General features: G+C 47.1%; 1 protein-coding gene across 1 annotated transcript; it reads right to left on the bottom strand.

The window, feature by feature from the left end:
- Positions 1–29,751: 29,751 nt before the first annotated feature.
- Nps (neuropeptide S) lies at positions 29,752–36,283 on the bottom strand. Its single transcript, XM_048336100.1, has 3 exons — positions 36,267–36,283; positions 32,985–33,108; positions 29,752–29,934 (listed from the first exon to the last, which is right to left on the bottom strand). Exons 1-3 carry the CDS (start codon positions 36,281–36,283, stop codon positions 29,752–29,754), a joined length of 324 nt encoding a protein of 107 aa, XP_048192057.1.
- Between the last annotated feature and the right edge of the window lie 35,534 nt (positions 36,284–71,817).

Consider the following 71,817-nt stretch of genomic DNA (forward strand, 5'->3'; position numbering starts at 1 on the left):
GACCTTCAGCCTACCCTCTGCACAAACATGCAGCCCTCCCCCTTGCTCAGAAGGTGCATTCTTTGAGGCTCCGTCATTGAACGCTTGGAGGGGGCAGAGCAAGTCCTCTCTCAGGAGGCAGGGAGACGAGTGAAAAACGTCCCTTCCCATGTCCATGCTGTTCCAGCCATCCTGAGTGCAGAGCGGCTGTCTGGGAAGAAAGCAGATCTGGGTTTAGAATCCGAATGAGGGGCCGTTGTTTCTTTTTTTCTTCAATTCAATCCAGTTTTTAGAAACAGATGGACTCGCTCCCCAGCCTTTCACCTGCTAAACCATGAGCCAGGTTCGCATTGTTCTTCGTGGTATATTTAAACCACTATTTTTCATGTTGAACCAAGCCTAGAGACTGAATTTAAATACAAAGCTCACTGCTATTAAGAGGCAACAAGAAATCTGGAGAGAAAACAAAAGACGATAGCTCAAGTACTTTGCCTGCACTTATGAAGACAGAAGTAAGAAAGCTGTTGAAATTGTTTTAAGGAGTGGGAATGGTTTGGGAGTTCAGAAAATACAAATAATGAAATGAAATGAAAAATAAATAAAGTAAAATGAGGAAAGGGGAGGGAAGATAATAGAGGCCAGTTTGTTAGGATGCATATGTACATAGATGAAATGTTACAATGAATCCTCCTTATATAACTAATGGATGCTACTAAGTACCATTTTTTTAAAAAACACAGGAAAAAAGTCATTAAAAAGTTTAACATTTTTCCATCCCATTGCACCTTGTGACAGGGGGCAGAAGCTGGTATTTCCAGGCATCTGTGTGAAAAAACACCATAGATACAGAATTTCTTCAAGGTTGTAATAATCTTTCTGCAAACTAAGCACTTTCCCTATACTAAATTTCTTGTAATCTATAAAACCCAGAAGAGTAGCATGCATATTTTAGGTGGAAGAATTATATAGATGCTTATTATTTTTTGTTGTAAAATGGACAGAGAGAAAGAGCTGTCATCTGGCCCCCAAGGCACACAGGTGTGCCTTCCTCAACAGAAATCCGATGATTTTCCCGTAGATGTGTGTAGCACACTCCGAGTAGCTCAGAGTCCAGGCCAATCTCTGCCTCTGTCTCGATGTCTGTGTTCCTTCTGCTTACAAGCAGAGTGATCCAGTGCAGAAACGATGCTCTTTCCAAAAGACACTTCTGGAGCCATTGGAAACCCACCTGCAAACAGCATTAACACCATCTTGTACCTCACACTGTCTGTCAGAATTCAAGAGCATCATTTTATATGTGCCAAAAACTAAAATTATAAAAATTCTGGAAGAAAATCAGAGAAAAGCTTGCAACCTCAGACTAGGCAGAAAGGTTTTTTAAAATACAGCTTAAACAGTGATCCATGCAGTAAAAAAAAAAAGAAGAATTGGTAGGCTTAAAAACTTTAAAAATTATCAGTTAAGCAAATAAAAAGACAAATCAGATTGGAGGAGTAGAACACACACATATGGTAAGAGACTGGTAACGAGAGTCTTGCTATCTCCTAAATCAATAATAAGAAAACAAGCATCTTTCTTGCTCCAGGCAAGGATTTGGAGCCAAAACCCGTAACTTCACTTAAAGAAACACGTGGCTGGCAAATGACAAGGTGGAAAAATGACAACAGCGTCGGCCACTAAGGAAAAGTCAGGTAACACATCTCATAGTCCATGATACCCTCTCAAGTTGGCCTTGAAAAACAGGAAATTTTAAATGTTGGCATGGAAACAGAGCACCTGGCATACAGAAGGGAATACAAAATCACGTAACCACTTTAAATAGTTCAACAGTCTTTCACCAAACTAAACATATTCAACATCACACCGGAAGCTCCAATCTTATATGTTTATCTGAAAGACATGACATATTCAGAGACCTGCATACTATTCATAGTAGCAAATTTATTGTCCCCAAAGTTTGTGAACAATTCAAAGGTTCACCAATTGGTAAGCGGATAAATCATTTCTTCAGTAGGAAGAAATGCTACTCAATAGTGAAAAAGAAAGGAGAAATGGCTGATTCGAATAACCTCATGGGAACTCTCAAAAGCATGACGCGAACTGAGCATGTTACACTCAGCAGCGCACTGGATGATTCAATTCACACTAATGACATTCTAGCAAAAACTAAGTTTTGGGAATAGACCGGCAGTCCTCAGGCCCCAGGGGTGAGGAGGGAGGAGAGGTCTAGCTGGAGAGTGATAAGGGCCAAGGGATGGTTTTAGAGCGATGGAAATCACATATGTCTTGAAACGACCTCCAACGTCACCATATTCCTCTATCGGTTCATAGAACTCTACACCTGGAATGAGTGAGTGTTGCTCGATGAAATTCTCCCTCCAGACAGTTACAGGAGAGGAAGGACAGGAGCGTGATGGTCAGGTCCAGTAGGCGCCCTCCATCGGGTCCTGAGCCCAGCACATCCTGCTGGGTAAACAAGACAGACAACTTTGCAAAACGTCAATGCCTATAAGTGATATTTTGGGGGACAGTGTGGGCAACAAAATGAAATATATAATAGTTACTAGATAATGTTAATTTCTTGGGCCTGATAAACGTAGGGGGAGCAATAAGAGAAGGTTGCTGCTTTGCAGAGACAGGATTAAATGTTCAAGAGTGAGTAATATACCAATGCATCTGCAAGTTACTTTCCCAAGATTCAAGCTGTAGAGAAAAGTAGTGTGTGTGTGTGTGTGTGTGTGTGTCTGTGTGTCTGTGTCTGTGTAGAGAAAGAGAGAGAGAGCAAGAAAGTAGGGTGGGGGAAGAAGAGAGAGAACAAAGACAAGAGAAAGCTTCCTGTATAGTGTAGTAAGTCTGAAGAGAATACTCATTGTACTGTTTTTTTCCTGTTTTCCTGTAGGTTTGAAATTTTTCAAGAAAAGAGTTGGCAGAAAAATGTGTAAATCCTTTTTTATCCAACAGTGACCTTTGAGAAAGTTTATCTTAACATAATCAAAGCTATGCACAGATGTAGGGGTAATTCACTCCCTATTCTGATGTTCATGCTTAAAATTTTAGAAAATACCAAAATGTCCAGCAATATCCGATACCTGACACAGTGAGAGTCCAACACATTTTTATTGAACAAATTTGTGTTTGCCTTGCAGGATCATGAATAAATAAATTATAGAATATAAATATAATAGAATAGTATGTTGATTTTAAGTATGCTTTGCTAAATATTTAATGGCAGGCGAAATGTTTATGCTATGTTTAAATGAAAAATTCAGAATGTGAAACCTGAAGAGAGCAAGTTGTTTCCAAAAGATTTTTTTTTAACAAATGGAGAGAAAGTCTAGAAAAAATAAACTAAAAAGTGAAAAGAGGTTCTTGTCTCTCGTGACAGGACTTATTTTTTGTTGTTTATACTTTGCCCTATTTTCCACTTTTTGATAATGAGTGTATTCTTTTTTGTTTATTTTTTTTCTGACATCTGAAACTGTGCTTCAGGTTAGCAATGCAGTGCATGGGAAAGGAGAGACATGTCTAGAAGAATATCAGAAAGCAAGTCTGCATAGGGGTGGTAAAAGTGGGGTCGGTAGCACAAAACACTGGATAAATTCTGCAAATGACACACAGAGTGACTGATTCACAACGATTACGACAAAACTCCAGGACTTAAACCAAATTGTTTTCTCCTCTATGCTAAGAAAGCATTTTTATATAGGCCTAAATAAAACAATACCATTTTCTGACTTTGTGTTACTCTTAGCCCTAAATTAAAACTTAGAATTAGCTAAAGCAGAATTACATAGTTGTTCTGTTTCTCGGAATTGTGGCAGCCCCCTGTCTCCAACCACATAGGGTGTGTGCATGTGTGTGCATGTGTGTGCATGTGTGTGCGTGTGTGTGCGTGTGTGGCGCAGGCACACAGAGCCACCCTGCGTGTCCTGGCTGGGGTATGGAGAGCCCCTTGCCCTGTGTGTGGCAGCTGGGGTACACAAAGCCCCCTTGTGACCGGCCTCCACCCCCGCTGGGTGACATCCACCGCTAGTCTGAGGTCTCCCCAGATCTGTGGCCGGAGGGGAGAACACAGAACAGGAAGGAAGCCTTGAAAAGGCCAGGCGGAAAATGTGTGAAAATGCGAAGATGTTTGTCAAAATCTTCCGTCCCTAGGCAGCCCGGGGCTCCGGGATCCTGTCGCTGCGGATCAAGGCTGAGGCCGAGGAAGCTGGGGGCCTGGGATTTCAGAGGACGTCCTTGGTAGGACGGGGACCTCATCTGGAAGGGCGGCTGTGCAGGCGCTGGGCTCAGTGCAGGCCAAGCGGGGTCTGGCTCAGTGCACGCAGGTGCCGTGGAGGGCCTGGCTCGGCGCGCACTGCGCGTGGTCTGCGTCGGTGCGCACTGCACACTGTGCGGCCTGGGTGGGTGCACACTGCGCGGGGCCTGGCTCGTTGTGCGCTGCGCAGGGCCCGGCTCGGTGCGCACTGCACACTGTGGGGCCTGAGTCGGTGCGCACTGCACACTGCGGGGCCTGGGTCGGTGCGCACTGCACATAGTGGGGCCTGGGTCGGTGCGCACTGCACATAGTGGGGCCTGGGTCGGTGCACACTGCACACTGTGGGGCCTGGGTCGGTGCGCGCTGTGCCGGTCTGAGCTCAGGGCTCGCAGGTGCCTTGTGGGGTTTTCTCAGGCTCAGGGCTGGGAGGCCGAGGTCCCGGGGTAGTGAAGTAGAGGCCACGCTCACAGGATTTAGGGGTGGCGCATCTGAACGTGTTTTGGGGGTGCTGGGAGGGAGGCCTGCATTGCTGGAGTAGAGGAGACGCGGCGCAGCTCGGCTTGCGCTGGGTAGGGCTGGCGGTCGGGGTCAGTCTGCGTCTGCGGACCCCACTCTCCGCTGGGGAGAGCCGCGGCCAGGGGACAGAGTAGCCGGGCTGTGAGCCCCTGCGTCCCGTGCCCTCCTCCAGAGCGCCTGCGAGTTCTTCCGGGCCTCGGAGGTGTTAAGAGACCGAGATTTATCAAAATGAGCACGGAGTACCTAGTCTTCTAGCTAGAATTATTAAGCGATTTTTTTAGCCTTGTGGAATTTTCTGAGTAAATGAATAAAAGGAGAAAGGCCAGGTAGCAGCGGTTCATCCTTGTACTCCTGCCGGCTTGGGAAGCTGCCAAGAGGAGCATTGAAGTTGAGGCCAGCTGGGGCAGCTAAGCTCTGTGAGACGCTGCCCTCCCGGGAGAGGAAGGTGGATCCTGTGGCCCAGTCCCCAGATCTCAGCCACCACCTCAAGACTCAAGGAGGCAGGTGGCAACCGAGGCCCCTTTCTGGCCAGGAGCGAAGACTTTAAAATCAACCAGGGAGAAACAGGGTCGCAGGTGGCTCAGAGATGTTACTAGGGTGAGGCTCTGAGCTCAAAGACCAACTCTACTTCAAATTAATTTTGAACTGGTATTTTTGAATAAAGAATATTTTTTTCTGCACTATTTTCCTAAGGGTGGTCATGAAGGCCTGTGGGAAAAACATGGCAGTGGCGATGTAAGCTTCGACTCTCTCGGTAAAGTGATCTCTTCCGCCGGGTTCCATGGGTTGCAGTCATTTCTAATCCCCCGCCGTGGACACTGGTCCCTAAATAATGTGATTGTGCTGCATAAATACCTTTACGCTCTGGACTCCGTTGAGTTAAATAGTAAGTGTAGAGTTCTACAAAACGGTGTCGTTAATAAATGATGTTACGACTTAATGCGATGCTTAGGAACCGTTGAGAGCTTTTATCTTCATATTTTAAATTCTTAATGATCCCTCCTCTTTCTTATTAAAGCCATTTGGAGAAATAAATCTTTTTCTTCAGAAAACCCTTAACATTTTCCTCATTTGCTGGAGGGAATAGAACTCCAAATGAAAGTCAGCTCTCAGCTCTCTCTCTCTCTCTCTCTCCTCTTTCTCTTTCTCTTTCTCTTTCTCTCTCTCTGCCCCCTCTGTCTCTCTTCTTTCTTTCTGTCTCTCTGACCCTCTCTTTCTTTTTCTCTCTCTCCCCCTCTTTCTTTTCCTCATCTCTCCCTTCCCTCTCCTCTCTTTCTCCCTGTCTCTTTGTCTTTCTGCCCCCTTTCTGTCTTTCTCTCCTCCCTCTTTTCCCATTCCTCCCTTCCCTTCTCTCTCCCTCTCTTCCTCTCTCTCTCTCTCTCTCCCTCCCCTCTCTCCCTTTCCCTTTCCCTCCCTTCCTCTCTCTCTCTCTCTCTCTGGCTGTGCTCCTATGGAACAAAGAATTGAATTTCACTGTGACAATTCAGTTGATATGGCCACAGTGTGAGCTGTCAGCACACATTCCCATACTCTGCCGCCCCTGGGGTGGGCACACATGTATTTGGGAGTTTGCACACACATACGTGCACACACACAGTCACGGTGTGGGAAACCTTACAACACAGAAGCAGCTGGGGTCCCGAAGAGGCCACCCCAGCCCAGCTCTGTCACCTCACAGGAAGGGGCGGGGGTGGGAATGGGGGGGCCTGGAGCCCTGTGCAGACCCCTTGTCCTCTGCGGCTCCATCAGGGTCCAGTCCTGGTGGCAGCAGCTCAGCTTACAGCACGGTGGTGAGGGGCGGTGTGCCTGGTGGAAGCCAGCTCTGCAGTCAGGCCCTGGGCTCCAGCTTCACCCCAGGGGCTGAGGCTGCTGAGGTGCAGGGGACCTGGGCGGGTGAGGGGAGAGGCCCCCGACGCCCATTCCCGGGGGCACAGCACCCACCTTGTGCTCCATGAAAGGGACTTCTTCTGGGAGAGGGGGCTGTGGAAACCACCATCTCCGGCTCATCCTCCTGTAACTCAGCAGATTCTGGAAGCTTCTGTCTACCCACTAGCATCCTGCTGATGCACAACCAGCCAGGAGCGCGACCTGGAGTGGGGATGCAAAACCAAGTCAGCTTTGTGGAAACAAAGTAGAAACGGTGGCTGCGATCTTTGTTTTCCAGTTGCAGCACAGCTACAGCCTCCCTTTTCATCCCCTGACCCCCCCCAAGGCTGCAGCCACAGCCTCCCATTCTCCCCCCCAACACCCCCAGACTGCAGCCACAGCCTCCCATTCATCCCCCAGCCCCCCAACACCCCCAGACTGCAGCCACAGCCTCCCATTCATCCCCCAACCCCCCAACACCCCCAGACTGCATCCACAGCCTCCCATTCCATTCACCCCCCGCAGCCCCCCAGCACCCCCAGGTCATACTCCCAGCCTCCCACTCATGCCCTTAAGCTCCCAAGTCTGTTCTGGAGACTTGTTTGTGCCTAGAACCCGGGAGATAGCGCGCACCCGAGGGAGTTCGCCACACCCTTTCCTGGACTATTCCCCGGGTCACACTTGGGTCCCTCTGGCCCGGCGAGCATGCTCAGAGCACAGCTGTGGGCCCGAGCTTCCACAGCTCCCCACGGCCCCCCACGGCCCCCCACTCCTCCTCGGTGAGGGCGGGCGGTGGGTCTGCTCCCGGCCCAGACGAAGGCCGCGCAGGCGGCTCCGGCGAGCTCTAGTCCCCTCAGGCAGACGCCATTTGATTGAGTGGTTGCTTTTCTTTTTCTGCCGCTGCGTGTCTTTACCGCTCAAGGAACTTAAAGATGCCCTCACGTCAAAAGGACTTGGTGGGAGCTTATCAGTAAGAGCTAGAAGCAGAGCTGATGGTGTCCCTGGGGCCCGAAGGACCCCAGCCAACGTGGGGGCCTCGGTGCCACTTAATGGGACATTGGCTGAGGCTGTGGGTAAGGCGGATCCTCCCTGCTCCGAAGGCCCCGATGTCTCCACGAATTGGCCTGTGTGAGTTATAAGACTGCAGCGAGACCTCACGTCCCGTGCCGGCTCGGCAGGTAGAGGCCGGCACTGGAGGCGGACGCTGGGTCTTCCCAGTCTGTCCCCAGCTCGAGGACGGCAGGCATGATGCGGGGTTACTCACCTTTATGCAAAGAGGAAAACCTTTCTTTGAACAGAAACCGCAATCCTTTTTCAAATGACTTGCTTATTTCAGCCCGTAAAAAAAAAAAACAAAAAAAAATGTAGTCAAAATCATTTATTAACCAGCTGGTGGCAGTGTTTTCATTAAGAAAAGATAAAATAATACTTTGCACACTACTTCTGATCCATTTTTATTAAGTGTTAAGAAAGGATGATTTTTTTTGTCCTTTTCACAAATATGCTGAAAATTCCCGCAGAATTTGGAGTTCTAAGAGGAACCGACGTGTCTGATGGTTCTTCAGTAAGTTTGTGCCAGCAGGAAATTAATTATATACACTAGACAGGGGAATTTACATGTTTGTTTTGTTTCCTTTTTCAATTACTATTCTTTTGTTGGCGTGTGTGCGCACAGGTACGGGACTGCCCGCTGGGCTATGCCTTATTGGTGGGTCACGGAGTGACCTCGGCTGCATAGACGAGCTACATTACTCGCGTGTTCGTACTGTACCTGCATCCGGGGCCCTCAAGCTTTTAGCTTTCTCATTCAAAGCTGGCACTCTGCCTTTTGGGCCACAACCTCTCTTCCCGGCTTTTTGCTGGTTACTTAGAGATAAGAGCCTCTCAGTATTTGTCTTCCCAGGCTGGCGTCGAACCTTGAGCCTCAAATCTCAGCCTCCTGAGTAGCTAGGATTACAGACATGAGCCACCAGAGCCCAGCTAAGATACATTTTTTTTTTTTTACAAAGTAATCATTCCTCTTCACTGTGTAATACCAGAGGGGAAAGTGGGATTTGGCTTTCTGCTTTAAAATGAAATTCTTTACTCACGCATTCTCTGCAGAAAAGGAAGTCTGCCCGCAAAGAAGCCAGTCCTACGTCAGATCAGCAGAGTGCCTCGAGTTTTATTTCTGTACACAGTCACATGACAGCATCCTTGCCAACGTTTAGATTCCATTATGCCAAAAAGAATTGCCAATCAGGTGTGGGAATAACGTTGTCCTCCTACTGAAAAACACTCAAAATACCCACAGCCTTGACCTCTCCATCTGGGAGGATGGATGGCTCCGCCTCCGAGGGACCGAGCCTCCCACCCGATGCGCGGCCGCCACCATCTGTGCTATCTCCACCCGGGAGTGGGGTCCAAAGCCCACACAGCCACGCTCTCCGTCAGTGCCGGCTCCCAGAAGACCCCGTGACCCCTTGCTCTGCAGGAAACACCGGGGAGCACAAAGTAAAACTCGGCAGTTGGTATTTCCCTCCTCTCGCCGAATCTGTGCCTTCTTACTATTCCTGGGATAAGAACTGGGTCACTTTTCTTTCCAAGGGTATGTTGTTCTAATTGGCATAGCACTGAGGGTGATCTTTCCTAATGAGAACCGTAACGCCCCGTGGCCCAGCTGCCCCTGAGATGCTCAGCCTCCGCAGTCTTGCAGCTGGCAGCTCGGGTCACACGTGAAGGGCTGCACAGCAAATGACAGGCAAACGGGGCAGGAAGCCCTGGGACTGCAGTGTTCAGTCCACCCAGTGAGATGCACCTTGTCCATCTGCTCCAGTGGGGATACACAGTCTTCCCTGAAGGTAAGGTGGCAGGTCCTTAAGCAATGAGCTCGAACACCTGGTGGCCTTTCCAGTCTTCACACCTGCTGAAAACATCACAAGGACTTGGGTGACTGCCTGAGTGCCAGGCATGTAACTGAATCTGTCACGGTGTTTGCCTTATGGCCAGGGACTCTGAGCTATGAGCAGATCCTACAGCCTCCTGTGGGACATGCATGATCCAATGTCCTTGAGTCGACCTTGGTCAAGACCCAGGATGCTTACGTGCTAATGGACACTAGTACGTGGAAGGCATTCATCATTTGGCATATGCAAAGTGATCTTAGCTTCAAACCTTCGAGTTTTCCTTCTGTACACAGAGACATGACAGCATCCTTGCCAACATTTAGATTCCATTGTACCAAAAAGAATTGCCAAGCAGGTAAGGGAATAACATTGTCCCCCTATTGAAAAACACTCAAAATACCCACAGCCTTGACCTCTCCATCTGGGAGGATGATGGCTCCTCCTCCAAAGGACCGAGCCTTGCAGCCTAGCAGCTCAGGGCTACGGCTATGGTGGGCAGAGCAACTGTCTGTAAATGGCAGAAGGTCTGGCTCATCAAAGAAAGGAGGAGACTTCAAAGAGTGATCCATTCCAGCTCAGAGCTTTCTAGCAACTCAAACCACTCCTGATACAGAGGAGAACGCACCGGAACGTAGCCTTAGAATGCTTTGGGATTGAGTCTTTATTCTTACACATACCAATGGCATGACCTTGAGAAGGTTACTCTTCTCCCCTCTTCTTCCCTCTCTGCCAGTCTGGTATTATCGTGAAGCTGTTCCAATCAGCAGGCATGAGATGGACCTCCATTTGAACGATGGGTATTAGCATCTGAAGGGATGGTCTTTTTTAAGAAGAGAGTCGGTGGCTATCAATGTTATAGACAGACAAGGCCATCCGTGGGTCCCGGCTGTTTAATTTACTCATGCCTGATCCCGGGGCACTTCTCTGCTCGTTTCCATGGCTTCAGGTGATCCTTTTAATAACATGTGAAAGAAGGTTACGGTTCTCATTTTGGGGCCCAGACTTTTCAGTGGAGGTGAGATTCAGTGTTCAAATGGATGGCACTGCTGAGAGCAGGGGCTCGATCATTCCTCTCCCTCTCATGTCAGATTCCTCTATGGTGGATCCCGGCTGCACCTGCAGTGCAGACTAGGGGTGTGGCAGAAGAACATGGGGTCCCCGCCCGCTGGAGGCCAATCTCCTGCAGCAGTCAGGTGCCCTCTGTTCCTGAGCCCCGTGAGAAACTCCTCACTGGGGTCACAGCCAAACCTACGGGTGTCTGAAGTCTCAGGAGATCCAAGGGTTGTCTTCCAAAGTAGGTTCTGAATGGCTGCAAAGTTCCCCTGTAACCTGAAGTGTAAATTCTACCCACATCAGCATGGCCTCGCAAGTGTCCCAGGACTGGGTTTCCTTCTCAGAACTTCAAGATCTTCAGCCAATTATTTGGTGCTCACATCCACGTTTCCAAAAATATTCTCATACCTTTTCTTTTTAGTTTGGGGGAAGATGTAGGTAAATAATTGTTTTGTGAGATGAATCTGTGTTATTTATATATTATGACTCTTCCACAATACACAGTTAACAGTGGATGAAGATTATTTTCCCTTGCTTTTGTTGGGGTTAAAGTTTTTATCTCCTTTTACTTGCCTGATTTTCTATGTGCTTATCCCCTCACAAATGCTCCATTAGTGGTATAATCTCCTGTCAAGATGTTCAGGCATGTCAGGATGTCTATTCCATAGACCTCATGAAGAACTTAGTCTCAGAACCTCTGCCCTGCTCAGCCTGGACTGTTATCTGAAAGGCCTGAGATACATACATTGTGGCTTGAATCCTTGGTTCGCTTCTCTGACCCGTCACTACCTGCTCCTCTATTCTGACCTGTTTCTTGATCTAGAATATGTGTCAGGATGAAGCCCATCCATCTGGTGGTCCAAGAAGATGTGCATAAGAAATATGCATCTCTGAGACAGTGCTTGCCTGAAAATGTCTTATTTATCTTTCCGAAATCTCTTTGCTGCCTTCACTGGGTTTAGACTCTGCAGGTTATAAAGCTTTGTGCAATCAGCTTTCCGCTCTTGTGCTATTAACCTCAGCTGTTGGCTAATTTTCAATGTTTTCGGGAAGACTGCTGCTGGTTCCAGATCCCTTGCATGTTTTTTTTTTGTTTTTTGTTTTTTGTTTTTTTTGGCCAGTCCTGGGCCTTGGACTCAGGGCCTGAGCACTGTCCCTGGCTTCTTCCCGCTCAAGGCTAGCACTCTGCCACTTGAGCCACAGCGCCGCTTCTGGCCGTTTTCTGTATATGTGGTGTTGGGGAATCGAACCTAGGGCCTCGTGTATCCGAGGCAGGCACTCTTGCCACTAGGCTATATCCCCAGCCCCCCTTGCATGTTTTTGTTGCACATCGGTTTTCTTCTTTCCTTTCTAGAAGGCAGTAGGATTTTCCCCCCCAGCGTTCTGAGCTTTCAACATGCTTCAGCAAACCTGGCGAGCTCTTCTACCTGCCAGGCTGCCTGGTTGGTGGGCCCTTTGACAGCAGGCATTGTGTCCTTCCATTCTCACACTTTTTCCTTCTCTTTACTCTGGGGATTAAACCCAGAAACTCAAGCACGTTAGGCAAGCGCTCTACCACTGGAACCATGTCCCCTTCTTTGCATTTTGGTTCTGAGATAGAGTCCTACTACCTTCACAAGGCTGGCTTAGAACTCGTGCTCCTCCTGCCTGCACTTCTCAAGTCGCCATGGTTGCAGGCATACACCAGCACACCCCGAATCACTATTGCGTATTTCCTTGCATTGTTTTTTTCTGATTTCTTCTGATCCTGTCTCTTGTTTCAAAATGGCTGTAGCCATCCTTATATCCAGCTTCAGTTTCCAGGATTTTTGTTTTCCTCAGTCAACCACAGTCAGAAACAGTAAGAAATCTGTCTTGTTCCTCAAATGTTCCTATTCTATAGCACCCTGTTTTTATTTCATGGTTTTATTATATTTGCTTATCTCTGTGGGAGCACATTAATAGGTTCCTGTTGCTGCTTATGCTTGATCATTGAAGTTTTCCTCCTTCTGCATAGTTCTATTTCCTCCGAGTTGTCTCTATCTCTTCATGAGTGTTGGTGTTTATCATCCATACTAGAGGCTGTCTCTTCTGTATCTGCTAATATCGGGTAGTCTGCTTCTATTCCTATAGACATGGATGGCAAAGCTGAGTGGAGATTCTAACACCTAGGTGGAAGTTGTCTTTGAGTGCCTTGCTGCTGGGTGGCTGGTTAACTAGGGACACTCTAGTGTCAGCAACATGGAGGCCAGATGACCAAAAGAGAAGTCTCCTAATCATCCATCTGATGGGCTAATTTCCAGCCTCGGAGGAGCAGAGAGCAGTCTTCCTCCTCCTCCTCCTCCTCCTCCTCCTCCTCCTCCTCCTCCTCCTCCTCCTCCTCCTCCTCTTCCTCCTCCTCCTCCTCTTCCTCCTCCTCCTCCTCCTTCTCCTCTTCCTCCTCCTCCCCCTCCTCCTCTTTTTCTCCTCCTCTTCCTCCTCTTCTCTTTTTTCCTCTTCCTATTCCTCCTCCTCCTCCTCCTCCTCCTCCTCCTCCTCCTCCTCCTCCTCCTCCTCCTCCTCTTCTTTCTCCTTCCTTCTTTTCTTGTCAGTTTTAATTATCTTTGAGTAGTTGTACAAAGGGGTTTCAATTCAACAGGTCAGTTTTAAGCACAATGCACCATGATTAATACCACCCTTTCCACCATTCTCCACTATGTCTCCCAACCCCATCGACCCTCTAAGGTGATCTGGTTCAGTTTTCACATACATACATTAAATACTGTCACTATAGTTAAACAGGTTTCTGAAAGCTCTCCTTATTTTAACTAACTCCAGAGTTATCCAGAGCCATGAATGGCCAGGCTTTCTGATGGTGGCAGTATCTAAACCCTCTTAATCGATTCTAATTTTTTCTTGCAGTCAGGTTAGAATTAACTTTACTGCTGTCCTTTCTCCCCTCTTTCTCCTTTCCTTATATTTCTGAGTGGATGCCTGTTTTCAACACATTTTTGTTTCCACAATTAGTGAGCTCCTAAAGGATGGAAGCACGTGTTTCACCTTCTGCCTTTAAGTAGAAAGCCAACCATCATTTTTTTTTCCAGTCATGGGGCTTGAACTCTGGGCCTGGGCACTGTCCCTGAGCTCTTCAGCTCAAGGCTAGTGCTCTACCACTTGAGGCACAGTGGCACTTCTGGTTTCCTGGTGGAGATCAGAATCTCAAGGACTTTCTTGCCCAGGCTGGCTTTGAACCATGATCCTCAGATCTCAGCCTCCTGAGTAGCTAGGATGACAGGTGTGAGCCACCAGTGCCTGGCCCTAAAGAAATTTTTAACAACTAATGCCATCAGAAATCACCTCCGCAAGTCTAAGACCACATAGGGGTGTTTCATCTCATGTTTGCTCCTCTCCTTTTCCATGGAGATGAAAGACAGCTAATCAATGACATTCTTCGGTACACTTGCAAGTGTTCTGTGAAACCGCAACCGGGAGTGGAATCTGCTCATCTTCTTACCTGTGCTTACATGCAGTTTATGGCCCATCGTGATTCCTCCCATACTTTTAGCTCTACTTATTCCTAGTTAATCATTTCTTAAAACAAAGCATAAGTAATTTATTCATTTAGAGAGTGTTTATCATTTTCCAGTTAAGTACAGGGATTACAACAGGAATTAGAGAAAAATGCTTTGCCCGTGGGGACCTTAAGTCCTGCTTTAGTGGAGCTAAAATTCAAATGGTCATTTTCTAAGCATATTCTCAATAGTTGGCAGAAGAACTTGTATAGATGCTGTGGGGTTGGTGGGGACAGAGTCAATTTCAAGTCCCATTCAGGTACAGTGGGGCGTTACTATCTGATCAGCCCATCAACTTAATATTTTATATTCTCTTCCTAAGCTTACCTTCTTTCCTAGATTCTACAAGCCATGTAATATACAAAAGAACCATCTCCTTTCCTTGTAATAATATTTGATTGCAGTTATCAAATGCACACCCATGGCATGTAACTAATATATCTACCATTAAAGCTATGTTAAAACATTTTTGTATTTATATCTGTTTATCCAAACCTTGTTTGGGGATGCGGCTCTAATAAGGACATAAAATTAAAATGGAGAATACCATTTATGAAAAGAACCAATTGCTACTGGGTGAATTTTACATCAAGCTATAAAATTGGTATCAAACTTGAGCCTAGCATGGATAAGAGGATTGCACAGAAATAAGAATAAGTAGGAGCCTGAAAGGGGTCTGGGGATGGATTCATACTCTATACTCATCCATGGGTTTCCTAGTCACCTGCGGAAATGCCGACGCATGACAAGCGCACCCACAGCTGTACCTGCCTGGAATCTCCCGACATGCCCAATGCCAGGCCCAATCTCCCCCCTGAACACATGACCAGAAGACTAGAAGCCCTGTTCCCAGGGCAGCTGGCCAAAGGTGCATGCGAAGGTGACATCTCATCTCCTCCCTCGGGTCACTCTCTTACTCCACACAGCTCAGGAGAGGTGGTTAGTCATTAAGAGTCATTGATCCTGAAAACCAAGCTCAGTCTCTGTGACACCCAAGCGACTGCTTACTAACTGTTCCTGAGAGGTGAGTGTGTTGTAGACTCTGGGAAAGTCTCCTAAAGAAAGCCTGGTGGAGGCTTGACTGTCTCGTGGATCCCATGGAAATCGTCTGCATGGTGGGCTTCCTCTGAGGCCGGCCTCTGCATCATAGCTTCATGGCTGCCGTTCACAAGTGAAGTTCCAACGCAGAGAATGAGGGTCCGATGGGAGGTGAACACGTCATGTACCACGTTCTACACAGAGACTTATCCTTGGTCATAGTGATGGAGCCAAAGAGGATATGACCTGGAGCCTGGCCAGCCAAAATCCTCCCCTCCAGGTCTGTAGAGAGCAAGGGTCCTTCCATCTGTGCAACTGAAGTCATCAGATGAGCTCACCGTGGCCCTAGGCCCAACCATGTGCGGGAAGCTAGCTCTTTCTATGGCGGAATAGGAGCGGAGGAGCCAGACAGAATGGCAGAGGGCTGTCTACACAGACAGCCTCACTGAGTCTGGTTCCAGCAGCCTCCACGCTTATCCAGAATCCTCACTCCATATCCCAGAAGCTCCTGTGGTTGGGCCTTGTTCTCTACCACCAAAGGAGTTAGTACCAAATCTTCCCTCCCCCAGCAAATAAATGCTGCCCGTCTCTCCTCAGAACTGGATGTTTCTTATTTCCTGTGGGTCCTTCCTCCTGGCACACAAAGCCAAGGTCCCCTGGAGACTTGCTTATTTCCCCAAGCTCACATCAAGCTGCCTTTCAAATCAGAGTGGAGAAATGGAGAAGGAAAGGAATAGAGAGCTTCCGTGGGGATTCAAATTGCATTGAAGCACACTAAGAATGTCTCTGGGAGCCAGGGCTGCTGAGCACCCAGTCACTGCCCATGGCCCAGCCACCCTGGGAGGGGGGGAGGGGGAGAGAAGGCTTCCTCCTGGGCCTGCCAGAAGGTTCTTTTCTGGAGCCGGGAGCCATGGAGGGTGCTGCGTCATAGTTCTTTCTTCCCTGGTTCACTGGCTTCCTTGGCTCTGGTGCTATTTCAATGCACCTCCTACTCAATGACAGCTGCTCAGGGACCAGGGACGCATTTCCTCTTCTCTGCCATCTCCTCCTCCATCTCTAAATCCTGTGACACATAGGAGAAGAAAGAGTCCCACCACAGAAGAGCCTGGGACATGAATAGAGCACCATTGTCATGCAAGAAGAGCTCCCTGAAACTCAGTCAGGTGACAGACACATGTCCTGCTGTGTCTGCAGCCTGAAGAACCGGAACCACTGCGCTGCTATCATGTGTCATTCTGCGCTTTCTCCTGTACCGGATCCCGAGTTCATTGTATTACAGTCCAAACAAGACCTTGGGGGGCGGAGGGGGGGGTTGGACTGGCCTGACCGGAGCTGGGATTGTGGATTCTGTATTTACAAAGAAGTGCCGTAGTGTCAACAGGATGCTCTATGTGTAAATATTTTCTACAAACTTGAGTGCCATCCTAGAATTAAATGTGGAAAAAGAAACTTGTGCATTAACTTCAGCAAAGGAAATTTAGATGAAAGTAAATAGACAACCCACGCAACCACTCTACTACAAGGATTCTAGAATGCTCATGATTTTTAAAATATGGAGTTTAATCTTATAATTGCCTTTTTTCCTTTCTAGCAACTAAATACCTTATTATGCAAGGGAAAAAAGAAAGGAGAATGTAATCAATTTTCAAACTCTATTTAAAAATTTTTTGCATTTTTAAACCATCTGTGTGAGACCATTTCACCAGGTAGGAAAACTTTTCTCTCATTAAGCCAAATTACATTTTAAAAGTTCAAAAGCTTTTAGTAGTACTTGTCAGCAATATTTTATTAGTAAAAATACAGAGATGGAAGGGGTGCCAACAGCAAGTTATTTCCAAGGCAGAGATGCTTTAAAAATTATGTACATATATAGGCTGGGAATGATGACATATACTTATAATTTCAGGCATTCGGGAAGTAGAAACAGGAAGATTAAGGTTCAAGGACAGCCCTGGAAAAATTAGTATGAGACCCAGTCTTAAAAACAAAGAGACTATGAGTGCAACTCAGTAATAGGTCACTTGCTTAGGAAGTGTGAGACTCAGTTTAAAACAAAGGACCATAGAATATATATTCATTGTTCTATACACTCATTAAATAATATTTATTATATATTCATATATATATTCTATATTCATTATATAATATGATACTATAATGTATATTATAGATTATACTATAGATTACATAAATTCTTGTATGTAATATGTGTGTATGCATGTACGTACGTAGGTATATCAGCAAGACCTCCACACATGAGCCATTAGCTTAGATCAAGGAGTAAAATTAACGTGTTTAATGTTCAGGATCTTAACGTGAGGTGTCCTGAGTTTCCTCTTGAACTGAGCAGTTTTAGACTTCTGTGAGAGGCACAATGAGAGGAGCTCAGAGGGGCAGCGACAGCCAGCAGGTAAAGCTCATTTCCAGCCACCTGGGGTGATGGCTGTAAATGGGGTAGCATCTGTGTGACCTTCTAATTTGGTAGTGGAAGGAAAGGCATGTGAGACCACTGAGTCAATTGGCTTGAATTATACAAGACAGAACAGTGGCGTGGAAAGTTACATCTATCTGTCCTCTTCTCTTCTGACTCTTGCGTGGGATGCTGGTGGCGTGGAACGCAAAGCATGTCCACACTGGGACACACAGGCAAGGCGGTGAACCTCGGACATCGGCTGCCCCAGTGAGAAGCTGAGCAGAGTTCTGATGACTGTGATTAGCATGGTGATGGTAGTGGTCGCATACTAGGAATGACACTGTAACAGCCACTGCTGTCAGAGATTAACAATCAGGCCCTTTATTGAGTATTTTATCACACTATCTCATTTAACTGCTATAAAACACTATAGACTATTGTCATTAGTAAGTATTGTTACTCCAGTTTACAGAACAAGTAACTACAGTCTACCAAAGTTAAGAACGTTTTCCCAAGGCTGACAGCTAGTAAGCTAGGATTACTGTGGGTTCGTGATGCCAGTGCCTACAATCTTGATGGGACTTGGATGGAATCCATCTTGATCTGAGATAAGGAGCCCAGGGGAAACACACACACACACACACACACACACACACACACACACACACTTGCTTTGTAACAGCATCATGGTGTCTGGTGCAGTCAGGTACAGTTGTGCTTTCAGTGGGACTTACTGGTGTCCAATCCTCCCGCAAGCTTGTAGTTTCCAAAATGGAACTTTTAAAGAGATAATGGACACTGCATAATGACTTAAATGTCCCAAAAGCTCTTGTGAACATTTTAATGTAGCTTTTACCATTAATTAGATTCAAAAGTTACCATGTTAAGTCCTTACATAGCATGAAATTTCTGGAATTTTGGACAAGAGACAATATCCTCCGTAATGAATTGATGGAACATCTACTGAAGTACAGCAGGATATTATCTGTAAGCCAGAAAAGAGTTTTTAATCCCGTGACCCCACAAAGAGCAAATTCGTAATTACTTAGATGCTCTTCACTTTCATCAACTGTGAATGAGAAATTAGAAAAACTCTCCCACCCATGTCCCAGAAGGATAAGGATCAGCGTGCATGTGAACATGAAAGCTTTTTTCAGTATTTATGGAAAGGAAGAAAGGAAGCCTTATCAAAATGGACGTGATCACTTTTATTGCTACAGCCGCAAGATAAAACACAGAATGTTTACAAACACACGGTACCCCCTGCATTTCTGCTCTCCTCCATGGTAGTCACTTTTTCCCTCCTCCTGCTTACCGGCAGGAGCGCACGACTGCTGAAGCCGCCGCCTTTCTTGCTCCTCTCTGCTCCGGATTCATGAGCGGCAGGTCCTCGGAGCACCCTGGGGACGGAGTGTGGTCCTCCGCCTCCCCTCCGCCTGGCTCACCCTGGGACTCTGTTAGCATTCATGCTGCCCTGAGAGAAGGAAGTCTCCCAGGTAACAAGAGAGCAACTTCATCTTAATTTTCCTTGTTGAAGGCTTTACATAATACTTCTAAGGAAACAACACCCTGAGGCAGGTCCCTTGGCAGATGAAATGCTGTGGCCCCGTTATTAGAGAACATCAAAGCTGTTTAGTAGAAACCAAGGCACTGGAGAAAGGGCTGGCATCTTACTGCCATGGAAATGAAGAACAATCAGGCTCGTGCGCAGGCAGTATCCAGGCAGCGGAGGTGTCCTGGAGAAATGCTTGTTTACAAGCTGCAGAGCACTCCCTTCAAAGCCATTTAAATTAAGAGAATGTGCTGGATCATATTAGGTGATAGCTGAAGGTAAGTATACAACAGCTCAGGGCTGGTGGCTCCCAGATCTCTCCCCACAACCCAAACATTTCTCTTGTTGTAGAAAAATGACTGCTAGGGGCTCCGGTTTTCATGGCTCTAAGACTTGGCTGTTCTGGACAGGTTTGGCCAGTCTTGTATCCCTTCCTGCAAAGGGGTACCTAGTGGCTAAACTGGCACAAGTGCTCGCATCATTACACCTAGAGTTGGGGCTCAGCCCCAGAGGAACCCCAAAACCCAGTCTTCAAGGAATAACCTTTTGTGGCTGCTGTGGAAGCAGGAAGAGACAGCGGAGGGTGATAAGCAACCCATGCCCACCCTACAACCTAGAGAAAGCAAAAGGACGCCATCCACGCCACCTGCACTTCCGGAAATGCGGCCCAGGTCCTGGATTTGTAGTTAAATACCAGGAGCTTCCTTCCTTGGCATGAATCCCATTTCATCTGTTCTGACCTCACAACCCCAGCCTTCTCGGAAGCCAAGCCTTGACAATCAGAGCGACTGCCAATGGAAATAAATAGTAATGTGCTTAAGTCTATGGAGGATAGCCTTCCATGACAGAGAGAAGGAGCCCCCCGAGCTCAACACACAAATCTCCCAGATTTACCGGATGCCGGTCATCCAGGTCCCCATGTGAAGCCTCAACCACAGAGGACTCCCCGCCCTGTGCTACACCGGATCCACGTGTCTGCACCCATGAACCACCTCACAGATGACTGTCTACTCCCAACCTGCACCCCACCAGACCCAAGGGGCCTTCCCCGCACCCGGAGCCGGCCCGGCACAGGCACTCGGTGCTGGCTACAGCTTCGGCCACTGGAGCTTCCCTCACCTCCAGCCAGGGAGCCCACAGCTCCTGCTCAGCGTTTGGGACGAGGAGCCCGGGAGTGACAGCGCCCTGCAGGACCTGGACAGAGGAGGAGAGGGAGGAGGACCCTGGGCAGGGGAAGGGTCAGGCACAGGGCTGCTTAGACAGGGAGTTGCTACCTTCCCCCTCCCGTGAGCTGTGCTTGCGAGAGGCCCAGCGGCTGTGTTAGCCTGGGGCAGCACCGTGGACAGCACCGTGGACAGCACCGTGGACCTGCTCTTCCAGTTACTTTGCCTCGTCGTCACTTCATTTCATCCTTACGGTCCTAGGATTTTGTTCCAAAGGAAGGGCTGCTCATTTTCTGCTTGGTGCGGGGGCGGGGGGGGCGGTGAGGGGGGCATTGCAGACTAAAATTTTGATCAAAATGTGGTAGACAATGGAGATGACATGAGTTTTGTTTCTAAAAATTAGAATTAAACAACTAAGATTTAAGAGAAGAGAATGTCAAGACCAGTACCATGACCAGGACAACTAAAGAAGATTAATAGAGCCTTATCCTGGTAAGCTTACTGAACTGTAAAGAAACTAAAAGCACCTTATACGTATTTTAATATATATGTATACATATATATAAAACCATGCTATACATAATTATATAATCATCCTATGTCCTTTATAAAGGGGACATGAATAATTATATATCAATACCATAATGACTCCTCAAAGACATACTAGAAGGAAAACAATCAAGTAGTTGAAAGTGTGCACAATGTGGAGAGTAAAATCTATGCTAACCTCAAGATGGTATGTCCCACAAGAAGCTGTGACGTGCACGGCAGTGCACAGAGAGCATTGTCAGCAGGCGAAGGTCACTGTTTGAGGCCAGCCCAGGCCAACCGAAATCCACTGGACCTCATCTCAAGAGGTAATCGCAGTGAGCGCCTGTCATTCCGCTCAGGACTGTGAAGAGGAGGACTGAGGGCTGGGCTGGCTTGGGCTGGGAGAGCCGCAGAGTGCTGGGAAGGGAAACTTCAGCTGCGCCCCAGGTGGGCGCTGAGAGGAGAAAACACAGGTGGATCCAGACATCGCCTGTGCCATGTGTTTACTCCACTGGTCTGGAGTTGAGGGTCAGGGAGGAAACGAGGAGAGAAGAAGCGGGCAGCCAGGGCCCTGTCCAGGCCGGGCTCAGGCTGGTGGCCACCCAGGGGCAGGCGTGGGGAGGCAGGCCAGCCCGCTCCTGTGGCCAGCCTCCCTCCTGTGTCCAGTGGGCTCCGGATCAGCTCTGTGTCTTCTCGCAGCAATTCTACAGAACCCAGGAGTCATCCCTGGGCCTTAGCCATATCAGAATTGATTTAGGTTAGGATGATATTTAGAGAAACACTTGGAATAATATCCCATGAATATTTTCATCATTAGGAAGCGCAGTCTCTCATTCCTTACCAAGTGAATTTACAAGTGTGGCTCGCATGGCCGTCTGGACGTACATTGATCCGGAATGCCCGTAAAGCTCTATGAAGCACCACCTGAGCCCATCCTGTGTTGACCATCACACGTAGGATTCCCCTCCCGTCATGAAGCCTCCCGTGGGTTCCCATGCCACCGTGGGCTCCATTTCACAGATGCTTGAAGAGGCCCAAGGGCCTGGCCACAGTTTGGGAAGTGACACGCCATTGAGCTTGAGCATGTCTGATCTCACAGCCTGTCCCTGTAGATCCCCAGAAACGCGGGAGTCCTCTGTGGGGACACGCGTGGGCCAGCGAAGCCCAGGGGGCCTGGGAGAGGGCACGGTGCACCATTTCGGAGCTGCAGGTTCTGTTTCTTAAAGACTATAAAAGTCTTATGCCATAATTCTTCCAGGTAGCGGGAGGGTTTCCATCACGGTGGCAAGAAGCAGGATTCCAGCAACTGTCATCCGTTGGCAGTGGTCATAATTCATGTTGGTAATCACTAACCCGCCTGCCTGCCCGAGGAGGCGAGAAGTCCCATTGTGGACAGGAGGACAGAGCTCCGAATGCCCCACAGGCTGACTTAGCTGTGACACTGTTGACACGGTCGTAGATGGAAATATCCCAGCTCTCCGTTCCTAACAGGACAGCCACATTGCAACATTGTGTTGGCATTTCCCGAACATCGGGGGAGCTAGTTTATATGTTCAGCTTTTCTCTATTGAATCCTGTTCAGCCATTTTCTTTCTTTTTTTTTTCTTTTCCATCTCCTGGAGCTCATTTCAATAAGTATTATTCTCTATGCTCAGAGGCACAGAGACATTGAGCCTTTGTGCTCCTCCCCTAAGGTCTCCCCTTAGGTCTCGCTGAATCGGTCCAGCCATTTTCTAACTTGCTAGCTTCTGAGCAGGCAAGACCCCTCCATGCATCCAGTGCAGCTCCACAGCCTCTCTATGTCCCTGCTGCCCTTTCTGTTTAATTGCTCTCTGCCCTGACTGTCCTACAACCTGCCCGCAGCCAGCTTTTCTTCACTGCCTGGGACACTGAAAAAAGCAGAGTGTTCCTGCACAAGCCCTGAGGGCAGTGTCTGGCACATAGCAGAACTCCAAGAGCTCAGGTGTTTGCAAGTGCATAGTCCTAAAACAGATGTAGGTCTTAGACTCCGCCTTGCTCCCAGGGAGTCTGCTCCTCCTGTATCATCTGGGTAATGTGCCTCGCAGTCTCCTTCCATTGGGCATGGGTTCTACCCCACAACTTCTGCTACAGGATCCCTGAAGCATGGCACACCTGACTCTTACTGGCTATGTGACCTTGAGAAAACCACCGCATCTGTCTGAGCTTCACTCTCCTTGTCCACACACAGAGACAACACCGTCCTGCATTCCTCGCAGGGCTGCAATGGAGAAAACGAGACAATACACGGAAAGGTCTTGGTGTGAACATTTAAGCCTGTTAGAGAAATCAGATCATCCTCAAGAAGGAGCATTTTTAGAACCACAGATTGAGAACCACACAGCAAAATCTCTTCAGTTTTGTGTGTGTGTGTGTGTGTGTGTGTGTGTGTGTGTGTGTGTGTGTGTGTTGGTAAGCTATATCCATAGAAGGCATTACCTAAGTTGGCACTGGACAGGTAGTACTCTGCAAATACCCAGGCACACTGTCAATGTCACCCAGTCCAAGGTGTGACTCGAGTAGCACGCTCAGTAGCTAGACTGTCCCAGAGCTGTGTTCTCCCCAGAGAGGACCATGAAGGCACTACAGAGCCAGATCTGTGGATCCACTGTCCATGCTCCATAAAAGGGATCCTGCCCACATGCTTTGTGTAGGGCAGGATCCCTGAGAATACCCTCACAAGCTGGAGACATGCAGACTGAAAGGAGCTCTCAGCTACTCAGGGACATTTCATACCTGGCACCACAACAATAGAAATGTTTTATTTCTCCCAGTGCCACCCTCCCTCCCCTCCTTCAAGCGTGGGGCTGGAGAGAGCAGTCCAGGTACAGCAGAAGAAAACCATTTCCTCATAGAAAACCATCTACCTCAGAGGTAAAGCTGTGTCTGCCACCAACACTGACATGCCCCTTGCATGTCTATAAATATTGACAGGGGAAGTGTGTTCGGAAGGGGAGAGGTGGAGGACAGGGTCCCGCAGGTTCCTGTTTTGCTGTTAAGGCTTGATAAACCAATAGACAGATGAGAATGGTGAGCTAGGACTAAAACTCCAGCATCAAATTGCCAAAGCCTCTATCCTACTCTAGGCAGGAAATGAAATTTGATTCTTGTCAGACTTTCCTTCCCTGAAGTGTTGATTCTTTCCTGCAGCTGTCCAAAGTTGAATCAGACAGTGTTTGGGGTTTAAATTTTATAACAGACACCACGGTTTGTGTTATTAGGTTACCACATAATAGCCAGCAGAAAGAAAATAAGGCCAGGACTCCAGAACTTCAAGTGCAAAAGTTGAAATTGTAATTTTTGTACTTCTTGGCCTGGGCTTTCCACCCACACATTCCCTCCTAAGCAAAGCTGCAAGAATTCTGTGAAGATTTTAGAAAGGTTTTATGAAACCTTTTAGAGAACATTTGTAGGAGCAGCGTGCCCCTGAATCTTACATGACAGAGTTCCTGGGATAGAGTTCCAGCTACAGGACCAGCCCCTGGGCTGGGCCAGAAGGCTGCTTTCAGCACCTCGGAGAGCACCGACTCTCCCTACCCAGGTCCCAGCCCACCAAAGGCTGCGCACCACTGCAGACTCATTCCTCAGGACACAGCTGTGGCTCAAGAGAGAAAGGAGAGAACTCTTTGTCCCTGGGAGTCATTCACATAGTGAATAATTACTGCCTGGGTGGGAATTTCCCATTCTTGTGAATTCATGAAGACTGGAAGATACCCTTGATTGATAATGGCATTTGCTACTCTACTGTAAACTTTCCGGTGGCTTCCTGTGTCACTCAGAGGTAAAGCAAAGCCACAGGGAGACTCTTCAGCAATGCTCTCTCTCCCCTGCCTGGTCCAGCTCTTTGTATCCTCCATGTGTTCACTCAGGCCTAGGTTGTTGTTGTGGTTTTTTTTTAATATATACTGCAGGGCCATCTTCCCACCTTACCAAAACAATGTAAACTTTTACTTCATTAACTACATTACATTAATCACAACATTCCTTCATTACTATATTAACTTTATGGAGGATTAGCAGAAAACCACTCAGCTCACCTTGAGCAAAGGGTAGATTTTTTTTTTAAAAAAATCTCACCATAATAAAAGAAACTGAATTCACCATTATTGTGCTACCTCAAAGGTAAAAACTACTTTAAGTCCATCCTTTGGTCTTAAATTCTAGACATGATGTTTGAAATTTCTTTCAATTGGAATTATCTTTTTAATCTTTGAGGTGAGTCTTATTTTAACCTTGAATATTTGAGTGTTAATTTCAGAAGAAAAGTGACTAGAAAGCAAACAGTTCTTGCTCTGTGGTACTGAACATATAATTAAAAGTCACCAAGAGTAAGGATTAGAGCTGGGGTTGAGGCAAACACAAGGCCCCACGTTTGACCTCCAGCACTACAAACAAGAAGAAAAAGTTACTAATATATTCTCACTGTGCTCCAAACATTTTTGAATTCTTACTAATTCTTTCTAGCAATACTTTCTGTAACAACTTCATCAGAAATTACATGCCCAATTCTGCCTTGTGGAATAGTCCCTCTCTCTCTTCTTTCCTGATCCTCTTATCACTATATAATTATATATGCTGGTACATATATGACCTGCATGCATACTATTATACATAAATGTTGTGCACGTCTATCAAGTTAGCTTCTCTACCAATAATGTAGAAAGAACGGAAATACCATTTCTGAACTCGGGTTAAGTTGTCCACATTTTACGGGGAGCATGTTCCCTGTTGTTTGTGGTCCATGTAGAGTATGTGTTTCTCAAACCACACGCAAGTGGTTTGGGCCTGTTTTCTTCACTGTTATTTTCTCAGTGCCTAAAACCCCACCTGTGGAACATAGTAAGTGCGTGATAAATACGTGTCAAACAAAGAAATTAATAAATACATGAAAAAGAACCCTTCAGCCCAGCTCCATCCTATATTGATAAAATTGGCTCAAAGGAATTCTTAAAGCTTGGTCAAGATGGCGCAACTGAGCACAACAGGGCTGCAGTCTGTGGAGTCTGTGGTCTTGGCTTTCTGGCCCTCTGAGTCTGCCCCGTGGTCCTCGCTCCAAGTCAGCATTCTCTCTCTCTGCAGAAGCCTGTGCCCTTACCTGCTCTTTTCCTTTCCCTCCATGAAAATCTCTGAGCCAGGCACTCAGTCATACCTGGTATCACTGTGGGACTTTACGAACTCCTCGCTCATCCTAGATGCTGTATTCTGAGAACCCCCGAAGCTTTGCCTGGCATGTCTACCTCTAAAAGTAAAACTGGCTTCCACCACCACCCACCGATGATGGAGGTTGGAGCCCCTAGGACTCCCCTGTACATCAGGCCTGTCCTTGTCTGCATTTGAAGGACAGAGGAGGAACAACGGAGCCCCAAACAGGAAGTGATTTGCTGTGTTCTCCCTGCCCTGTGGGCTGAGCTGTCTGGCCATCCTTGGTCACCTGTCCATTGACTGTCTAAATGTGATTCAGAAATATTTTTTTTAATCTTCAACACAACAGTCCTACACCCTAGCAAGAGGTAAAAATTTTCCTCAGAGAGCTAATTTTCCCTACTGCCCACTTACAATCTACGATGGTTTTTCGTGCAGAAACTTTTTTCACAGTCCTTTTTCCCTGGAGGTTAAAATGATATTTTAGATCCAGCAATAGGAAGGAAAAAAATTTCCAATTATGTTTCTGGTGTTTCATTATTCCAGCCAATCCATATAAATGCAAATAGTAGAAAATTAGAATGATTCCCGGAAATGGTGATCTTTCCTTGGTGAGGGCCGAGGTGCCCCATCCCCAGCACACTTAGTGCGAGCCTGTGACTCGCTTTCTGTGAGGAAGCAGTGGATAGCAGCTGTCCGGCTGCTGAATTCACAGCTACTGAATTCATACTGAGTGTATTCACCGGGTGCTGGCAGCCCGGAGCCTCCCGCTCCTTAGACAATGATTCTATGTGGGTAAGATGGGGGGGGGGGCTCCCTCAAAACCCAGGGAACCCTTTGCACAACTACTTAATGAATTTAAAAGGGACTATTTTTATGAAAACCAAGGCATCCTTCAGGCTTTCCTTTTGCTAGATACATTTTTTATGTTTTCTGTTTTTACCCATTCGTGAGGGGTTCCCAGATTTTTACCATTTTAAAGGAGAAGGTGGTTTTAAATGGTCTCTCTGTTACTCTCCTCCCCCATCCTATAACTTAAAATTAAAAAAGGAATCTCCTCATCCATCAGGCTTTACCCCTTCCCCACCAAATGACCTTGGTCCTGTCTTACCTTAAGGGGGTGCAGAGGGTCCATCTTCTATCGCTCCCTGTTGCATGGACGGTTGGCCCTTCCTGGAGAGAGGACAAAAGGTTTCCCTTTGGGTTGGGTTGGGACAGAGAAGCCCCATCTGATTTAGAAAGTGATCTGGGAAATGGAGTTGGTAGGCTGCTGGAATCAGTACCAGGAGAAGATCCAAATTAGAAGATATCAAATCATTCTTTAAAAGAAATCGAAGGGCTGGGAATATGGCCTAGTGGTAGAGTGCTTGCCTCGTATACATGAAGCCCTGGGTTTGATTCCTCAGCACCACATATATAGAAAAGGCCAGAAGTGGCGCTGTGGCTCAAGTTGGCAGAGTGCTAGCCTTGAGCAAAAAGAAGCCAGGGACAGTGCTCAGGCCCTGAGTTCAAGCTCCAGGACTGGCAAAAAAAAAATAAATCCAAGTGACATTTGTGTAATTAGCAATAGTCATGTAATGATATTAGGTTTGTTTTTAAGGAATCATAGAGCATTGAGAAATAGCAATGTCTGTAGATTTGATATATTGGATCTATTCAGAGAAACAGCACAATAGATTGCCCTCAGCCCCAGCACGGGAGGGGTCAGATCCCAGCTGTCCTGCATGGATGAGGTTTTACTAACCGTGAGTATCTCCTGAAGGGACGGAGGTGGATTTAAACCCTCTAGTGGCCCACAGGAACAGGAATCTTCGCTCCTCCATGGCCCTGGCTGCTTTTTGTTTCTGCTGTAAGAACTTAGGAGAAATTGGTTTTAGTTTTGAAATGTAAACCTGGATGCTTCAGCAAATTTTTTCTCCACTTTTGAATAAGAACTTGGACGCCATGACCTGCCTTGCAGTTACCTGTACAGAGACTCACAGGTGTGCCTGAAGCGGGGGTCCCTGGGCTGGGGCGGACACCAGGCAGCTTTCACGGTCACGCTGCTTTGCTTCTCCAGTTTACGCTGGGTGCTTAGAGTCAGGTGCGGGGCTCACTGATGGAGAGACTGTGTTATTACCCCAGGGGAAGAGCACTGTAAAATATCTCAGGTTCCACCGGCACCCCTTGTACCTGGGATATTTGATGAAGAGAGAGAATGGGCCCCAAGGGGATGGGCACGCATTCGAATCCAGGCAACGGAGGGAAACTGAGGCAGGTAACATACTATGTGCATGATTTTCCCCTTCTCCTTCTTCAACACAGCCTCATGTAGGGTCTGCCCCTGCACAGCCCACCGCATCCCGAGATCCGGGACCAGAGACCTGGGGCTTCATGGAGCTGCGCATCACGCCCGTGTGCATGGAGCTTGAGAGACACGGCTCGATGCCCAAGCAGGTCTTAGAGACACAGGCCACAGGGCCTAGAGACCATCGCATCGGCAGGGCGGAACAGCGCAGGGGAAAGAGAGTGCGCAGGCAGAGAACGGAGAGCAGAGTTCAGACAGGACCAGGCTTCGCCGATCCTTCCCTCTAACCAGTGCTCACCGTGCTGTGCTAGTGCAATCATGCTTTGGCTCATTGGGGCACAGGTCAAAGGAGCACAGATTTTCCCTAACCGAGGGCAGAACCCAGCCAGAGGCCTCGGGCTTCCTCCACACCACAGGAGCACCGCACCTCGCAGAACGTGCTTGGTTCAGCACATCTACCCACCCTGAACACCACTCTGGGAGGACGCTGCGTCTCTACCGGAAGCGAGCTTGCAGAAGGCCAGGTCTGGGCACTGTGTGTGGCTTTCAGGGAAGGCACTGACCATGTTGCAGAACTGAACATGTACAGACACTTCCTTTATCCATGCCTTTCAAATAACACAGAGATCAATGTTGCAGGAGTCTTTCTTTCTCTTTTAATTTAATTGTAAGGGTGATGTTAGAGGGGTTACAGTTACATTAGTAAGGTAATGAGCACATTTCTTATCAGACCATTTTCATTATCCTTTCTTTAAAGAAAGTCAAGAGTTTCCCTGGAAGTTGTGCTGGGCCTTTTGCAGGAGGAATCTTATGTTGCCACGAGTGGAATTTTGAGAAGCTCTCCCAAAGAACTGTCCCACCTCCTGGCAGGCGGGAAGGGGCTTTCTGGTGTCTTTGTTGTTACCTTCAGTGTTTCATGTTTTAAGATGTCTAAAGGCAATAAGAACCCAAGACAAAACATCAATCTGTATTTAAATATATTTTGAATCAAGGAACAGAGGCAAGAATTACATCCAGAGAGCTCTGCTGATGTCTGAATAATTGGTTGATTGATTGACACAGTGTGATATTGCCCATCTTAACTTCGGTTAATTTAACAAGCCTTTCTTACAAACTGAAACAGCACAACCCAAAGCAGTCGGTTCAGCTAAGCCATTTGCGAAATCACATTGAAAAGTAGCATATACATACTTCAATAGTATCATATCACAATATTCCAAACAGGGGGGAAATCATACTAATGTCCTGACTATGAAAATGCTCACAAGGTCTGAGCAATTTACAATCAAAGCAAATGCACCCATCCTTATTTGGAAAGTTACCAACTGGACAGTTTTTTCTCCACGTTTCCACCAGGTCTATACTTCTTAAAACTCAATTTACTCAGGACCAGGTAGGAGAGGAGAGATATTTGCAGCGTGGGAGGAAAGCAACACTTAATGGTAAAGCTACAATAGACTTCTAGCATATCAGTCACACTCCACATAGTTTGAGATTAATTCCCAGAGTTCTTTGCACACTTATTCATCGTTTTGCTCTTCGAAAGGAAGTTTTTTCATTCCTGTGCCAACTCCATTGCGAAAGGACCTTTTCATCACCATCTTCTCCAAAATTGGCTTTAGAAAAGCGAGCCCCCCTCGTACATCCAGCCTGGCCGGGCAGCTGTTCAGTAGGATGAAAGCGGAATCGTACTTTCCAGACACCTGGCAATCCAGATGAGAGAAGAGGAGAGAATACAGCTTCGGTGTTAAAAGTTTATTTCTACAGGGACCGTTTTCAAAATCTTATATAGCATTACATCCAATATATCTAATCTTAAGGCAGAGACTTAGTCCAATCACAACGTATATTTACCTAGATACAAAAATATTACTTGGAGTGATACCCATTTGTCTAATTTTTATACTTTTTATGTAATTGCTGCTATTCAGTATTTCTATCATGCACAGTACCTAGTAATCTTGTTGCTGTTATTTTGTAAGGAATATTTCAAGTGGCACTAATTAGTCCTGGGAAATTTCCTCTTGAAAACCACCCAGGAGGATGAAACGCCAGGGTTTTGGTAGGTTCTGCTGAGCCTCCTCCCAGCTATCCTGAGGTTCTGCAGAGTGGCCCCCACTTCTTGAACTCTGGGATCTTCCTTCCCCTTGGGGCTGGGGGTCCAGTCCTTATTGCGGGCCACAGAACCTGGAGTGCAGCCCCGTGTTTGTGGATGGGGAAGCCAGCTCGAGAGAGAGAGCAAAGGTCAGAACCCTATTACAGCCACAGAGACACGGGGCAGCCCGGACGGGGCTTCTGGTCAGAACTGGGAATGCTTGTCATGCTTTCTCTCCTGCCTGGTTTCAGAATCAAAAAACACACCGACAAGGGGCAAATACAAATCACATCGCTAGCAAAAGCCATGATTTACCAGCAGTCCTGGAACCACATGCATTACGTGCCTGGCCTTGTTTTGTTGCACAGCAAAGCTAGACTATGAATTCCTCTCTCTTGTACTAGGAAGCCACCTGGCTTGTGGGTACAGTTATTTGAGCTGATACTTTTGGACTCCAAGCCCGGGTTTCTCAGCTATACCAGAAGTGTAAATTCTGAATTATTTTATGGGAAAAAAAATAAAGAACTCTACTGAAAAGTAAAAACAAAGCCATTCCATGCTGCACCTGGTAACTGGAGGAGAGAGGCTGATTAGGAGGGGGACGATGGCAGGGTGACACCAGTCAAGATGCATAAACTGAGATGTTGAATTGAAACTTAAAGATCATTTCCAAAATATCTATCAAGATCCATTTTGCTGTCTTGGTGTGGGAAGTCAAGTTTGGCCTCGGGGTCTTGTATCTGGAGGTTGAGGCTAGATGGGTCCAGAAGGTTCTCTGTGGCTTTCCTTGCCCTGGCTGGTGACCTGCTGAGCTCTGCAGGTCCCGTGGGAGCCATCCTGCTAGTGTCTGGGGAAATGATGAGCTTTCTGGGTATTTTTTTTCTTTTTGATATAGGAATAATCAAAGACAGTCTCATAATATTGGCTATGGGAAAACCAATTTTACAAACACCACTCTGTGTTTTTCCCTAAGGAATAAAGCAGGAAACAGACAGCTATATGAAGTAAACAAGAAAAAGGAAAGTGACAGATGCACAGATTAGCGAGGGGACCGATTATGTAAGTAACGGGATATAGTTATTTGGATACAGATTTATCCTCTAGGATTGATGGTAGGCAAATGAGAGTTAATTACCATCCATTTTAAATCACCACCAGAGCAGCCGAGGTATCACTGCACAAAGGGAAACGATCCAGTTATTTCCAGAAATACTCAGGATGCCACCTTCATCTAACAGGAGGACATGTTCTAGTTCTGCGATCCCTAAGCCCTCCCTAAAAAGACTGCAATCCACTTTACAAGGCGTTTCTTGCTGGGGGAGGCACCGTTAATGGAGTACTACTATACACTTGGCCTGGCACTGCGCTTTGTGAGGCTCCAAACAAAATTACAAAATCCCATGAGTCCTGGCTCCCTCATCGTCCCCACTCAATAATCAAATTGGCATGCACACGATTACCATATGATGGGGTGGTAATGACAGCAAAATTGTCACTTGCAAAACTACAAATGTGGAAGATGTAGTTCAAGGTGAAATATTTCATTCGTGGGCAAAGAGGTCTTTTAAGAATGTTAGAAGAAAGAACATTCTTAATTTTTAAAAAGCTACAGACAAGTGCCTCTTGTTCAATAGAAATGTCATGAGAAAACCTTTGGAGGAAAGAATAGAAAGTAATTAGGAAGACACTTGAGAAAAGAGGCCAATTTATGGATTCTGACTCATCAACTTGATCAATGTGGTGTCTTATCGAATCAATGACTAAATTAGAGTTGAATGCTCATAGGAGTACAGCAAGAAAAAGACAGCTACATTAAGTAAACAAGAAATAGAAAAATGGCAGATGCAAAGATCAGCGAGAGGACCGAATGCATAGGTAATGAGACCATTATGTTCGGATACAGATTTGTCGTTTAGGGTTTGTGTGATATCTCTATCCGAAACTTAGTTTCATAAATTTCAGTCATTACAATGGAACAGATTAACATTTGTGCAGAAAAGTTAAGTTCATGATGTCAGCAACAAGCACAGATACATTTTGTTGAAATAACTGAAATACCAACTACAATAGCATTCGGCATCCCAAAGAAAGTCTTTCCTTTTCAGAATTTCCTGAACAGCTCAGGAAACACAATCAGGAGCTCCATCAAAGCCCTTAATAAATACATGGATTAATATTTTATGCACTCTTTCATTGGGGTTTAAAATGTTGTCTGTATTCTTCATCTGAGAAATGTCTCTATTCTTTCTGTAAAATTAAGACATTCACAGTTTCAAAAAATAACTGTTGTGTTTTTATATAATTCAGATGGCTAAAGGTGCACTGAGACTATGATTCAAGCATGAAGAGTAAATAAAATGTCATAGCAAAAAAATTAAATATCTTTACATTGAAATGAATACTTCTCTGTGCAAGTGATAACTCAAAGACAGTTTCCAACAAATTTAATACTGGCCAATATTACTTCTGTCCTTCCAATGACTCTTTTTGGCTAATTTCATGAATCTGTTTATACCTTTTTTCTTGAAAGATCTGGAAACAAAGAAAGTTACTGTTCTGTCATATATTCCTTGAGATGATTTTGGATTCAAATACTCTACAATTCCAATCATCTATTCAAACAGCAAAAAATAGAGGCAAAAAAGAGAAAAGCCTTACCTTCGAAGACAGAGCTGGATAACACCAAAACAAGTGCACAGTGGACAGAGACAGAACCAAGATAAGATTGAGTTTCAATGAGCTGCAGAGTAGAAAGGAGAGACAAAAAGTTATATTTCGTTTCCTATAGGCAGTATCAGTTAAAAATGTACAGAAACTCAAGTATTCTCTTGGCAGAACAATGCAATATTTTACCTAATCATTTTGGACTTCCTGAAATCGGTAGGTACCGAGACGACGGGTGGTCTTATTGCCGAGTTCCTCAAACGTATGTTCAGATCCTCCTTGCAGGGTCCTTTTATACCAGAGAAGCTCAGAAGTAAAAATGTCACCATGTCCCATCTCAGGTGGTTAGTTGGTCTGCCTCTGGCCTTTTGTTCTCGTTAAGTAGGAAAAGGACAAATATGTACACATGCTGTCATTGAGCTCCTGGTGACTGACTTCATTAAAGGTTACCATTAAGAGTGCCCTTCAAAAGTCCTGTCCTCTGTGCTGTATCATTGGGACGTGGAGGGCCAGACATCTCAAAAGGAACTAATAAAGGTCTGGTTTTGTCTTAGAGTTTAAACTTGAAGGAAGGATGACATATTCCCTTGGATGTCCCCGGCATCTTGTTTCACAGACTGGTACAAAAAGAAATCACTATAGTACAAAAAAAAAAAAAAGTGCAGAATCTTTTCAAGCAGTGTTTGTGCATTCACTTTTCAACTGTGGTTTTCTACAGCCATGTCTTTAGAACGACAGGAAAGGGTTCCACCGGTTCTTCAAATCAAGGAAAACACTGTTTCTGTCCTGGGGCCCTCGTCGGGTCCCAGGCGCAGAGTTTCGTGGGCACTGGCTGGTCTGACCTTCTCTCCCCAGGGCACCGGGTCCTCGGAGGCTTTGACTGCCCTTGCGCTTCAGTGGGCATTGGTGGTAATCTGCTGATTTGGGAAAGCTCAGTGTGAACAGATGCTGCTGGGATTCAGAATGGAGGAAAACACCGAGGGAGATGCTTTCTGCTTGGATAGCCTGTGCTTCTGAGGCGGTGCCAACATTTGTTTAATACAGAGCCACAGAGGAAAATTCTCGCCTCCTTCAGATCAGCATCTTTTGGAGGACAAAGCTGCCCCGAGTCTGGGACGTTTGCTGCCAGCTTGTCAGCGCTTGCGTTTCTTCCACTGGGAAACTTCCACTCTGCATGGTTCTCATGTGATTATCAAACCATGGAGCTCCATTTTGACTCTCAGGGGAAGCAGAGAGCTGTACTCTTGAGAGAAACCAGATTGCGGGACCTGTGCCAGGCTTGGGGCAAGGGATAAAGCACCTTTGTTCACCATTGTCTTGAGGAACGTCTCATGGCCAGTAGGTGGCAAAGGGCTACCAGAGCACTAAGGGGACGGAGGTCCGTGTTCTCTTTCAGTGTCTTCTCAATCCTCGCTAAATTAAATACATAAAAACCAAAGGAGTGAGGGGGATCAGAGCAGCGGTGTTTTGCCAAGTGCCAAGCACTCAAGTAGGTAGCTCTGAGAAGTGCTTGCTGATAGTCCTTCACAGGCTCAAGTAGGCCTGGAACCAGCTACTTCTGTGTGTGCTGAAGGAGGCATCATCAAGGAGGATTAGAGAGAAATCTGTTTAGGGGTAATTTGCATACCACATTCCCTCCTTACTGACTGGGAAGAAGGTTAGATCCTCTGGGAAGGGATAAAGGGAAGGTCTCCAGCCCGAATGAACCAATTAGGTATAGTGGGATACACCGGCACACTTCTGAAAGCAAGGACAGGGGAAACAATAGACTCCGAGCTAAGGCCGTGGGTCTCCTCTGTGACGCAGCGTCCATCACTTCCAGACAGGTATTTCACCACGAGGAAAGTAAATGCAAAAGCTCTTCATTCAGTTACCTGACCACCCCAAGAGGAAAACTTGGAAATCTAGAGACAGGAAGGTTCCCTAACAAAAGCATTCCAGCCAACTGCAATGCACTGAAGTCCTCAGTGAACAGCTCCAATAGCACACAAAATCCCACAGGCCTGCTGGTGCTTACACAGAGATAAACAGATTAACTGGACAATACAGGGAATGAGGGTCAACCCAATACGAACCATGAAGGCAAGACAGGCAACACCACTAGCAACACCAATGCTCCATGAAAAGCAAAGACCAAGACAAACCATAAAAGGTAACTTGAAGGAAATGTGGAGAGTGAAAAAGAAAAAGAAGATGAGAAAAGAAAGACTTAATGTTCTCTGAAGAAAAAGAATAGTTGGGGCTGGGAATATGGCCTAGTGGCAAGAGTGCTTGCCTCCTACACATGAAGCTCTCGGTTCGATTCCCCAGCACCACATATATGGAAAACGGCCAGAAGGGGCGCTGTGGCTCAGGTGGCAGAGTGCTAGCCTTGAGCGGGAAGAAGCCAGGGATGGTGCTCAGGCTCTGAGTCCAAGGCCCAGGACTGGCCAAAAAAAAAAAGAAAAAAAAGAAAAAGAATAGCTGTATCTATAAAACAAGAAAAGAAGCTGTGTGAAAGAAAAAAAATGAAAGACCAAAAAAAGCGAATGGAAATTGAAACTAAAGAAAACTCCTTAGAAGGAATGAGAGATAAAGTTAAATAAATCCTCTAGACCTTAGAGGAAAAAAGACAAAAAAAAACAAAAAAAAACAAAAAAAAAAAAACAAGGACAATGAAAGACCAAGACTAGTCCAAGAGATCTAACATACAAACAATAGGAACTCTAAGAAGAATGGGGATCGATGTAAACAATTCAACAACATTTATCATAGGAATAAAATAAATCAAGTGTCCTGCACAATGGATAAAATCCAACCTACACCAATAGACATCATAAAATTTCAGTGAACTGGATTTTACCAGAGTCCATATCATCTACAGACTTATCTCAAAAGTAACACTGACAAACTAGACTATAATGGAATAATGCTTTCAAAATTTGAGAGGAGAAAATGTATCCAATCTAGACTATTATTCATAACAAATCATAAATAACCAGAATTACTCCTTTTTATTAAGTATGAAATGTTGATGAATATTTTCAGATATGTGAAAGTGCAAAATTACACTTCCTATAAGCACTTTCTCAGAAAACTACTTCAGGATATGCTCTTCCTTTATAGGTTTGTTGCACATGAATCTATAACAAGGAAAGTTTGAGATACATCTGAGAGATGAAGATGGGAGACAAAGAAGGAAATTCCCGAGATGACCAGGAGAGCTCTCCAGTGATCTCAAAAGGAGGCAACAGAAAAAGTGGAACATATTCACTCCAATGAAAAAGAAGGACTTACATGCACTCCAGTTCCATGCCTGCTTGAGCCTGTGAAGGATCTGTCAGCAAGCACTCTTCAGACCAACCGACTCAAGTGCTCAGCACTTAGCAAATTGGTGCATGTTAGCAGTCTCTTGGAATGACTTCTGTGAGGTGATAAGAGCCAAAGAATAGCTGGATGTCTTCAGAGGAGAAATAGACAACCAGGGAATTAGGGCTCAGTTAGCGATGAATCCAAAGAAAACGAAGCGACAGGAAGAGAGGGACATAGATCCACTCTAGTGAAATAAAAGTTACCTATGAAGAAAAAGTAATAAAAGTTAACTACTTGAGTCAGCCAGGGGAGCATTTACGTAGTGATGGTAATAATGTAATTACTGAATACTCTTCTAACCCAAAAGCAATTTAAATGTATTTGAAGACGGGGCTAGGGATGAGTGTATTTCTGTGGAGAAACAAACTGCCCAACTTCTATAGTGGGAATACAAGATACAATGTGGAAAATGAACAATCAAAATGCACTATTATTTAGAGATAAATACAAAGATAATCAGCTTTAAAAGGTTAAAAGTGATGGCTCTGGGGGAGGAAATTGAACAGGGAACAGAAACTACTGTTTTTGTAAAGTGCTTCTCAGAATGATTTGATTCTTTAAATAGACTAAGTATACTGTTAGTTGTGATAAAAGTAATTCTTTGAAAAAAGATACAGGTTAGCATGAAGATATTGGGGGTCAACTTTACCATTGCATTGAGAAAAATGTGTATGATAAAAAGGCTCACAAAAGAAATGAGAAACTAGGGGTGTGATGGAGTCCAAGGAGGAGGAGGAGGAGAAGAAAGAAGATGATGATGATGATGATGATGATGAGGAGGAGGAGGAGGAGGAGGAGGAGGAGGAGGAGGAGGAGGAGGAGGAGGAAGAGAAAGGGGAAGAAAGAAGAAAGAGGAGGAGGAAAAGGAACTAAGATAGGAATTAAGATAGGAAAAGGAATTAGATAGGAAGGAAGAGAGAAAGAAAGACAAACTGGGTTGTAGAAGGGGTGGAGAAAGACATACGCAAACAGAGATAGAGGATTAGAGAAAGAAGTAGGCTTTCATTTCTTCACCCATGGAGCTTGTAAGTAAATGGAATACAGAGAGTTCTGGCACCTATTTGGTCTGGTTGGTTTGATCCTTTTCACTATTTGGTCTGGTGGATTTGATCCTTTTCACTATTTGGTCTGGTGGATTTGGTCCTTTTCACCTATTTGATCTAGTGGATTTGATCCATTTCACCTATTTGGCCTGGTGGATTTGGTCCTTTTCACTATTTGGTCTGGTGGATTTGGTCCTTTTCACCTATTTGGTCTGGTGGATTTGGTCCTTTTCACCTATTTGGTCTGGTGGATTTGGTCCTTATTCAGACTTATTTGTACCTTCCTGGCTGCTATCCACACAGACAAAGATCCGCAAAGACAGAGCTCTTCGGTGTTGGGATTGGCCATGTAACTTGCTTTGGCCAGGGGACCTTTGATGACATGCAAGCACAGGCCCCTGCCCTCTTGCATGCCTGCCAGTTCCCTGGGAAGAATGTGGCCGTGCTGTACGATGGTTCCAGACCAACAGGGAGCCGCGCTTTCTTTCCCAGCCGGCTCAGTGGAGACTGACCACGGCCTGCAGAATGGCTACGACTTTGAGCCCCCGGGCCTCAAGGTGTCTTGGTAAACAGCAAGCTACCAGGAGTACGTCAGCAAAGATTCACTTGAGAAAAGAAGTTGCAAGAAACCTTGAAGGCAGTTCCTTCTTGGAGTCAGAGCCACGGTGCCTCCTGGCCTACTGGCCTTCCTCCCCATACATGAAAGACCGCCTGGCGTTGTGAAGGGGGGCTGGCCCTCACCTTCTTTCTGTCTTGGCCACTGACTCGAATGACCAGGACAGGAAGGGCCACAAGAAGTGTGGGTTAGTGTTTCAAATTAGTTCGTTTTTTTTCTCTTTATTGTCAAAGTGTGTTAAATTAGTTCTTTAAGGCCTAGATGTACCTCCTTACCCTTCTGATTTCGAAAGTAATCTGTTACAAGGCTCAACCATACAAAGGGAGCTAGTGTAAGAGGCAGTTGGTCTACCGTTTGCTCACTGAATTAGGTCATTTGCTTGTTTACTGCACACTGGGCCTCCGGGCTGGATAGCACTGACGCAGGAGTGAATGAGGGGCCCTCATGTCACATTATTAATCTTTACGGAATACTCGGCCTGGGTTCAAAAACAGGGTTTGTTTTCTGATCCTGAGCTTATTAAACACAAGCGCCAGGCAATAGTTGGGCAGCGCCTGGGAGAAGGCTTGGGCTGGGAGCTCAGATGGTGCACATTGCTCTGTGTTCAGATCCTGCACAATGCTCTGTGTTCAGAGCCCCCGGACCCCGGCTCCGAGCAGAACATCTCAACTCAGCAGCATAATACCCTTGGCCTGCACATGTCTAGGGAGGCATTTCTCTTCCAACCAAGTTTTTTGTGGGGGGAAGAAGAGGGGAATCTTGAGCGCCATGATTCAGCATCCTCCAGACAGCACAGCAGTCGGGGGAGGGTCAGGAGAATGGTGCCCATGGAGTCCCGCGGGGGGGTTGCAGGCTGTGTCTTTGCGTGATTCACACCCTCGGTGTGATGTCTGGAGCTGAGAGGGGACAATCACCCGACTCAAAGCCACTGTCGGCACCCAACAAGGAAGGTGAGTGCCAGCTCAGCCCGGGGACTTGTCGGCCTTCTCCCAGGAAGTTGACTTTGTGGTGGTGGAGCTGTCTTAGAGTCACCAAAGCCCTTTTCACACATGTCTTCCTGACATCAGAGCGAAAGCAAAGGAGAGGGAGCAAATTCTTTCTGACTTTTTCTTCTCACTGGTCAGCAGTGAAATGTTCTGAGGTGCTTCGGTACTGCTGCCTCAGAAGTTCAAGGACGTCAAATGGGGCCTGTTTTGAACTGAAAGGATCGAAGGAGGTCTTGTCTAATTCTCAGAGCTTAGTGTCATCATATCAAGAAACTTGCTTCTAGGCCGACTTTATGGCTATTGGTTTTAGTACCTCGCCAAAACTTTAGAAAGATGCACTAATGAGCTTGTGAGCAAACAAATGACAAAAGAGAAAAGATGGGCAATTAAATGCAGTTCAGGACTTTGGTGTCTTTCAAAAATATTCTGCAATTGGTCCCAGTTGTAATAAGCTCTATATCTCTCCACATGTATGGAAAAATCCATTTAATTTTACTGCTTCTTAATTCATTTAAACCATTATATGCTCTGGTAGTATAATTAAAATGTAAAATATGTCCAAGTTTTTTTTTTTTTTGGTTCTTTACTAGAGTAGGAGAAATAAAGGCTTGTGCAGGGCTTGGGATGGTTTATTGAAATAAATCACGGCTCTAAGTGATGGTTGCTCCTAAGAAGTTTTGCTACAGTTTTCATACACGCATTCTGAGAAGCCCAGAACTGAATGTTACAATCTGTGTTCTGGGGAGATAAAAGCCAAAGGAATTCTAGATGGCAATGGGACTCATCGTGGCCAGATGGAGAAAGTGCAAGCAGTTCTAGTGTTTGTTCCACTGGCATTTGGGGGCTGGTGATTCTCGGGTGTGGATCCTTTGATGCTTATTGTCAACCCTGTCCTCTATCCAGTAGAGATCACCACCTCAGCTGCGACTTCGGAGCACCTCGCAGACATGGCAAAGGTGCCCTGAGAAAGGGAAAGGGGGTCTGGCACTTCCGGGTGGGGACCACCTCGATCCCACAAGCCTGCCGGGCAGGGCAGTTGGGTGGGGTATGCACTCCGCAAGGACACATTCCCAGTCCGCTGGCAGTGTATCATTCTTCCCTAAAAAGAATGGCACATCTTGTAATTGGCAGAGTTTGGGGATCCAGTGAACTATGGTAGTTATTTCTAGACTCCATGGGAGGCAGTGGCCTTTGGATAAATGGTTATATGTTGACTTAAATAATTAGTAATAAAATATGCTATTAAGTTTTCTTTTGCCTGACATATGTCCTTAGCTGCAAACGTGGGCATTTGGTCCTGTTTTCCTTGCACTTTGCTTTGTGATGTTCTGAATGTGTTTCTGAGAAGGCACGTGTCGCATCAGACTGGGCTCCGTCATTCTGCCAGTGGTGTTCTGTTTGGGGGAGTCCACTGGCGGGCAAGAGGGTTTCTGTAATTGACGGTTGGGGGACGTGGCCAGCAGCATCTGGGTCTTTCTGGATGAGCAAGTCACCCTTGCAGGGACTCTCTGTGATGGGGCAGAGCTCTGCTGTAAAGACTCCTGAAAGCTGTCTCAAGAATGTTCTTTGCAAGCAGCCAAAATTGCGTTTGTGGATCCATCGCAGAATCAATGAGGGTCCCGCGCTTGCCAGCGACCGCAGCCCTGAGCGAACACCGCGAAGGGCGCGTGCGGGAGACGGCGTGGTGCCGAGTCGTGGCGCTGGGGCAGCGTCTCCTAAAGCTGGGCTCTGAGGAGGAGGAGGAGGAGGAGGAGGAGGGGGCAAAGCCCACGGGTCTCCGTCACCCTATGACAGGCTCCACCTTGCTGTGGCCCAGGCCACACAGATGAGCACCAGGCCACGTCGTCGGGATGGGACTCTGCCCTCCACGGGCCCTGCAGGCTGCCCAGCTGCCAAGTGACGGGCCGGGCGACGGGGGAGCCGCGGCAAGGAGGCCGCAGCGTGGACCGTGATCGGATGCAGTGCAAAGACGAGGCCAGGAGCCAGACGGGGCATCGGGCACAGAGACAGCACCTCAGGGGCACCGGGGCAAGCTGACTACGTGGGCGTGATGTCGGGGACGGAGGTGACTTTTTTCCACAGCTCATTACAATCATTCAAAAATGTGCCGTCTTCAAAATGTCGCCTCCATGGCTGACGGCGGAGCCCCAGCTCCAGATTCTCTGCTCCAGCTCTCCGTCTCCTGGCACACGGGTTCTGGTCTTTGTCCTCTGACCTCTCCTCCTTCATGACCCACCTGGGAGGCTGCAGCCCCTCATCATTATGTCCTGAACATGCCTCCCTCCATCCACTGCAAATGACAAAATTCCAACCATGACGGAAGTCACGTCATTCGCCATTTCCCCACTCAAGGTGTTACCGCAGGAAAGCTGCGCCACGAAAGTCACCTGGCCTCCCGTAAGAGCGAGGGAGGATCTCATGCCGTCAGTCCTGGGAAAGGCAGCACGGGGGCTCGCCGTCCCACACCCCTGCGCGCGCGCGCGCGCACACACACACACACACACACACACACACACACACACACACACACACGCCCACACCAGTGGCTTTGCCTCTGAGCTCCCTGAGAACGCAGAAGAGACCAGACAGGGACTCAGGACTTCTCCATCACAACTACCAACTCACCCCCGCAAGTGCCCAGAGGCTACTCATGCCTTGCTTTGACAATTACGATTCTTATACTCCTGGGGGGCCAAGTCTCCCCCAGTTTCTCAAGGATTTTGTTCCTGCAGTTAGCTTCCCCTTCTCCTCCTCTTCTTCCTCACCATTCTCTCCCTCCTCCTCCATTTCGTCTTCTTTTCTTCCACCTTCTCCTTCTCCTCCTTCTTCCCCTCCGTCCTCCTTCTCCTCCTCTTCCTCTTCTCGCTCCCTTGCTTCCATCTGAGAGCATACATGGCATAGCTCATTTTCCATAGAAGCACCGTACAATATGCCCATCCGAGCCTCATCTGTTCCACGAAGATTCATCTGTCTGAGTCATCAGCGATCTTGCCAAGCTCCGCTCATGGCGCCGGATATCTCTCTCGGCAGCACTGCACTTGTTCCTTCTGAAAGCGTGTTGTCTCCTTGCCGTTTGTCATACCTGCTTTGCTTCCACTGAGAAAATCCCAACCATCCAGACCTCCTTCTGGCCTAGCGCTCCCTAAAGAACCACAGGCAGCCACTGGAAAGACGCCTGCACATCTGACTCACATTTCGCCTCCCGTGACACTCTCTAGGACACCACCGAGTGCTTTTTCTCTTGGGGGAACTGGGGTTTGAGCCCCAGGCTTGCTAGGCAAGCGCTCTATGCCTTGAACGATGCCCCGGCCCTTTTGTTTCCATTTTTGAGACAGGGTCTCACTAATTACGCCCAGGCTGGCTTCAATTACTTACACCTGCCCAGCAGCTAGAATGACAGAAGTGTGCTGCCATGCCCAGTGCATTCTTGACGCAATCTCCAAGCTTCTCCTTAAGACCATGATCCAGCCCCTGTTCAAACCAAGCATCTCAATATTACCTTGTATGTCTCCTTAGCCCCTCTCATCAGGAAGTCTTACAAGTTCTTCCTCCAGGGCAGTGTGAGCAAACATGTCTTTCCTCCTACCAACAGCATTGCTGACTAGGATGCCTGCAAGAGACTCTGACTTGGCCTGCACATTCTCTTTTCTCCCTAGGGTCTGCAACACACAGCTGTCAGAGCAATCCATAATAATGTTTTTAATAATGCTAATTGGATCCCAGCCCTCCATTGGCTTCCCATTTTATTTAGAGGACAGTCAGACTCTTACCCTTAGCCCACAAAGCCCTGTGAAGCTCAGGGGCATTGGAGTTGCCCTTTTGGTTATCACTGACAGATAAGTACTATTGGCATTTGGTTCCCAAAGCCTAAAGTCAGGCCCACACAATTGCCCCCACCAAGACATCCACCACATTTCTCCCCTATGAGAAAACAGCGGCCATTGTGTCGACTCCTTGCACCTCCCAGCCTCTCTTCCCACTCCCAACCCCACGGGCCTGTATCTCTTCTTTGAACTGAGACTGCAGCTCTCAGCCCGGGGTGCGATCCCCCCTGAGTCTGAGTGCCTGGCTCCATCGCTCCATTTCCTCTAGCTTTGCATCAGTGCCGCTTCCTTAAGACGCCTTCCCTCCACCCACCCCTGCCCCCACCTGAGCTCCGCTTCTGCTTCTTCATTTCTGGAACCTTCCCCAACCCAACCACGGACAGATCACTTGCTGTCTAATTGGCTGCTTCCTGCCCCACATGAGGAGCGTAAGGACCCGATGGTTATTTGTGCGCGAGTGAGAAAAATAAAGAGAAGAGTGTGGGGCTGTGCTGAGCAGTAACAGGGTTAAGGCAAAGTTTTGCTTTATGAGGAAAATAACTTTCTCTCCTTTATTCCAGGGGAAGAACAAGTTTGTTTCTCCAACAAATACCTTTCGGACTTCTCTCGACCATGCCGAGAGGTGGAGTGGAGAGGGACGGGCAGCCAGTGGTGAGAGTTTGGGGGACACTGGTGTTTAGCAGTCTGGGATGGAACCCTTCATCCTCATCCTGCTATAGGTTTTCTCCAGGAAGAGAAGGTTCTGGAAGCAGCACTGAGAGTGTGGAGGTGACTCTGGCTCCTCCCTCTTTAGGAGAGGATGTCTTAGTATGGTTGGCCGGGTGTTCGGGGCAGCCTGTAGTAGCCAATGAAGCCAGGAGGGGCAATGGCCGGCAGGGAGGCAACGGGTGAGGGCGAAAGGAGAGGATGGAGTCCAGAGGCACAGACAAGGGAGGAAGCAGAGTCCTGATCCGGGGTGGGGTGATCCTGGAGAGTGGGAGAAGCCCTGTGGAGACGCAGGAGGTTACCTGTGGTCAACAGACAAGTACTCCCGGCATCTGGGGAGGGGTGAAGGGCGGAGTCGAGTACCACGTCCCGAGGGGAGAGGAAGAATGCTCTTCTTTCCTAGACTCCTGGAGCTTTGCCTCTGACTGACACGTGGACCATTTTACATGCGCCACCCCATTGCACCCCGGCCGGCGTGGCGTGCAAGGTTGCGAACCTAGAGGTCCATTTAGGCCACAGCACCTGCATCCAAGGTCACTCTCGTGATGTTCAGGCCGGACAGGGTCCCATATTGCTGTGCCCAGGAAGACCCAGAGCCTGCAGCGGCGACCTCCAGCTCTGGGAGCCTACTACTACTGCCCCCTCCCCTTCCCTGCTCCCGTCTCCAGATCCTCCCCTGAGCAGAGTAGCCCAGAAAGCAGGCGACTAGGAAGGGATCTGCTCCCACCCACCCAGTGAGGCCCCGTAAGGCCCATTGTCTCTCAGCTCTAGTAGAGCTTTGCCTGGGCTCCCAAGCTACAGGCTCGGGGGAAATGAAGCCCTAAACTCTCGGGGTGCCAGGGGCAGAGGCAGGGCTGAGAGGTGAGCTGCTCCCTGCAGACAGGCCCCCCGACTCAGAAGCACTGCACACCCCCCTCTCTCGGGGCAAACCCGCCGAGTTTGTCCTTGCTTTCAACCTCTGGCCTCATCTTCATCCCCTGTGGTTTTAGAAATCTCATCCATAGATGATACTATCTAGTTTTTATGAGGTCCATAGTTATTTTCCAACTATGTACCTATTTAAACTTTACAATCTTTTATCAGGGTTGTATTCATGGATAAATAAATACCAGGCACTTAAAACTTTATCTCCTGGAAGCTTCTGCTTTGGCCTGCAAAATGATCCTGAAGTCCCAGCTAAAATAATTTAATGTCATTGTCGCTGGAAGATAGAGCTTCCTGAACTTCAGACTCCTAAACAGGGTGAAGATAAATCCCTTTCTGTCTAAATCCAGCTTTTGCTTTGTGGATTTGGGGACCATTTTTGAAGATTCCTTTATTAAATGCTGTAGCTATCAGTGGAAATTAAGTGTATTTAATTTAATTTCCCTATAAGAGTAAAATTCCCAATGCAATTACACATATGAAATCTATATCGTCAATGTAGTTTAGGCCTGGCGTAAGCCCAGACAGCTACCTCACCTATTCAGATGATTTCAACACAGTCGGTTGTCTACAGAAATTTCAAGGGCATCTAACTAATATTTTAACCATGCAATTAGTAACAGATACTGTAATTCTCTCCTGAACAAATGAAAGGTTTCTGAGCCCAATGAAAGCCTCTCCTTTCCTCTAAATACAGGTGTCATTTCTTCTTATCTTGTCAAACATTTCACCAAGAAACATGGGAACTACAGGCCAGACGCTGGCCAGGAGGAGACATTGAAAAGCTGACCAGTGTGGGTGACTGGAGATGAAGGAGAGAAGATGGAGTTGTCAAGAACCCTCATCATACTGGGGCAGAGTCAGAGCCGGGGCCCCCCTCCAACCATGGGCTGGAGGCACAGCCACTGGGGGGCCACCTACTGAGACCCCGGATGAAGGTGTGACCAGAGCCCTGCTTGTCCTCATTCCGCACCCCTAGCTCTGCTCTGCGAGCTGGAGCTCAGAAGGTTCCACATCCTCCCTGAGAGGAGGAGGGAGAGGACTCCACCATGGCCGCCACCTGCTCTCTGCCTTCTGCCCTGGACGGGCGAGGGGCTGCTTGGAGAGGGAGCCCACGGGGCTGTCGCCAGAAAGCTTGGGAGCCCGTCGAGCACGGGTGTGGATTGCACGCTCTCTCTAGAAAGCAGTCTCGGGTATTTGGTCCTAAAAACAACTCCGCATATTCATTTGTGCTTCTTCGCAGTTGATAGATGGGATGGCTGAGACGCAGACGGGCGCACGGGCCGTAAGCATTTCCTCTCAAGATCTTCTGTCTTCTCTCTCTCCAGGTTTCTCCTGGTTTCTTAGGGGCGGCAGGCGTCTGCCCACGTTGTAAACTTGCCATTACAGAGGACTCCATTGCTGATAGACTCTCCGGCTTAAGCAGCCCCTATGGGTCAGTGAGGCCTAGGAGGCGGTTTGGGTCAGAATCGGTTGCAAAGGGGTTTTCTGTGCAGCTCCACAGAGCTCTGCTGGCCAGGCAGGGGTGGTACAGAGCCAGCCAGGCCCAGTACCGGCCTGAGAAGCAGCAGCCCGTGGGGCTGAGAACAGTTTGGAGCCCTGAACCCACCTCCTACTAAGATGGGCTCAGCCAGGCCAGGCCAAGTGGGACCCACGGATAAGTCTGTCTCCTCAGGAACCTAACCCCCCCCCCCAGCCCCCCTAATTCCTGCTGAAGTTATCTGGTCGTTCTAAATACCACTGAAGGAACCTCCCGGGGTATGCGGAAGAGCCAGAGAATGATCAAAGCCTGGGCGATGGTGGCATGGGTCAGTCAGCAGGGTCAGCTAGACCACCTGCAAGCTCCAGGCGCCGGAGTCTAGGGAGTAAACCATTGTGGGAACAGGGCAGGTATGGAGAGATAGGAAGAAGGCCAGGCGGAGAGAAGAGCTGCTCACGGGAGCTCAGCCCTCGCCGTCTGCAGGTGACATGCTTTATGAAGAAGTGACTGGCAGGAGAACGTGCCGCACAATGGTAAATGTCAGTCATTGTCTGTGGAAAGGTCCCTCCCAAAGAAGACAGCCAGCACCTAGGCCGGCCAGCCCTGGCCCCGGCGATAGCTGCTCTGGCTCTCAGCTCCTGGTCCCATTTCTGTCCAGGAGCAGAATCCGGCCAAGAATACTACACAGCCCTGGGCTTTGTGGCCGGAACCCGAGCTCTGCTTTCACGCTTTCGGGAAAGAAGGCTTCCACCTTCCTGGACTTTCTCCTCCAAAAAGAATTAGAAAAGTCATTTAAGAGAAATGGGAAGCCTACTACTTTCTTGCTGCCTTCGTGTGAAGACGGAGAGAATCCAGGCTGGCACACATTCTTCTGATTTTTCAAAGAAATTTGAAAACTCACAAACAAGCTGAGCACTTGCGGGCCACATCTGTTATCCTAGCTAATCGGGAGGCTGAGATCCAAGGATAAGCCGTTCAAAGCCAGCCTGGACAGCCAGGTCTGTGAGACTCTTATCTCCAAATAACTACCAGCAAGCCGGAAGCAGAGCTGTGAGTCCAGGTGTTAGAGTGCTAGCCTTGAGCAAAAAGAGCTCGAGGACAATACCAAGGCCCTGAGTTCAAGCCCTACTACCAACCAAAGAAGAAGAGGAGGAGGAGGAGGAAGTGGAGGAAGAGGAGGAGGAGGAGGAGGAGGAAGAGGAGGAGGAGGAGGAGGAGGAGGAGGAGGAGGAGGAGGAGGCATGAATGCTGGGAACACGGAGCCCGGGCCCCACTGGGCCTCCTGTTGGCGGTGCCCAGGAGGCGTTTGCCAGAGCTCACACTTGCTACGTGCAAACTGCAGAGTCAGAGCCCAAGTGAGAGCCGCCCTGGGCAGGAACAGCTGAATCCCCGTCCCTCCCCCTACCCCATGCCCACCTCATCCTTTCTGCTGTCCCCAACCCAAGAGCTCCACCTGCCCACCCACCCCCAATTATGCGCCATTGGGTCCGTGGATCAGACAGTGCCAGTGCCAGTCCTTGGGTGCATCTGACGCTCACAACTTCAGAATTCCGTGGAACCAACCCCAAGGCCGGGTCTTTGCCGGACCCACCCGCAATAAAGAAAGAACACAGAAAACACTTGCTAATTCCTCATTCGTTCATTCATTCATTTGCAATCATTCGTAATAACGTACACAGACTCTGTATGACTTTATTTACTGGCAGTATTGAGGTTGCCTTGGGACTTGTTGCTTGCTTGGTGAGCATCTTGCCACTTAACCTAGTTCCCCAGTCCATTTGCTTTTAGTCTTTTTTCTCACATAGAGTCCCAGCCTTTTGCCAAGGCTGGCCTCACACTGCGATCCTCCTACATCTGCATTTCTGAATTCCAAGTAGCTGGGACCACAGGTGTGCACCAGAAAACCCAGCTTGTTCCTTGACATAGGGTCCCGTTAGCCTTTTGCCAAGGTTGGTATGGAACCCACTCCTTCTGTCTCTGGCTCCTAAGTTGCTGGAATTACAGATGTAAGCCACTATACCCAACCGTACAGATACTTAAAAAATATTTTTACAAAACCCACTGGGCTTTAATGATTTCTTTATTTGGAAAAATAAGAAACACTGTTCCTCTGAATTTCCTTCCTGTTTACCCCATTGACCTTGGACTTTCAGGAAAACAGAAAAAAGTCCTTCAGAACTAGGGCTGTGGACTCAGTAGGGAGGGAAGCATAAAGTTCTATTAAAGTAAACAGTGAAGGGTGGATAGAAACCCACCAGACTGGCTCTCTGACTTTCCCCCCAAATACTGTGGCTCTGAACACCAGCCCCGAATTCCTGACGCAATCAGAGAAGCACAGGATGCGAGGAGAGGCAAAAAGTAACAGAGCTGAGTGTCAGGCCTGGACAGGGGGCGGGGAGTTGGATAGGAAAGGCTTTCAATGTGACAGTGAAGGTGCCACTGAAAGCCACACCTTCCATCCAATCTGTGGCACATGTTGATAATCTGACAGTTCTTTAAGAACTAGACTTCACTGCTCAATAAGCCAGCAAGACCTACAGTTTGTCCAAACACACCAGCATTCTCTGCACAGACCTGCGACTCCAAACCCAATCTCCACAGTGAAGCGGACCCTGACCTCGTGGGCAGGAGAGCTTGGGACGCTCTGTCCCCGAGGAGGAGGTGGCGCTTCTGTGGGTGTGGCACACAGGGTATCTCTGGTCCCACAAGAATAAATCGGCAGTCTAATTTGGCAAATAAGTACATCCACAAGTGGTCTATCTTTCCTTGATTGTCACCGCGCGACACCTTCGATCGAGTCCTGCTTTCCTGTTGGAGGACTCCTTTGTGACATCAGATTGCGGCCATATTCTTTTCTCCTGTCAGAAACACTGCCCGGCACGCAGTTAGGATCACGTTTGGAAAGCTCTCTGCCAGGCTGTGGTGAGCTCTGTTTCCAACGTGGCTGCCCCCAGCCACAGCTGACTTTCTGTGGAAGTTCAGTCGCTCATTTGGTGGGACAGCTTTGCTACTTCCAGAAGGTTCTGGAAGCCTCTCTTCTCTCCCTGCCAACTGGCTCTCTCAGACCTCTGCATTGCTTTGTGGAACTGGAAAAAGATGGGACAGGACCAGGAGGGGTGTGGAGGAAGAGAGACCCTGGGGCCCGAGCACAGGAGAAAAGCAAGAGGTGGGAGCCATCTTGGAAGGATGCCTGTGCTGTCTCTGTAAACAAAAAGGGTCGCGTTAGTTGGAAAGAGCTTTCTGGTGGCTGAGCTGTTGTTAGAGGGTCTGAGACTGCATCTATGTCAGCTTTGACAGAATTCCATTCCCCCATTAGGCCCCGCACTCTGCTGAGTAATAGATGTCCTTATTGTCTTCTTCTACACAGGTCCTTCAAATGCCCTTCAGCCATCTCCTGAATGAGGGGCCTCCACCCACCTCTTCCCACCTGTCCTGTGGCCTTTCCCAGCCCTTGGTCTCATTGGACCGTTTGGGTGTTTTAAGACTATCCAGGCTCCTCACCACCCTGGAGTCACAGGAAATCTCGGTTGTGGCGAAGGGCACCGCCATCCTTGGCACGGCCTCCTTGCCAGCCTCATCTCCTCCTCCTCAGACCCCACACCACTCCCTCTGCTCCCGTTCCTGGCTGTGGTTATGCCCTTGCCTTGTTTCCCAAGGGAGGACCAAGCTGTTCCCCGAGAAGCTCTTCACTCCCCAGACACTGTGCTGCCTAAATGGTCCTCTTCCTGCTTCTCCATCCCAGCTGCAGGGACAGCAGAGTTGTCTCCAGTCTTTTGCCTGGAGGTCCAGACTCCCCTTCCAGGCTCTCTGGCACGCCACAAGAATATCTCTGGGTGACTTATTTTAACAGGCCCACAAAGTGAACTTGGGCTTTCTGCCTACTCCCTTTCCCTCTGGGTCACTGCCAATAAGCCGTCCCAATGCTCGGGTGGAAAATCTAAGGGTCCTTCCTCCCGCAGGGCAATGAGTCGGCCAGAGGATCACTTAACTCCAGGACAGAGTTCACAGTTCACTCTGCTAGTAACTGGAAGCCAAGGATGTTCGGCTGTGTTCCAGAGCCCAAACACCGTCCTCCCTGGAATCCCTGCCACTCTGCAAGTATTCTCTACCCATCTGCCCAAAAAAAGCCCCCGCCCTCCTGCAAATCACAAGGCAGCTCTGCTCCCCCTGCTCCCCAAAAGAGCAGGCAAGAGCCGGGTGCATCACCAGCGCGCAGCGTCCTGCCGGCTCTCATCTTTTCTTCTCCCCACTCCGCCACCCCTTCCGGCCCCTGCGCCTTTGCTCATGCCCTGAGCCAAAACACTTCTTCCTCCCTCTCCATAGATCTGGCCCTTTGCATCTTTAGAAAAGTGTAAAAATTGCTTTCCTGGAAACTCTTTCCCCAAATCCCTTTGTCCAAAGAATAGTATCTCATTCTTCCCCTATTTTATTCCCATTTAACTTTTATAGCAGTTTGTAATTTTTTTTAGTGTATTTTATGGACATGATTTTCATCTGATTCCCCTACAAAATTCTAACTTCTCTGACATCAGGAGTCATACACTCCTTAGCTGCCTCAGTATCCCCAGAGCCATCAGAATAATACACAAGGTCTTTCTAAACAAGCGTGTATAGACACAATTTTCCTTTCTAAAAATTATATATGTATTAATCAGCGAAGGTAATAACAAATAGACCCGAGTCTGCACAGTGGAGTAAACAGATCCTACTCCTGCAGTCATCCAACAGGGTGGTCCCGATTAGTAGGATAGTCCTGGCTAGTGGGTGGCTCTCCTTCCTGTGATGGTGAACTAGCTAAACCTTCTCCCACTCCGGGACTCCAAAATCATCTCGAACCTTCCAGCTGTGTGCATTCAGCTCGTTGCAGAGGAAGAGGGGGAATGGTATCCACTTCCTGAAAATCTTTATTCTAATCCAGCACCCAATGGGTCTTCAGCTGGAGAGCCTTGGAAAGAAGTGACATAGGTAGTACCCCTGTCCCTGGAGTCATAGCAGGCCCTGAAGGACCAGAGCTCTTTGTTGTTGTTGTTGTTGTTTTTGGCCAGTCCTGGTGCTTGAACTCAGGGCTTGAGCACTGTCCCTGGCTTCTTTTTGCCCAAGGCTAGCACTCTGCACTTGAGCCACAGCGCCACTTCTGGCTTTTTCCTATATATGTGGTACTGAGGAATCGAACCTAGGGCTTCATTTATAGGAGACAAACACTCTTGCCACTAGGCCATATTCCCAGCCCAGTACCAGAGCTCTTTACCTTGAGGGCCTTGACTTTCCAGTCATGAGCAAAAAAAATTAATGCCACCCAAGAAACCAGAGTCACTCTCCTGATGGGTTGGGGCAGGACTTTGTGAAGTAGCCTTTGTTGTCATGAAAGACTTCTCGATGGCTATCTCTTTTTAAAAGTCTGTGATTGAAATTATTAATGGGTGGCATTAATTTTAGAGTTCTTCTTTGCTCCTAAATACTTGAGCTCTCGTTTGATAGTGTCTCCCCTTATTTGATACTTATAGAGCCATTCCTGGGTGGGATTTTGCTTTCAGATCATTGGAAGAAGAGCCAGGAGCCGGGCAATGAGGGCAGAAGCTATCCATCTGTTGGCAGAAGAGGTAGGCGCTGTTTACCTCTCCGTTGTATCTGCCTCCCGTAATTTGGGTTGCAGACGATGCCATCTGTTTCCAAAATCCACTTACTGCCATGGAGCAAGAGGGTAATAACCTTGCTGGCCTGGATTCAGTCAGCCCTCGTGCTGACCAGCCACCGCCCTCTTCCCATCTGTGAGAGAGGTTTGGGGTAGGAGGCTGGGAGCAGCTCCGCCAGGACAGCCCATGAAAACACACAAACCCAGACACAGCAGAGGCTGGGGAAAGACCCCGGGCCCATGAATATGAAGACATTTCTGTTGCCCGGGAAACAATTCCCTTTGTGTCCTGGGATCAGCAACGACATATTCTAGAATATGTCTTCTCAACAATACTCAGCTGGCTCATGCACAGCCTTTCAGGAAACCCTGACATTGAACAAAACTTGGGTAACAATGCACTAAGTCTGATTAACCCTTTTGTTTTTTGCATGGACTGTCCATTCCTGACATCTGAAGTCATAATGAAAGCGTTAAGCATGAGTTCAACTCTTTCTAGCAATTAACACAAATCCTTTCCCTCTCCAATGTGTATGGAGAAGGAGGAGAGAGGGTTTCAACCGTCTGGCATATAGTTAGAACCAGGAAGAACTTTGTGAGGTGAGACAGCTGGTTAGCAGTCATGCCAAAGGATGGTTTTTGGAGAATTAAACTCCACCTATTCATTTAGCCAAGACCCTTGCAATGCTGGTTAAACGCGGGAGGCTCATCCGGGAGGCGTTCTGTCATTGACATTTGCAAGACAGTTGATTCATGGCTAAAAATTGGGGGTCATTATTTCTGCTAAACCCAAGTCACAATTACCACTTTATCAGCATCCTATTTCACACTGTTCAATTCAAAAATATGTAATAAAAAAGCTCTATTAGTGTGGACATAAATTTTCAGTGGTTGCTTCCCTAAATTGCTACCAATGTCTCCATCCAATTTTGAGATGTTATCCCAGGAAATTAACCCATGCGTAACTGCTCGAACACCAGAATTGGATCTGCGCTATTTGCACGTGTCTTGAACCCTAATGGGCAAGGCATCTCACTCAGAGAGGGCAGAATCAAAGGAGATGGAGTGGAGCCAAGGAATTCAGCAGGAAGACATTAACCACGTGATGCAAGCAGGTTCTTGGTGCCAGGATCCTCCCAGTGCAGAAGAACAGAAACAAGCCAAGGCCCTCCATGATGCCTAGTACACAGGGCACAGGGCACAGCAGGAGTCTCTGATGCCATCGAGTCGGTGGGCAAACGTTCTGAAATCAGCAACCCATCTACGTCTTTTAAAACCCAAGCATTGGGCCGGGCACTGGGGAGACAGAGATGCCTGTTCTGTGGTTTCTGTCTTCAAAGATTTATAGAATCACTGGAAACAGGCACTGGGCATGGACACTCCAACGCAGCATCAAATCCCAGCAGGTGGTGTAGGAATGAGAACGTCTTCCTCCCACTTCCTGTGCCCCTGGCCGGCATCCCTAACACATGACGGTCGGTGCTCTTTGTCTGAATGGGGATGGAGTTTCCAGGCCCAGTGTGGTGGTCCGGGCAGCCGTGATGGATGAGACAGTTGCCATGTGCAAGGAGACACGTGCGTCAGCCCAGAGGTAGACTCTGACACCCGTGCTTAGAAGAAAAGGAGGCATCTCTGAGGACCTCTGGGGAGGAAAAGCGGAATTCCGAGTTCCTCACCCAGTGTCACCAACACTGACGGGTCTCAGCACAAAAATATCGTTCCACCTATAATAACAGTTTGGACACATCACTGTGCTAGTATCTTACTGGTACAGCAACAGATTCCCACAGACCTAATGGCTAAACCCTGCTCAAAGTGTGACCTTGCAATTCTCGGCATGAAGTATTCAAATGTATCTTACAAGGGTAGACTCCAGGGCTGTGTTCCCTTTGGGGCTACTGAATTCCTGGGCTGTAGACCACTGTTTCTGTTCCTAAGACCCTCCAGCCCTCTGTTCTTGGAAAGCCCTGTGAGCTTGGGCCAGCCTGACGATCCATGATGGCCTGTCCATCTTTGATGTTTAGCTGAACGCATCTGCAGACTCTCTCCTGTTTAAAAACTCCTTGGTTTCCAGGATTCGGAGGTGGTCATTTGGGGGATTTACAATAGCGATTGTCTGTTTTGCTTTACATTCTTTCCACCTCTCCCTTTGCCTCTACTCAGCAGGTGGCACCCAGGGCTCTGCGGCTGAGCCCTCCCTGCCCTCCGAGTTGTCATGAGAAGATGACGGAGACTGATTGGGAGAGCCAGGGACCTCACCTGCTGAGCCAGGCTCTTGAGATAGAAGAGGCTGATTTGAATTCCAGAACCCTTCATTTGGAGCAATCACAAGCTCAAGTGTGAAGGATAAGGCATGGAGTGAAGCCACATAGAACAGATTAGAAAGCGAACTCACTTGTGTCTTTGCAGAACGGGACGAAGCTTCGCCAGCGGGTCACAGGAGAGAGACCTGAGGGGCCTGGGGTTGATTCGGGAACCGGCTCCCTGCTCGGCCAGCAGCCCCGGCCCCCTGCTGGGGTCGGCACACTGGAGCAGGGGCGGTGGGGTTGTGGAGGAGGGAGACAGACTGCGTGAGCGAGCGGCCAGCTTCGCAGACACGGGGTCAGCCCTGGAGATTGGAGGGGTACCGCCGCCCCGCACAGCCGTGGTGACTCCTCCGAAACGGGGCTTCCGGACCCAATTGCACGGAAGCTGTGAGCTCAGAACAGCTTAGATTAGTATTGCTCTGGATTGAAGGTGCAGACCTACGACATTTAAAAAGATTTCATGTTTATTTCCTCTGTAGAATACCCAAGGGGGTGGGGTACAAGAATACCCCCAAAGTTCTTTGCGATTTCTCCAGTAGATTCCTTAAAGGAAACTATCTCCGTGGCCATTGCTATTTCCCAGGCAGGACCTGCACAGGGTCTTCCAGGGCCGGTCGGTGCTTGGGTGCTCACCGCGCATGCTGAGCAAGCCAAGACCCTTGGGAGAAAATGAGACAGAAAGGAATGGCTCAACGTGAACTCAGACCAGCCGCTCAATTTCATGTCCCTTACTTTTATTACAAAAGTGAAGTCTAGCCTCATGCTCATTCTTTTTCCTGGAAAGCAATCCCCCCATGAGCAACTGAACATGCCCTGTCAGCACCCTGGAAATCACTGGGCCTCGTGGTGCTTTGAAAGAGACTGAGATTTCTAGTCTTTGCTCCTAAAGGTTCGGATTCAGCAGACCTAGGATTCTGCCCAGAAATCTTATCTTTTAAATACCTTTGGGGATGAATCTGAGCAAAGCCTTGCTTGGGAATCACAAATTTCTAATTATTCAAAGCTACTAGCTGGGTCAGCATGCCTTGAAAGAGGATTAATTCACCACCAGGTGAAACTTCAGAGGCCTCTGCGCCCAGCCAGGCAAAGCGTGTCAGTGTGCTCCTTAGAATGGTCAGATCACCGGGGCTTTGTAAGCAGGGGAAAGCCTGCCCTCCTCTGACACTTGAGTCAGAAGCCCTGCTGTGAAGCTCTCCCACAGCTCAAGGGGAAAAGAATCCAGTTAAATAAATCCCTGTACCAATGTCCATCCCGTCAGCCTCCTTTAGCTGACGTTTGGGGGGTTATTCCAGGAGAGAAGGAAGTCCTACTTCCTGTTAATTACCTAAATATAGTGCCCTGGACTTTATACACTCACACAGTGTACAGCACTCTCCAAAGTAAGGTGCAGGGGAAAAACGGGGAGAAAATGAGGGAGGGGATGGCGCTATTCAAAAGGAAATGTGCTGATAACCTGAATCATGTAACTGTAACCCCCCCCCACCCGTACGTACACCTTACAATAAAATTTAAGAAGTAAGATTGGAGCTGGGAATATGGCCTAGTGGTAGAGTGCCTGCCCCATATACATGAAGCCCTGGGTTCGATTCCTCAGCACCACATGTGTAGAAAACGGCCAGAAGTGGCGCTGTGGCTCAAGTGGCAGAGTGCTAGCCTTGAGCAAAAAGAAGCCAGGGACAGTGCTCAGGCCCTGAGTTCAAGGCCCAGGACTGGCGAAAAGAACAACAACAACAAAAAAAACAACAGAGTCAGATTGATCTTTCTTACCAACTCCACCTTGCAGGGAAAGAAAGTGATACTCACGCTTGCGACAGTATTGCGCAGATTGTTCCAGCATGGGAAGGACACCCGCGCTATCGAGCTGGGTGCCGGCGTGAGGAGCGGCATGGGTGGGTGCCAGTGTGGGGTTCAGGGTGGCGTGGGTGCCGGCGTGAGGCGCAGGGCGGGGCTCACACAGTGGTCGTTCCACGGCCCCAGGGAAGTCTCACTGTTGATCTCCCTCCAGTGAGAGGTCATTTGTTGATGGTTTTTCAAAGGCCCACTCGTGAGTCCCTCAGCGTGACTTCCGGCGGCAGCCGGTGTCTAGGGCGGGGAAGGAGAGAGAATGCACGCACAAGACAGACAGATAGTGGAGAGGGACCGATTTTTCTGGAATGCTCATAATTGGCACCTTATGAAAGTAAGATGTGAAAAGAAAAAAAGACTTCAAGCGGCTAAGTGAATCAAAATTTGCAAGGAAAGAGATAAAATGACTCGAGGAGAGAGCAAAAACAAGATAACATAATATATATATTTAGGATCAGACTTTCTAATTTACTGCAATCTGTGATTCTCTGAATCTGACTACATTGGGTGTAATTATTTCTGTCTAAATAATTTTGCAGACTTGCCGCATAATAACTCAGGATCACAAATAGGAATCAACTCCGCTGTGCTCACAAGACAGCAGTAATTATGTTCTCGCGTCGGTACAGTTCCTTATGTCTTGGCGCAAAGTCATTATGTTTCTTTCTTAGCATCCAGCATATTAACCTGTGGAAATTACAGACGGCGAGGCGGAGGAAGAGCCTGTGTTCCTCGTGGGAAAGTACCGAGTTTGGCTTCCTGAAAATTCCAGTCGCGGTGAACTGGCTGGCCCTGTGGAGCGCTCTGTCCCCGCTTAAGGTCACCGGCTTCCCGCGTGAGCCGTGAGCACGAGCAGCGTGTGAGATGTGACAGCAGCCACCTGCGTGCCCGATGGAGGCGGAAACGCGCCCTGCACGGCCGAGACGCACCGGCGCTCTCCAACTCTATCCAAACCGACACCTGTGCTGTTAGTCAGCTTCTTGTCCACGAGTTCGTGCGTCACTGGTGGCCTCCGGGCGGGGACACCTCTGACCGTTCAACACGCCTCTGCTGGCTCTCCACCACTTCGTTTCTTTATGTGGGTCGGGTTGGGTGATGTTATTTGTCTTATTCTCCCTAATGGCTGTTCACACAAAATAATCTACCATTTCTTTTTCTTCTACAAGAGAAGGAAAACGAGGATTCAAAGAAGATGGGATTTTCCAGCCTCTCTACAGACAAACAGGCAGAGTACCTACACAGCAACTCGAGTACAAAACACATAATAAAATGAAGGAGTTAAGTCATTCCTGCAATCCGAAAGAATGTAAACAGGGAGAACAGTCTCCAACACCCCACAGAGTTTCCATGTCAATACAGAAGAAAGCAAAGGAAGACAGAAGAATGGGAGAAATCCAAGGTGGTCAGCGGGTCTTCCCCGGGAGCAGGGCAGGCCAATCTAAAAGCAGAGGGAGCCGGGACGGCCCTGGCCCCGGTGGTACCAAGGCTCCTGAGCTGAGAAAGTCAAGTCGGAAGGGGCTGGGGCTGCCTGTGAACCTTGGAAACTGTCCCTCAGGTTGCTCATTTAGGCAGCACTCCAGGCTGAGAAGAGGCAGCTAGAGCGGCAATCAAATGTGAGCAGGAAACGGGCCCCAGGGTAACAGAAATAAAAAGTGAGATAAAATTGTGAGAGTAGAGGAGACACAGCCAGAAAATACCAGAAATCAAGCAGCCATGTTTTGAATAAGCAGGGGATGCTATGCATTATAAAAGCAGCAGCTGAGCTAAGATTCCTTCTAAATACTGGAAACATTAATTTAAGCAAAGTATATAGTATATATAGTATATACTGCAGAAGATAAAAGCATTCTACAAAGCCATGCGAAGAAAGAAAACGATTTCACCCCGTTAAACCGAAGTAAGTCCTTATTAAAACTCTAAAAACAACCCGAATTCAATGAAACAAGTAGAAACTTAAAATATTTAAATAATTTAGGATGAGAATTAGTCTAGAAAGATCAGAGAGTAAATAATTCAACAGATATTAGTCTAATAAAAATAGTAATCAAAAGAATGTTTGTCTTAAAAGGTAAGAAAGAGCCAGGCATCGGTGGCTCACGCCTGTAGTCCTAGCTACTCAGGAGGCTGAGATCTAAGAATCACGGTTTGAAGCCAGCCCAGGGAGAAAAGTCCCCATGAGACTCTTATCTCCAGTTAATCACAGAAATGGCTGGAAGTGGCACTGTGGCTCAAATGGTAGAGTGTTAGCCTTGAGCAAAAGAGCTCAGGGATAGCGCCAGGCCCAAAGTTAAAGCCCTAGGACTGGCAAAAAAAGGAAGAAAGAATTTAAGAGTTTTATAAAAATTAACTGAAGGTAACATGGTAATATTGGAGGTAGGCAAAGAAAATGCAATATACAAATTACAGTACTTCCTAGAAGAGTAAAGGAAGGATATGGAATAAATAATATAAGCTTCCTTGAAACAAAGAGAAACATGTGAAACTAATTATTGAAATAGTGTACTCTATGCTTGTGAACCTTGGCACAGAACAACCATTAAGAATCTATGTTCTAGAAAAGATACTCGAATTATTAAAAGAAAAAGAAAGGAAAGGATTTAGATAGCTAGGCAAAACAAAAATGTATTTTAAAAGGAAAATAAAATTAGATTACCAGGTGATTTTTTTTCTAGCACTATTTTGCACCAGAAGGTCATAAATTAGTACAGTTAAGAAGGAAGCCAAGAGCCCGATTCTGTGGCTCGGTGAAGCTGCTCTTGGAGAATAAAGAGCACAGATAGGAATCCAGACAAAAGAAGTCGGGACACTGCTCATGAGCCATCTCCCAGTGATTCAGAAGGGGAGCTCCAAACCATCGTAACCACCGGGGTTTCCAGCATGACATTGGCAGTGGGTATTACACACATTTCCTTGTGAAATGAAAAGTAAGACCTAAGAAGAAATGATATGTAATTACCTTAGCTGTAATGTAAGCATAATGGAAGAACTAAAATATTTTCAATACTTAAAATTAGTGAGGGTAATAGTATTATTATCATCAGACTTTTGAAGATGTAAAAAGAGTAGAATGCGTAAGTAAAGAACATCTCATTTATCTTGAGAGAATGATTCAAACCCTAGTACAAGATTAAAAAGAAAAAGAAGGAGGAATGGAAGGAGGGAGGGAGGAAGAGAAAGAGGGAGAAGTGGAAGGAAGGAAGGAAAGAAGGAAGGAAGACTGAAGGGAGGAGGGAGGTAGGGAAGAAAAGGGAAAGAGAGAGAAGGAAAGAGGGAGGAAGGGAATGAAGGAGAGAGAGAAAGAAGGAGGGAGGAAAGAAAGGCAGAAAGGAAGGAAAGAAGAAAAGAAGGGAGAAAGAAAGGAGGGAAGCAATCAAAGGAGGGAGGAGGGAAAGAAAGAAATAAAAGGAGAGGAAAAAAGCAGCCTTTTCTGTAAAAGCTATGCCACTAGATAACCAAGTAGCAGGTAAAGAAACTATTGCCTCATAAACGTATTCCAATGAATATATACAAATGAAACAGCAGACTCAGAACATCACCACTTTGCAAACCCTCAGTAAATGAATGGATCTGATCATGGAGCATCCTTGCAAGTAAGATTTAAGAAGAGCATAAATTGCATCCTCTACTTTCCCTGATGAAAGAAAAACAACCTGAGTCTGGCCTAGCCTTGGCATCTAGATGCCAAATTCCCAGAAATACAGAAGACCAAGAACACATTGAACCACTGTGACCATACCCAGCCCAGCTTCTGGGAAATTACAAGTCAAATAGCCCAGGTTCTTCTGCCTACACATGGTAAGGAAAGGACATGGATATCAACTCTACCTCACTTATGATATGGCAATAACTAAAGTATACCATCTAAAGACAACCTAAGTAACAACAGTAATAACAACCACCCAATCCCTAAGAGTGAGAAGAAGGAAAATCACTGGAATTATAAGATGCTTGGCTACATTCCGTCTCTCCCAAATGAGGTAGTAGATTTGCCTTAAACAATAAATAACGTTCAATAAATAAATGCATGAGTGTTACGAAGGCTGAAAGGACACTGGCTAGAGCGAGAGCAGCTTGGATTAAAGGCACAGTTCTGCCCTGATCAGCAATCTCATTCAGCCTAAGTCCCTTTGCCCTACTGAGACCCACTGCCAGAAAGGACTCCAACTTGCAATGTTGCGGTTAGAAGAAAAGCCTCCCATCTTCATATTGTTGTGTAAGTGGAATAAAATGTGATAAGGTACGTTTCCCGGAGCTTTGCCAAGTAGTGTGAAATTAGTCCTTGGTCTTGGAATACAAATGTAGATCCTCTGCTTTGCCCCTGAACAAGAGGCCTGAGTCTGCCCATCACACCCTTCGTGATGGTCTTAGACAGACCAAATGCTGCCCTAGAGGGCGGCGCCCACGAACCCAGGGGGCAGACTTGGACACGTGAGCTGTGTTTCCCTCGCAAGAAGAGAGCCCCCCAGCCCCTGCTGACAGTGGGTGGAAAGATTCCTTATGTCCCAATGGACACTCAATGTGTGCGATTTTAAATGCAGCCTGTTTAAAACAAACACAAAAAACAACCCAATATAATGGAGGACCCTTACTGGGTGATTGCTGTGACTCTGTTAGCAGCACAGGGTCATTTCTGTGGCTCCGAGAAAAAGCAACAGCACTATCCTCTCGGGTTCTGCGTGGAGAGACGTCACACAGAGGACAGCATGACAAGCTCAGCAGGAGACCTGCAGAGGGACAGGCACAAGATTCGGCCACAGGCGGCCGGGCAATGTGGCCACACTCTTCATCCCTCGGGGGCATGATGGGGGACGAACAGGAAAGCTCTCCCGGCGTGCCTGCCCCTCCCTGGATGTCCCAGAGCCCAGCTCCAAGCACGCGCTGCTGAGAGGACACAGCTCCGGGTCACTGGCCTTAGCACCGGCTCCCCTAGAAGCCGAGGCCTTCTCTCGGCCGCGGCGGAGCCTGCTGTCCTCTGAGTCCCAGAGATAAAGAATCTGTCAAGTTTTGGTTGAAAAGTTTGTCATCTAATTGACTACTTGCCTTTAAAAAGATTAGTAATATTACCACTTGGGATCCCTCACCTGGAGGCTGAGGCAGGGAAGCTCAGGTTTGAGGCCAGCCTGGATTACAGGGCAAGACTCTAAAACAAAGAAAGGGAAAAGGGGTGGGGTACAGCCCAAATGGTGTCGCACTTTCCTAGTGAGTCCAAGACCCTGAGTGCCCAGTGCCAACAGGAAGCAAGGAAGGAAGAAAGGGAGGGAGGGAGGGAAGGAAGGAGGGAGGGAGGGAGGGAGGGAGGGAGGGAAGAAGGGGAGAGGGAGAGGGAAGGAGGGGAGTGGGGGAGGGAAGGAAAGAGGGAAAAAAGGAAGAGAGAGGAAGAAGGAAGGGAAGGAAGGAAGAGAAAAGGCGGGAAGAGAAGGGAAGAGAGAGGAAAGATGAAAGAAGAAAGGACAGGAAAGGAGAAGGAAGGATAAGAGATGAAGAGAGGCAAAGGGAAAGGAAAGGAAAAGTGAGAGAGAAGGGAATGGAAGAGGGAGGCAAATAGCTGACTTAGATTCAGGTCCAAATTAACTAATATTCTGATCCTACGTTCATCTCTTGGATAAGTGCTAGGCGTAGCACATGGCTCATAATAAATGCCCAGTTAAGGGAGCTATTATTATTATGTACTACAATGAGGCCCAAACTGGAAAGCCACCTCGGCATCCTTCCTTGCAAACACCCTCCGGAGTATTGTAAAGAAAGCTGCAGCCCATAGCACTGACCCTAGGAAAGGAGCTCTGTAAATCTCATATTGCGTGTTCAAAATTCATGGTTTTTATACTCTACTTCTGTGTCTTCCGGGAGATAATATTTATACCTTACCTCTAAGACAAATAAATGTTTGGTACCCTAACATATAAAAAGTTCTTTTGATCATAAAACTAGAAGAGCCATAAACCTAGTTTTATTAACACAAAGCTTAGACTAAAAGAAAGGTGAATGGCCATTGATACATGAAAACAGGTCCCAGCTTGGTCATATAAGATAAAAGCAAATGGAAACTATATTGAAATAGTATGCATTATCTATCATTTAAAAGAATACAGATGTTAAGCCATGCCCTGTAGTGGCTAGCCTGAGGATAAACTGGTTTCTGTGTTATTCTAATAGAAACGCATGCTTCTCTGGATTCTATTCAGGGAAAAGTAGACTCAGGAGCAAATCACTGTATTTGCCCTCGACTACCTGCTTTCTACAAGCGACCTTAAGGACAGACCTCTGCAAACACAAAGACACCTATTTGTCAATTGTATTAATAGTGTAATAGCAGACTCTTGGAATCCACTCAAATACCATGAACAAGAGACTTAGCTGAACAAGAGACTTAGCTGAACAAGGTAATGGGTGTGAACATGGCAGAGTTCTGGGAAGCCCTGAGAAGAGGCAGGGAGACCCCTGAGGGCTGGTATTATCCCGTGAAAGACCCTATGTAGGTCAGTATGCTAGAACACAACCGCAGGGGTAAGAGGGAAGGGAACAAAAAGATTGCGTGTGTTTGCCCATTTACGCAACAAAAGAAACCCTGCAAGAACTGCCGGGCGTGAACAGAAATGCAGCTGCGGTGGATGAGAAAATTCCTTGTGTAGTTTGGACCTTTGGATCCGAAAAATATTTTATATACCCGAAACTTAAAATTAAATCCCAAAGGGAAAGAAAATCCAAAGATTAAAAAACAATCAATGACATCAATGAAACAAATTCCACTTCAACTGAGAAAACATGGCTAAGGAAGTAGGTTATCTTTGGTGGCACTGAGTACCACACTCAGGTGGCCCCTTGAAGAGACCCCAACAAAAAGGCTTCAAAGACCTTGAAACTTCACTTGGCAATTTCACGGATAGAAGTTATATTGTCTTTGTAGCTTTGGAAGCAGTTTAATCTATGTGGTAGGACCAAGAAAATAGCAAGTACATTAGTGCTATTAGGAACTCTAAGACATCATTGCAAGTGTTGAGACTATCTCAGCATCTTGGGGTACAACATAGAAATAAGGGGACTAGTTCCAGGGGAATTCAGGAAGGCCATGTTTTTCCTTTGGCCAAAGGTTGTGCTACCCACAGGAAGCCAAGTAAGCACCATGCTGAGCTGTCAGTCTTAATGCCTCATGCGCGATCACCCCTCATTCCGATTGGTCAGAGCTTGGGTTCACAATCTTTTAAAAAGAAAAAAGAATACATGCATATATACATACGTGTATATGTGTGTGTGTGTGTATATATATATATATATATATATATATATAAAATCCTTTTTTAATTGTAAAGATGATATACAGAGAGGTTACAGTTACACACGTCAGGTAATGAGTACATTTCTTTTTGAGCAGTGTCACCTCTTCTCTTGCTTTCTCCTAGTTTTCCCCTCTCAGCAAGCCCCCTTCCCCAACCCCCACCCCCACTGTATAGTTCATTTTCAACATAGTGTCAAGTATGACTGCTGCAGTTGTGCACCCTTTGTCCCACAATTTCTGTGCTTCCCCTTCCCCTCCCCGCCACAGATAAACTCCCATACAAGACAAAAGGTACCGAAGACCAAAAAACAGTGACAAAGGAGAGAAAAATGAAAACAAAAACCAAAGTAACAAGACGAAAGTGTTGTTTCCATTTCTTGGAGTTCATTTTGATAAACGTCATTTTATATGATCGCATGCACATAGCTATTGTGCCTTTGTGGTCCTCTCCTAAGAATATCCTCTGTTGGTCTCACTATGTGAATGTCTAGAGACCTGTATAATTTATCATATCCCAGTATATTTTTCCTTTTACCATCTAGTGTATTTGCTTGTAAATTTATAGGCACATTTTAGTTACCACAAATGAGGGAAACCATGTAACCCATGTTTCTTTTGGGTCTGGTTTACTTTGCTTAATATAATTTTCTCCAGGTCTTTCCATTTCCTGACATATGGGGCAATGTCATTCTTTCTGATGGAAATGTAGAATTCCGTTGTGTATCTATACCACATTTTCTTGATCCATTCGTCCACTGAGGGGCATCTGGATTGATTCCATATCTTGGCTATGGCAAACAATTCTGCCATGAACATGGCCATGCTGGTGGCTTTAATGTGCCTGGTTTGTGGTCTATTGGATAAATGTCCAGGAGTGGGATTGCTGGATCATAGGGAAGCTCTATCTTAGTCTTTTGAGGACCCTCCATAGTGCTTTCCAGAGTGGTTGAACAAGTTCACATTCCCACCAAAGGGTCGTGTGTTCTCTTTTGGCCACATCCCTGCCAGCATCTGTTATTGTTGGTTTTCTTAATAATGGCCACTCTAACAGGAGTGAGGTGAAATCTCAATGTTGTTTTGATGGCCAGAGATGTTGAACATTTCTTCATGTGTCCATTGGCTATTCTTACTTACATATAATCTGTAAAAAGTTCACTATCCTGTGTAGTTGGCTAGTTTGAAAGTTTCTTCAATCAATCAATCAAGATCAGAACAGGTGGCCAAAGCAAAAACTTGTGAGGAAAATGAGAGATGTGGCTTCATTAAATGAGCTTCTTGCTTCTTTTAAGGTGGTGGCTATCCTTAAAAATAGTGATGCCCATGTCCAACGACTGTGCCGACAGAAAGGTTTCTAACTCCTACAGTAAGAAAAAGAGAAATGCCTCCCAAGTCGAGACGCGCTCAAAGCAATCTGGTCTTGGTGACGCAAGGCAAGCAGAGATTGAAGCAAGGCCGATGAAGTTAGGATTGTATAATAGTCGATGTTTCAGGGACGTGGGGCGGGGGGGAAGCGAAACCGGAGAGCCTCTGTCCTTCAAGGCAGGAGGACAGCACCGGCATGTAATGCTAGACAAAGTGGGGCACGGTCACCTGGAATAGGCCCAGTCTTTCTGAAAACACGTGAACGTCTTCAACACGTGAGTGTCCATGCTCACCTCACTTCCTTCACAACTTTGCTCGCCCTGCCGTTCTTGGTGTGTGTGCCAGGCTGCCTGGTAGGACAAACCAAGATGGTTTGCAGTCATGCCAACCTGGATTGCCTACAGCGCTGTCACGTTAAATTTGAACGGAAATATCAGTAGTAACTCATCACTAAAAAAAAAAAAAAAAAAAGTGTCCTAGCTTGGCCTACCAAGGGGCTTCAAGAGCATAGTACTTCAGTAAGCTGGGGACCTATTTAGTGCGCAGAACTTGATTTTCTAAATGCCATTTCTTGCAATAAGGTAATTAGGCTTGTTGGGGCAGGAAGGATGATTATAGATCATAAAAATAGGTGTTACACCTGAGACATCATGATGACCCGGAAAGTATGGAAACACTCAATGACCAGGAGGACTTTGTCAGAATGACCTAGAAGATTTACCAGAGGCCCACTGGTTAAGTGAAAGCCAGTCTGAACTTCAATGGAAAACTCTTTATTTCTAGAATAAATAAAAACCCACGAGCCTAGAGTGACTAACAGGGGTTGGGAGAGAAAAATAATTTTCCAGCATCAGAGGCAGCTTTTAGTAATTAGTAATTGTGGAGGAAAAGCACAAACTCCACATTTTTTTGAGAAACTCTAGTCATTTCTAGTTTATACTCACAAGGATATCTCTTTCAAAAATGTCAGCTAATAAATGTTGAAATTGTGACAAAATTACAAAATCACCATTCTGCAGCCTTCAAGAAAATAAACGGTCTAAGCAAGGCGAATGGAATGGTGCTAAACACACACTGAAATGCTAGCTAACAAAACATTTGCATGGCACCTACGTCTGCCTCTTGTGTTGCTGGCTGTTCACGGGGGAAAACGAGACTTTATCAGGGGAGATCTTGCTGGCATGCTTTAAATTTATTATTATTATCTGACAACATCAGTACTAGGGTCCCAGGACCGTACCTTGGGTCTCCTGGCGTGATGAAGCATCGCCCGCACTGTCTACCCCAGGTTGGACAGAATCTAAGTCCTTCACCCTAACTGCCAGTGTGCCATCAGCTTAGAGACATTTTTGTGACTTGGCTAACCAAACACTTCAAAGGCCAGTGCCCTCCTTTGTTAAGACAAGCGCTAGCAGTCTCGCCTCTTCCTCCTTGGAACTTGCTGTGAAGATTTCGTCAGGCGGCGATTTCTTTCACACGTGACACGGTATCAGACCAGGTGCGATGAACTTAGATTTCTTCTTCTAATTTCTGTATTATATAAAAGTTTGAAAGCCATGGAGTTTGCAGAGAGCGGACTGTGGTCCCGTGACGTGCTCACATGGTAGGGGGTCGCTTCTGATCGCGTGACAAGCTCCATCACACCTGCCGTCTCCCATGTATTGCCAGGATTCCAAGAGAATGATGTGGAAATTCTTTTAAACTTTGCACTGAGACAGACACTCCATCTCTCAGCAATGGGCTTGCTGAAAGCGGGCATCTGGCCAGGTATCAGTGGCTTGTGCCTGTAATCCTAGCTACTCAGAAGGATGAGAGCTGAGGACTGCAGCCCGAGGTCAGCACGGGCAGAAAAGTGGGTGGGACTCTCATCTCCAACTAACGATTTTTTTTTTTTAAAGAAGCTGAAGTGGAATTGTGGCTCAAGGAGTAGAGCCTTGAGCACAAAAGCTCAAGGACAGTGCTCAGACCCAGAGTTCAAACCCAGGACAGGCAATAATAATTAGTAATAATGAAAGCTGGAGTCCAGCGGACCAGAGTGGTTGTTTTCTGTCGTGTCTTCATACTTGCTGGCTTTCAAAGTGGACTTGAGACAGAAACATGAGGCAACCTCCAGAAGCTCTGCTACGGGGCAGGATGCTGTTCCTTTCTCCGCCTCACGGTTATGAGCCCTCTGTGGTTGATGGAGATAATGATAGGGGACTGGAATCAACCACACATTTCTCACACACATTTCCCCGTGTCTGGGGTGAGCAATGACCGCCCATGCTGTTAGTTCAGGGCCCAGGAGCAGCAGCAAACCCGGCCGCCCAGCCTCCATGGGTGTGCTCCTTCATGCAGGGGCAGGGGCAGGGGAGGGGCGGGCCTTCGTGGTCCCCCCTGGGGCTCCCCTTCAGGGCGGGAAGCACCTCTACCAATCAAGCTCCTCCTCCCAGCAGCCGTGCTAGATGTAAGAGGACACAGGCCAACCTGTGACCCAAGCGGAAACATTCATCTCTTAATGGGTTGTCAGCATCCTCGCATCCTCGTGGCAGAACATTACAAAGGATCAAAGCTATGCACCTCAAACACATGTTTAAAAATTCACGTCATACAAACAACACTCAATAAAATATAAGTCTTCTTCTAGCGCAGTTTCCTGTGCTCGGAGAACGCTATTGTTGGCTGTCCCTATTGTATGCTTTCAGGCATTTACCCAGGAAACACGCACACACGCTTATCTACTCGCGACACAAATGGGAGCATACCACACACACATCATAGGCGTCTCCGCCTTCCTTTAAAACATACTTTCCACTGGGAAATATAACCCCCTACAGAAGAGTATGCAACCTCTAAGCCCACCGCCTGAGGAATTACAATAAAGTGCCGTGGTGAACGCCTCGATAAACTACCCACCGATATCTACAGAGAGACAAACCCATGGCGCAGCACACAGAAGAGCCATTCCGGGAGCCGTGCCCGGCAGGGCGGTGACCTCCGACGACGGTGCCTCGCTCTGCACGTCCTCCTCCGACGCTGCGGTGACAGCCCCTTCCTCCCACACAGAGGCGGCATCTGACCTGTCGCTGCGCCTGCCCTTTCCCACGCCACCTCTGGGAGTCCCATTCCCCTTTCTGTCTGTCGTCGCCGTTCATTTATTGACACCGCTGATGATAGTTGTCCGCGCGGTGGCTTCACTGGTCGCGAGGACACTTCCGGTGGGCTCATCAGCCGGTGCTCGGGGCTAGGGGCCCTCGAAGCCGCCACGCTCCGCAGTCCGGACTCCTCCAGGGCTCCTCGGCCCCAGCATGGCCAAGTTTTCTCAGTTCCAGCCTTCCCGCAGAGCGTTCACGGGCTTGCGTTTCCACGACCGGAAAGCATTTTTATAGATGTCGTTGCCCATTCTGCTTTCCATTCTTGTCAATTACCTATCACATTTCTTACTTGTTGTCTGCTGGGTTGTCTTTTTATTATTGATTTATAGAACTTTAAAAAATATTGTGAATATTACCTCTGTCAGTTTTATGAGTTACGCATCCTTTTCCTTACTTTTTTCCACTCCGTGTAGTATATTATAAATAAGTCCTATCAGGACATGTAGATCAAATCTGCTTTTGAAAGCACTCAGATTTTGAAGCATTCGTGCCTGGCTAGTCATTCACTATTTCTTTAAAAAGCAGCTTTATCAAGACATAGATTATATACTATATAGTCCATCCATTTAAAGCCTCCAACTTAATGTCACTTATATTCATGAGATTGTACAAACATATCCATAATGCCATTCTAGGATGTTCTTTCCCCCACAAAAAAAGAATCCCACAGTCACTGGCCTTCTGTGACTGACTTTCTTCCCTCACCACAATGTATTCAAGCTTGTTCAGGCAATAGAATGACTCGGAGCTTCATTGCTGGTCAAGGTGGATTCATATTTTAATGTATAGACATGCTACATCCTGCCAAGCCATGGCTCATAGAGATTCGCACAGTTATCCTTTAAGGAAGGCTGCATCTAACATGCTGGTCCGCATGCGCATGCCACGTATGTCCTAAATCTAGCACTGGGATAGTGAAGACAAAGCCTACATCCGTTCTAAATGTTGATGAATAAAAATGAATAAATACATAGATGTCGTCTCTGATTAGGAGGAGTTAACAGACGTCGCAACATGACTGTGTGCCTGGAAGGTGGCCATCCACGCCAAGAGGAGAGGCGCAGGAGAAACCTCACCCACCAATACTTTCATCTTGGATGGGTAGCCGCCAGAATTGTAATCAAGCATTTAGAATCCCTTGGTCTGGGGTCATTGATGACGGTAGCCCTAGCAAACGATCACAGTGTTTCTTCCCCAGTAGATGCCAGTGGTCAGCTCCCCATTGTCCCATTGTTAACGGGCTTACTATGTCAAGGCTGGATTTTAACGTGGTTTAGTATATGTATTTTGCTGCTGGGGAGGCTCAGTAGATTGTTCTATGTTCAATTAACATTGTGAGTTATATTTGTGAGTTATATTTCTTATGTCATATCATCTATACATTATTGGGGAAAAATAACTGTGGGTGGTAAACTTGAGTTTTGATATTATTGTGGTGGAATCCACTGCTGATACCTAGTTTTAAATTCTCTACCGAAACTTATCACTGAAAATGTCAGTCTTTGTTTGGTTGTGTCTGTCAAATTCCTTTTTCACATTAGTTTAGCTATACTAAAGAAGTTGGCTTTCCTCTATTTTGAAGTTTTGACAACATTTTGCCTCTTGAACTTTCCAACAATTTTTTTTTGATGGAGAGCTATGTGCTTTGATGTTCTGTATCTTCACATTTGTCGCTGTCAGTCCTTTCAGCCTGAATTTTGTTTCACTTTACTGGATTTTGTATTTTAAATTAGAGTTCAAATGTCTCAGTGTTCTCAGTCTATCAAATAAATGACTTTGCTTTTATTTTGTCTGATTCCCACACATTTTATTCTTTATGTGTCAGACTCTCAGATTTTCTTTCTGTAAAGTTCTTCTTGCTGTTTTTTCCAAGTTAATACATGGTCAGTTCCTTCTCACAAAAACCTCTTTTCAGCTATTGTGTGTGTGTGTGTGTGTGTGTGTGTGTGTGTGCATGTGTGTGTTTCTCTTTCATGTCCTGATTGCAACTTGAGCAATGTCAGTCTCCTTTTTACTAATACCAACCTGGCATTTGTTTCTGCAGTGCCATGACTCTTCCATTCCTTCCAGGTTTTCTTCGTCACCTTCTATTGTCTTACCAGTTAAGCCTGAGGTTTTACGGATTGCTTGTATGTTTTCCTCTCAGCATGATCACACTGCCATTCCTGTAAGTGCTTGTCTACACATATCTGCTGTTTCAGGCCATGATGCTTCATTGTGTATATTTGAATTTAATATATATATTGAATTCAGTATGCTCTTATTATCATTCTATTTGTCAATATTTCTTCTGAATCCGAATCAGATTCCTTTTTTATTGCATCTCATCTTTAAGTAACTTCTTTCAGGACTAGACATGTGCTGGAATACAGCACGGTGGGTGGGCCGGGATAGAGACTGAAGAATACTAGCTGACCACTAGCCATCTTTCTGCTCTGGGTATGCAGAAGGCTTGCCTAGGTCAGAAACAAGCCTAGCCGGCCAAGGTTCTTCTGGTGTTAACTCATGTTAACCTTTTGTCTGCTGACTGAGACTAACCATTGCAGATCTGGTCCTCACTTGCTCCCTCTTCTGCCTGGGCATTAGCTCAGCAAGCTTGTTATAAAGACTCTATTGTCCTGGGCCTCCACTGGAACTCTGCAATGCCCTATCACACTGAAGGGCATTCTACCAGAGTTGGTCTGTCCACACAAGGAATTTCAGATGTGACCAAAGGATGCAGAGCTCAGCACACTGCCCAGCCTTTGCAAAGCCCATGCCCCTTCTTAGCATGTACGTGTGTGTGCACGCGCACATGCTTGCACATGCACACACACACTCACACGCCCTGCACTCCACCACTGAAAGCACATAAGTTTGTACCTTTCCCAGGCAATGTTTGCAATCTGGCAGAAAGAAAGCCTTCTCTCTAGAAATCTATTTGTTCCACAATAACCATGGTGCTGAAGCCCAGAGCTAACAGGTGAGCTCCACGTACTGGAACATAAATGGAATCTGGATGTCTGCCTGTTTGTCAAAGGTTGAGTAGGAGTCTCAACTCTTTACGTACTTCCTGAGTTTCTGGTTCTTTCACTTGCCCTCACCCAGTGCGATCAGGCCACACACTGTAATAAAGAAGCCACTGTCTGCAGGGCTCCCTCGGCAGATAGAGAAACAGAAGAGCCCCAATGGAAACCTGCAGCCGTGGTGACTATACACCTGCTTTTCACCTCCCCAGTGTTCATGGACACACAGCATAATGACTGTGGACATGACAGGAGTGGTAAATGACTGCGTGTCACAGGGGTTATCGAGAAGGCTTCATGTCTAGATCTGTTCCCAACTTATGTTCAAGATGCTATTAGGAAATTAGCAAGAGCTGCACACAGGCTACGGCACTGTGATGAAACTGATGCAGTGTGGAGAGCAAAACACCGCTATCGGCAAGGGTCACAAAGTGTGACTCTGGCAGACAGGAGCCTCTGCACACCACATCAGAGGAGCTCAGAGCCTGTGGGCCACTTTCCGAAACCAAAATAGAACCAACGGAAGCGGTGGGCTGCTCTGCAGGGCTGTGACTTGCATTCTCAAATACAAAACAAACAGCCTTTGGAGAATAAAGGATTAATCATAGAGATGGCGGTGCAAGAAAAGAAATATGATTAACACAAACACATGGCTCTCTTCGTGAAATGGCATTGAGCTTCTGAAGGTGGAGGAGCAACGCTTCCATTTTAGAAAATGGTGGAGACCCAAAATGGATCAAGGACCTCAATATCAGACCTGAATCCTTGAAACTACTGAAGGACAGAGTAGGAAAGACGCTAGAACTTATAGGCACAGGAAGGAACTTCCTGAATAGAGTCCCAGGGGCACAACAAATAGGAGAGAGACTCGACAAGTGGGACTACCACAAATTAAAAAGTTTCTGCACAGCTAAGGACATAGCCACCAAAATAGAAAGACAGCCAATGATATGGGAAAGGATATTAACCAGCACAGCAACAGACAAAGGCCTGATATCTGTCATCTACAGAGAACTCAAAAAACTAAGCCCCTCCAAGCCCATTAAACCTATTAGGAAATGGGCAAAAGAGCTAAAGAGAGACTTCACAAGAGAAGATATAAAAATGGCAAAGAAACACACGAGGAAATGCTCAACATCCATGGTAGTAAAGGAAATGCAAATAAAAACAACCCTGAGATACCACCTCACCCCAGTTAGAATGGCCTATACTCTGAACTCAGGCAACAACAAATGCTGGAGGGGGTGCGGGGAAAGAGGAACCCTTCTCCATTGTTAGTGGGAGTGCAAATTAGTACAACCACTGTGGAGAACAGTATGGAGGTTTCTCAAAAAGCTCAAT

This window comes from Perognathus longimembris, chromosome 2 (genome assembly GCF_023159225.1).
Source record: "Perognathus longimembris pacificus isolate PPM17 chromosome 2, ASM2315922v1, whole genome shotgun sequence".
NCBI lineage: Eukaryota > Metazoa > Chordata > Mammalia > Rodentia > Heteromyidae > Perognathus > Perognathus longimembris.

What these genes read in the sequence shown, in the direction of transcription:
- Nps (XM_048336100.1), bottom strand. An exon ending in ATCCAGCTCTGTCTTCGAAG is followed by an intron (nt 29,935 to 32,984) that starts GTAAGGCTTTTC and finishes CTGGATTGCCAG; the next exon opens with GTGTCTGGAAAGTACGATTC.